Source organism: Calliopsis andreniformis, chromosome 3, assembly GCF_051401765.1.
Source record: "Calliopsis andreniformis isolate RMS-2024a chromosome 3, iyCalAndr_principal, whole genome shotgun sequence".
NCBI classification, from domain to species: Eukaryota; Metazoa; Arthropoda; class Insecta; order Hymenoptera; family Andrenidae; genus Calliopsis; species Calliopsis andreniformis.
The window spans coordinates 7,747,678-7,819,766 of NC_135064.1; the positions used below are offsets into that span (position 1 = coordinate 7,747,678).

A 72,089-nucleotide genomic window follows, 5' to 3' on the forward strand; every position below is an offset into this window, starting at 1 on the left:
AAAAAAAATAATAATTCTCGATTGACTTAAAAAACCTGTGCATGGAGCTCAAACTGTATCAGCTTAAGTGCCATTATAAAATGCAACCTTTTCTTACTATTAAAAATCATAAATAATAAAAGCAAATCCTGCCTATCCTAAATCCACCCTAATGACCTCTCCAATCTACGTATGAAGGAAGATGATTTCCAGAAATATCTCGTCACAGCAGATTCCACAGCGTCCATTTACCAACTCAGCTCTCCGGCTGCGGATATTTCGGAAGTGACCTTCCGCCGCCGAGCGCCAACAACAAGCAACAAACGAGGCTCGTTGCGACCGGTTGACCCGCGAGATACGCCTTAAGCCATATATGGTTGGACACGGTGGCGCTAATAGGAAGTGTATCCTTGCCGGGTGATCCGTTCTCGGCCTCCAGAGGTGATTCCGCAGAAAAAATCCTGCCTTCTAGGGGAGTCCTAAGGACCGCGCTTGCCGGGCCCCACCATTCCTCCTCGGCTGAGTTCATAGTGTCCTCCAGATCGGCCGAAAGAATCGCGAGCGATTCTTAAAATTAGTCACGCAGTCAGCACAGTGCGAAGGACAGCTTCGATGACTCGTCCACGGAGCCGACATCGTCCCCAGTCAAATCATGCACCGAATAAGCCTAGTTCACTGTTCTTTTTACCTTTTGCCGCGTTAGTTACTTTTGGGATGCTCACTGATGGACTTTTGATTGTAAATTGTTAGCTTCTTGCTTTATGATTTTCCTTAGGGAGTATGCATCGAAATTAGCTTGTAGCAAATTAAAATTATAAGATTGTCAGATGTATTCTGAGCAAGAAGGCTAGATTCAAACTCATGTGCTCCCATCCATAAAATAAATTTATTGAAGTAATTTAATCAGTGCGTGCAGGTAAGTGGTAGGCAAAACCATCCCAAGTGTTTTTAAACTTAAGAATTAATACATAAAACTGAAGAATTAAGTGAAGATAATAGGTATTGTATATCATCCACGGTTTTAAATATTGGGTTAATTCCAAGTAGAATAGCATAATAACTTTTACTGTTAATATTTCCTAGACACTGCACCGCAATATCATATAGATAGATATTATGTTAAAATAGATAAGTAGAGAGGCTAAAAATTATGCATTTATTACAATAAACTTCTGCCTTTAAAACGATAATTTTATATGCACTAATTCAATAGTTTCATAGTCTCATTTTCTGAGACTGTAGAATCTTATTATCATTTATATAGTGCTGGAAATGTTACCTATAAACTATACAAACAAATTATAAAATGACAAAAATTTACAGCATAGTTAAAAATTAAGCATTGAATGTATTTCTTGAAGGCATTTATTTAGAATCAGTAAAGTCAATACCTATTCCTATCTTGATAATGAAATTAAATTACGTTATGAAAACCCATAAGGTAATTAGCTTATCCTTATATTTATATAATCCATTTCTATACTTCATCTCAGAATTAGGTACAAATATGTATTACATCAAATCTAAATCAAACTGAACTTAAACGGAGGCCGAAGCCATATTTAACCCCTCAGTTGCGGCCTCCGTATTTCGTACGGATTCCCATTTTTTCCTACGTCATTTTCAAATACATATAATATGCACCATACTACGGATCCATTTAGGAAGATTCTCTGCTGATTATAAAATGTATACAAATCGTTTAATTTATAAAACACAAGCTTTCTAATGGTGTAATGTTTATTTTCGTTTGCACAGCGTTTTCCAGGCAAAAACGTGCGCCAGCGTTGAGGGGTTAATTTATCAAACGCGAATCATTAGGTTCGTAACATTGATACGTGTACACTGGTTTTAATGATACAGCTTTAATTAACAAAATTCATAATACTTTACACTCACAACCTTCTCAATTTTATTTAATGTCACTGCATCGTAAATTAAAGAATTCTTCTGGTAGTACAGTTAACACCACATTAGTATGCAAATCGACTTGAATTCTCCTCGTTATTGCACTTTAAATGTTTCAGAATCTTACGTGTAATTATCATCTCATGGAATTATAGCTGTTTAAAATTTTATTTGATCGGTAAGAATTCCTTAAAAACCATGTAAAATATCCAATTTTCGTGGGCCCGACAAGTTATTTACGCTTTATGTTTTTCCAAGTGCAGATTCACTGCAGTGAGGAAGGTAGCGCAATGAATTCTTTTAACGATCATAAAAATTGGTGGCATAATTCATGCTGCGGTTTACATACCTCGTAGCTGAAAGTCGTGCTGAGAGGTATTAAGACTAGGGCATGCGTGATGTTGATGTAAACATGCGATAACACGTATATATAAAATAGAAAGACACGTGACTATTAAGTAACTTTAGATAAAAGTCATTACTTATTCAAACTAGCATATATGAAATTTCTACTTAATTTTTCACAGTCACTTAATATAAATCTTAATATTTTAAAATAGTGTACAATATTTTCTCTATATACATAGGTTTAACACTTGCTATCGAATTCATGCATAGTGAGCTACTCTTTATGAAATCAGTTATTATTTATCATTAATCAACTAAATAAATCACAACTTGTTAAACTACAAGTTTATATAATTCCATTTCGTAATTCCTCCAGTTACGTTATACCTTACTAGTATAACTAATTGTCTACATCAACTCGTTCGTCAGTAACATATGCTTGTTTTAAATCAGCAGTTAGGATGTACAGGGTAATTCACGAAACTGTAACAAGTTATATCTTTTTTGATTGAAAATAGAAAAAAATGTTAGAAGGAAAAGATGAATGGTTACAGATAGACTACATGTTCATGATTATATTTTTTTCGCAATTGCAAGAATGTATGTGTATTTTTCAGGTATACTATTTTCTTAAATGGACACCTATCTTTTGTTGTGCATGTGCCTATCCCTCTCGGCATTCCACATAAAAAAGTATTAAGGTAACATGGTCGAGAAATGATTAGTTGTTGAGGTATTTTAAAAAGAAATGCAAAATCTTCAAATTTTCAGACCCTCAGGAATACAAAACTACAGGAACTAAAATTTCTCAATCTTCAGTTATTTAAATTTTTTAAAGTTTGCAATATTAAAATATTTAAATTTAAAAAATTTGAATATCAAAATGATCTCTCTAAAAATGTACCACTATATAGAACATAATTACTGATGTTTCCCCAGTTTATGTTATATATATTCTGTCTCCTTATAACTTGTGAATTAAAATTAATTTATTATCGATACCTTTATCGCTCTCCATTTCTAAGATAAAGCCCAAAGAAGCAGCAGTTCTAAAAACAAAGAATGCACCTATCACACCCACAACTACAGATTTCATTCAATTCCTAGTAAGCAGGGAGGTACGTAAGACTTCAGACAGGCAAGGAACATACCATAAAAACGATGTTTATTACATTAAATCCTGCATCAAAGCCTCGAAAGCAAAGGAGGCAAGAAGTCCAGCACGCTCATTACGCGCTGCGCCAACTTACACGTTCCGGGTTTGCTAAGTATCCTTTACAGGAGTACAAAAACGCCACGAATCCCTGAATACACGAACACCGAGAGGATATTCCTGAGAGGCGCGTTCGAATCAAGAGATCATTTAGATCCACGCGCGAGCACCATGCAAAAAACTCTCGCATCCAGGCCTGGCAAAATCGTCCCAGGATACCTTGCACCTATTGTCCTCATCCTCTATTAGAATCTCCATTAGAAAGATCGCCGTGGACGAGGGGACACGGAGACGGTCCCGTGCTGGTTTTTCCTGCGATTAACGATGCGATCGTCCGTGGAAAAGCGAAGACAAAACGAGGGCTCATTCTGGTTTCTTGCAATCGGTGCCCTTCAATTACCTGAGCGTATTTTAAAACACCGCCTCCCTTTTCCAGCAGCGTGACTTTTCGCATTCCCCTTGGATTAATGATGCGTGAGGCTACCTTCACAGCTCGTACCGTTAAATCGAAGTAAAAGAAAAGAGCCACGGGGGAATAGAGGACACGTTCGTCAGGATGGAAGAGTGATAATTGGTACTGGTTTTTAAAGGGTATTCCCATGTGGAGGGGAGATTTTTAAGCAACTTTAGGATTTAGAAATTTATGAACTAAAGAAATTTAAACTTTTACATATGTTTGTGCACGTTTTGGAAAAGCATAATGAGATTTAAATGAGATTTTATTTAATATTAAGGAAGTTATTGTATATTGCCGACAACACATCGCTATCAATGGCTGTCATGATCTACACTGTTGCATATGTCTGAAATAAAGAAATAAAAAATAGTCCCAATCTATTATCGCTACTAGAAAAATATGCATTTTGATAAACTAGTAATCATGTAAAGGAAAAATACTAATTTTACTATTAACATTTTAGATTTCTCAGACGATAAAAAAGTTTGTTGCAAATATAGCAGTATGTTAGTAATACCAAATATGTTAATTTAGTGTCAATTTCTTCCCAAGAAGAAAAGTTCCTATGATTTCAAGCGGGAAAAATCAAAAAATTTGATTTCAATTTCACAATTGTTACCTACAATTTAAATATTAAGAAATACAATCAGTTTTCTTGAACCGTGACTTCGTCATTTCAGTAATTTTAGACGCAGAATTTGGGTAACACATTTTCAAAACATCATATTTGGAAAAAGTGCAATAAAAAGCAATCAATTTTTAGATCCCTCCAAATAAAACTACCACCTGGAAGCTCCTTGAGTTGAATCGGGCAGCATCGCAAACAACCTCTCCTTCCACATTACCATAAATGAAGGAGGTCACACGTAGGTTTAGCGGGAAACAGAGCTCTCAATTTTTGAAAACCTCTGTAAATAGACTATAGTTAGACTTGGGAGGCACAGCTGCATGGCACGAAAGTTACTAAGCAGCATCTGTCTTAGTCTGTAAAGGACATTATCTACACTACTGTTGGTCCTAATTCCGACTATTGCCTCTAGAGATAGCATACACTTGGAACTCTCACTGTTCCATTCAGACGTAAATAAGATGATCACGAGCAACAGCTCGCCACTTGGTCTACTGCTCGTCAAAACCCGGCGAACTGCCATATCTCATCAGCTTTCGAAACAGGAAGCAATTTCCCGTAACCCTGATCCACCAATACCAACTACGCAATTCGAATTTCTCAGGATTTGCATCATGAGAACTCTCCGTTTATCTGTACCCATGCCGAAGCGACACTCCTGGCTGAAAGACAATTTCCTTTGATCCAATTCCGCCCGTATCCGAGCTTCCTTCTCCCCGGCCGGCCGACCGGCTGGTTTCATAATTGATCTAACCCGGAGGATCTACGGTGGTGCACGCCGCGCGGCACGATGTGTCTATAAACTATGTTAAACGTGTAAGCCTGGCAAGAACCGCTCTCACTTTTTCACCGCCGGCTGGATCGGCCTCTATTTACCCGTCGTTCTTTCCAGAGCGTGGCTTGAGGTACGACGAGGCAGAAAGGAAGGAAGGCAGAGAGCCGGCAGGGCAGGAGGCAGCCTAGGCGTGAGTCATCGTGAGACAAGATCTCGAGTAAGGAGGCGGCCTTGATGCCGCAAAACTGTTCGCAATATCGGTACGGGCCCATGGATCGCTTGCTTCGATCGTCGTCATGCCGCTGCAATAACGTCCCCCGCCCCCAGCCCCGTCGCCCTCTGGGGAAGTCTCCAGAAAGTCGACTCGCGGAACGAACCATTTCGCTGAGGGACGAGCAACCGGCGAATTGCTCGAAAACTCGGCCGAGATATAGCTGTTCGATAGATTCGTGGGGGGTACAAGGGAATACAGATGCGAAGATATGACCGAAGAAAGTATAAACAAACAGTTATATTCGCATGTTGAAGTATGTTTGCGTTGGGTGACTTAGGTGGTGTTCGTGTTTGAACGTGTTGGATGATATTTTAAGCGATTGATCAGAATTTATTAATACTACCCTTGGCAACAAGTTTTTGGTTAAACGCAAGAAAATAACGTTATTTAAAAATATTGTAGTTTTTGAAACATATGGGAAAGTTAGATGGGTTTGATACGGTAGTATTTTACATTTTCAGAAACTAAAATATTTTTAAATAACTTCGTATTTTTGTATTTGGCCAAAGACATTTTACTACGGGCAGTACCTGTTGATGACTTATTCGAAATAACCATGAAAGTTAGCTATTGCGGTATGCACGGTATGAAAAGATATTTAGGTGTGACGTCGTTTCAAATGCAGCAAATGCAGCAAACCCACGTACTAAAATGGTAAGACCCTTAACAATGACTATCTTTTAGGAACAGGAATGAATTCTCCAACAGCTATGTGATAGGGTGTCTAAAATCTGGTACTACAAGCAAAAAGGCGGTGAGTTTATATGAAAAGATAAGTCGAAAATATAGAATACAATGTTTTGATACAGTGCTTCGATTTCAAGAAAATTGACTTTGAATTTTTTTAAGGGCGAGAATACCGAAGCACGCTTTTAGGCATCTGAGGGATAAATGAGCAGATATGTTGTTTCTAAGAATGTTCCAAACTTACAGTAGAGAAAGTCAATGGTCAGACAGTCAGTGTTCCCCTTGCTTCGTGTACCCTTCATGTACTTAAAACTATACTTCCGTATACTTGTATCTGATCGTAATTCAAACTCAGTTTTCTCGGAAAGGAAATATGATATTAAATTTTTTTTGTATATCGAATCATTATGATTCCTATTGTAACATCAGATTTGGGACACTTTGAATACTAAATGGTCCACCTGCAAGGTATTCGTAAAAATTCTACTATTCCACCAAACAAACTAATAATAGGTTCAGTGCTCCATTTACTTGAAATGCGTTCTTATTTGATTTAAATTGTAAGTCCTTGATTTTCCATGGTCCCGTAAATACAATAGTATCTTTGAGCGTTTTCGATAAGTGTCAAACACTCACGACTTCGACAGAGAGGCAGTTTCGATATTCTTATTCATCTACGCGAGAAACTGAGCACGTAGATTGCGACAAAAAGGTGAGAAAGTTCGCGAATAACCTCCATCCGTGAAATTTCGGCAAGCCGCAACGGTGGAAGCATACCGAAACAGGGTAGGCAGATTTCTATGTTACGACAACAAAATGTAGCGGCTACGTGACCTTGCATACGAATGCGTGTTGACTGAAGACCCTACCAGATGCACTTTAAGCAAGGACTCATTTAACAGATCATGCTTGTCGAAACAAGCGACAGTACCCAATTGCTCTTGTACTAAACTCTCATAACACGACGCTGTCGAGTTTTAAAGTGCGCCATTATTTCTTGAAGGGAAACAGTTCTCCACTGACCTATTTTCCACTACCATGCGCAGCTTCATCAACAGCTCCAGTAATTCTCATCGAAGGCTCCCAGACAACATCAACTCCCATGCAATCGCTGAACTGCAATCCCTGACCATGGAATTAGGATCACATGGAAAAGGTGTACTTTCGTAACTACGGTAGACGACAGGTATGTAGGTACTATCTCATAATTGAGAAATTATTCTTGCTGCTTCAATATTATATAATACGTAGACTATCATATTTATACAGCAACCAATTTTTTACTAGATGTTTTTGAAATGTTTCACTTTGACTAGCCTTTATCTACTCCAAAGACAATTTCAGATGGGGCAAATGAGTTTATTCACCTCAAATTTGTTATATGGTGCGCCGTTTGTAAATATAACAGTTTTTAATGCATTTCTGCTTTATAGGAAGTGGGTAGGTATTACACTTGCAAGTACTTCGAAATGGAAATCAGGTAAGACATTTTTAATGAATGAAAAACAACTTTTTCTAATTCATGAGAAGTTTATAGTTCAAAAGTTTACTCTTGATGCCCGTGTGATAGAATGTAAATATTTAGTACGGCACTCAATGTTAATTTGAAAGTTTTTAGCAGTCCTAATTCGATGGCCAGAGACAGTATCCAAAGGACTGTTACAAATCGAAAGAACAGGGCAAACAATTCATTTAGCTGTCGTTGAAAGCACTCTGGATAGCTTCCGTCATCCCAGACTCAGCGTGGTAGTGTCTCGCTCGTCAGATGGAACGATCCTGAGCAATGAAACGTGTCGAGTCCATCAACGGTAAGCGCGTGCACGCATTCGGATTGTCACTTTCTAGCTAGACCGGTGTCTAACTCGGGAGAGACGGCCTTGGGAAAGGCAAATCGCGCGCAGACAACCGGATACATGTTCGTGGGTACCGTGGGTAGCCTTGTCGCGACGCTCATGTCGGAAAACACCTGCGTTTCAACGGCCTAGAGCAGGGGACAATCCTTTACGTCGGCGACCTTCCGCGAAGCGTTGCGAAACTTCGCTACCAGCAAGATGCATAAGATGACTGCCCGATTCCATTTGCTTCCCAACGAATGTCTCCTGTGCATTGTCGCGATAGATGATAGAAAACATTCGTTACCAGCGAAAGGAACGTTCGTCGGACGGTATTCATCGGCGGAGGATATACTGCTTGGTGCAACAATGAGGCTGCAACTTGCTCTACTATACTAAGACATTCATGTATGGTATACCAATGAATAGGTTTAGGATTTGTGTTTCGATTAGTTTGCTCAGTATTGTGAAACACGTGCCACCAGACCTCTTTCCTTTTCGACGTTTAGGTGGCGGTTTCAAGTAAGTATTTCCAAGAATATAAATCAACTCGGTGACACAATGCACTTCAGTTGGGTTTTTATAGCACTTCACGTGGGCGTATTCTCTTTGGTTGGTTAGACTTTTTAGTTTTAGACCAGGTGTTGGAGAAAAGGATTTGGAATTTTAAAGTTTAGGGTACACAGTTCTCACTGAGAGGAATAAAAAATGTCTAATTAAGCCTAGATGCATATGGCTAGGTGCGTAAGCGGCCTTTGGTTAGATCGACAAGATCGTCAGTCGTGTGCGTCTAGGCTAAAATAGATATTAAAATCAATCTCTTTTATCTCAAATAAATATTTATTGTGTATTTACAAGTGTTGGATATATAGGCAGAAGGGTTGATTTAGAAATACATAAACTTCATACTGTATGGCAATATAAAATTATTACAAATACTAGCCAAGACTACTTTATAGACGCAAACTTAGCACAAATCTTCATAACTCATTCATAGTACCGATAGCGTTATTATTCCATCCATACATTATCTACCATTTACTTTCGCTACTATTCTTTGTACGCAAAAAACATCCCAATCGATGTACTTACCTATTCCGTCTCTAAACTACTTCTAAACCTTCCCTAACCTTTGCAGAAAGTTGATTTTTTCACATCATACCGTACTAACTCCAAGTAATCGTGATCTGTTTCTGTCGCTAGTAAGGAATTGTATATTTAATTGAAAGGATTGATTCCACATACAGTTTCTGTTAGACATCTTTTACTTCTGTTAGTAAGTATTATAAATCTCTAAGGTATCAGATTTCTTGGAAAATCTTTGAACCCTACTTTATGTAGATGAGATTGATGGTCCCCCTAATCCATTTATTGTTTTGTTATGGTTCACAAATTGTTTCCTTTAGGCGTCACTACAAGCATGATACTTCCAGTAAATACAAGAATACTATTAATACGTGAAATATAGCCGCCCATATGTTTCAATCAAGCAGAAATATTTATTAGACCTCAACTGAAAATGTTTTCTTGAGATACCCAGCAGTTTTCATTTCCTTTCGTTGAGAATTGATGGTGATTTCGCATCAGGGTGCATTCTAGCACCCAGTGTCCCTTATTTCGAAGTTCGTCACCACCCGCGGCGCAAGTTAATCCTAAAAACGCGGAGCTGAGCGAGTAACGAGGGAAGAAGAAAGGAAAAAGTGGTTGTTGCCAAAAAAGACTCAACGCTGCTGACAAAATCGGCCAAACGGGAAAATGGAATGAGCTGGATGGGCTCATTATCGATTCGGCATCCGAATTGCTCAATTTTCAGAGGCCTGTTCTGGGACCTACATAAGTTTTTACAAGACGTAGAAATTTAACAAGGTGGTGTTGTGAAAGAATATTACTTTATTATCGATGTATATTAGAGTGTATAATAAAGTGAAATTGATATAGAAATTGATCATTTGCTCGCAATACGACAAATACGTATGGAAAAGGCGCCATGTCCCATGGCAATTAATGACATTGACATCTTGAGGGTTCGAAATTAAGCAACTGAAACAGGTCATGCTCTATTGGTAATGGGTATCGTTTTGTCTACAATGTCGGTAATCTAGGTATAGGAAAATAGAAGCAGAAACATTTTGAAATGTCTCTTGCAAAACTTCAAACACACACGAGAGAAGTATACAGGATAGACTGGGCATTTAGTTTACTTCCGTGTTTCACGTTTTGAAGTATTGATTTCTTGAGAAATCATTGGTATTTGAGCGCCCTCTGCGATTTTTTAGCGGTGAATGTAGGAAACATCTTGCGTTTTCATGACTATCGTTGGTACTGCCAGCAATATTTCTACTATACCACCTAATATACAAGGTGTCCCACTAAATTATCTTCCTTTTTCATTTTTGTAATTTCAAGTAATAACCGAAAATACTATTTGCAAAAGATATATTGATGTAAAAACTTATACTAGAGTAACAATATATAAATTTTAAATGAGATGCCTAATTTTTTATGTCTAAATTCAATGGAATAAGGAATTCTAGGTTAAAAGAGTTGTTAGTTAAAGAAATATTAAGAAATTTTCAAGAGTTGCAAGATTAATCGAAAGAAGAATAATGTACGAGAAGTTAATAATTTCTACATTCATTGACTAACAATTACAAATATCAATAATTTGCACAAATGCACCCTGTACGTGACTGTTATTAACAATATGTACACCAGAAATTGTTGCTCACATGATTATTTTATGGAAAATATCAATTTTTCGTAAAATATTGCATGTTAGATCAGTTTCACAATTCCTACCACCTGAGGAACTTCTCTGATTAGTTCCCAATCTTGTCCGAAGGAGTATAAATATCCCTCTGGTAGGTGCGAATCTTTCTCGGGATCCAACTGGTAGGACTCCTGGACGCCCCTGGTCAATAGGCAGCTTGACCACTGATCACCCTGGACCACCGATAAGTTTTGCTCAAATTTAAAATTTATTTTTTCTATTTCCCCTATTTTGTCTATACTCTGCCGCTCTCTTATGCTTTCCCTATGCTTTAATTTCTTTTAAGTAACCTGCTACATCCTATCCTGTTTATGGTTTAACATTTAATTGTTATTTTACAACCTTATATGGTTTAGGTAACCATCGAATTAAGGTAAAATTCAATTGATGTTTGTAATTTTTACACTCACAGGGTTTAGGTAACCATCGAATGGAGATATCAGAAGAAGATAAATCCGATATATATTTGTAATTCCTACACTTATTTTTCATTTATGTCTTTAACTTACTAGTTTAAAGTTTATACTTTAAGATTTTTGTAAACGGAGATCGATGGAACTTTGTTTCCACCTATCTCTCTATGGGAGTCAACTCGCAGCAACCTCTATGTACTAAGACCCGGGCAATTGGTTCTGTCCAAGCTAACGGGTGCTAAATATCAATAGGTATAAGATAGTAATTATAAATATAAATACATTACGTAGCAAAATTAAAAGATCACTAATTTTGGTCCAAAAAATTGTCGATTTTTGAACTGCTGTAACACATTTAAAAGCTAATTATATACGAATGTTGTAACCTTAGCGACTGTAATGGTTGGCTTGTAGGTGATTCCAAAAGCTATAGTCATAGATGTGTATACAGGCTAGATTGAACAACTTTCATGTATATTACTAATTTAGCCGTTATATGCAAAGGATTAGAATTATGTGATTATAAACGTAATAAAAAATAATTTTCTAGAAACGGTTCATATAAATTCATGTCTGAAAATACTTTATTAAGAAATTCAAACTAATTCGAGGGTTTCAAGAATAAGAAAAATTGAAATTTTAGGCTTTATGTGAACTTCATCAAGCATTTGACTTCCTGCATGCTTTATCAATTCGTTGTTAATTTATCAGGACACCCTGTATTTAATTTCCCATCAGTATTATAATTTGAATTATTGCCACTCATAGCGCTGCACTCTTATTTCACGCACAGTCGCTAACGTTGAGCGTGACACAAAAATGGTAATGGAGCTTTAGAGCCTCAAAAGCGGGGACAAAAAAAAACTTTGCTTGTCCAATCTATTTTGTATGCTCCTCTATGGTTTTACGCAGAATAGCAGCTATGTACTGCTTGCAAATTATTTTTAAAGATGAACCTAAAAAATTATTTTAATAACTATTTCAGTATTTAACAATTAGAACTTGTTGGAAAAATTATATTTCTGGTTTGTTAATTATATAAATATCCAGTGTTGCGTTTTACGCAATATTTTCTTTAACTTTAGCAAATTTATACAGATTTAACATATTTCAAATGTTACTTTTATGTTTATACTTTTTATAGTTTATACTTTTTATAAGTGGCGTCTTTTCTCATTCCGTAAGGAAATCAATAGAAAGATCTGAGGTGTGGGGATCATGATAGAGTTGCAGTTGAAATAAATCTTTTGACAAATTTGTAATGAGAAATGAATAGTAAATATTAAATTTTTATTACATTTTCATGGTTTTTGTAGTAAAACAGTTAGTTCACATATATTTTATTCATTCTTATTGTATTTGGTTTTGTATGTAACAGGTCGATAATAGAAGACTTTAAGCCATCGAGAATTCATACTATGGAAGCTCGAGCGATATTCTTGGCATTCTCGAAGCTGCGCGCGCAGTTCACTTCGAACGAATGACGCCGGAGTGCAGAGCTCATCGTAAATGTAAGTTTTAGCCGTTTTTATTACTGTTAATGTAAAGTTTGTCAAATTTTTGTGTGTATCGATAGTATATGTTATAATTTCACGTTATGATATAGTAATATTATATGTATCTTTCAACATACTTTTGAATTACATAAAATATTTGAGTCAGGTTTTCAAGCGGTAGAAACGTGTATGTTTAAAATACGACAAAATATTGAAAAAGTATTAAATAACAGATTATAGACAAATTACTTTATTAGTCTTCTATATTGTATACGATTCCATATTAGTGGCGAAGTAAATTAGGGATCATACCCATGTCGGTAAGGAGAAGAGAGAGGGGGAAGACGTAGGCTATTGAGTGAAATTAGTCTTAAAATTAAAAGTGAATCGTCTCCACCTGATCCCTAATATTATTATAATTGTTTTATTCTTTCCGTTTCTGTTTCACTGTGCTGCTAGTATGCGTTTTGTAAATATTCGGAATACAATGATTAGTAATCTTGACAATTTTCAAAGCAATATAAAATTGCAGGAGTTTCTGGTATTTACCCACTCAGCGACCACTTTGCGAGCTACCTGAATATAGACGAAGGGTCGTCATTTATTCTGTGGAAATCAGAGGAACACAACGTTATGGCAGTTACACTAGTGTTAGAGTAAGTACCTAGACCATACTTATTTGTATTTAATTATTTTTAATTATTGCTGGTGTTTGTATCTATCCTTTATTATTATATCTATTTAATGTTAAAAAATTACCTTATTAAATTTATTTTAAATAGTAATTTAAAAATAATTATTTCAAATAACATTAATTGATATTTAATAAATAATGTATTTCAACTGCTCTTGCGTTCTTCATTTGGTCAATTAAATAATAAATCGAAGAAGTGATTATTTAAGGAAATAAAATTTGTTTTGCAATTGAAAATTTTCTATTTCACATTATATTCAGAATAAATGTTAAGTAATATTAATGATATCACTATCAATATTAATTATATTAATAACAGTGTTATTATTGCTACTATTTATTATACTAATATATTACTACCTTGTTATAATAATTGTACGTAAGTGAAAACATAATAATTACACATGGATAGATTGTGTATTATTACTGATACTTAGAAATTATAATGTAATTTATCACTGAAAAAATTTACTTTAGCTGTTAACTGAAACATGGCAAGAAGCGTAAGTGGTAAGAAGTGGAATAAAAGTTAAAATATAAACGTGCAATAATACCGTGAAGAAATAGTAATGATATAGACATATTTTATAGATGCAGCACATTAAGAAACTAGTTAATTTCATCAAAACCAAATAATAAATTACGACATTAAATCACGAATAATTTGTTATTTGAAACAACAAATAAATCATTAAATTGTAAATACATTACTTGATTTTTCGTGTGAAATACTTCATAAAATAACAGTGTTATTTCAGAAATAGATTATCTTCCAAACAGTTCTGAAAATTAGATTTTAAATAATGTATTTCGAAAATTTCTCAAAATGCCCAACCCTGCTCTATTGTTTACCTGTGTGCATTTATGTTGTGTTTTAATTTTATAAGACTTTTTCTTAATATATTCCAGTTTCACATAAGATACCATGCTTGGGTACATTTTATTTGAAATAAAATAAATAATCATTTGAAATAATGAATTTGAAATAATGAATTATTTCAAATATTTTATTATTTTTATTTGACAAATAGTTTCTAAACAGTGATATTATTCAAATATATTTTTTATTTGAGTTAACTTCGACTAAAATACGAAACAATTTGACATAAGAGGTTGTTAAACTAAGTCAATTATTAAACTTAGAATTTTTACAATATGAAAAGACAATATAATTGTTTCTCGTCTCAAACAGTTTATCAGAAAGATATTTGGAATAAAATATAACTTATTTTATTTGAAAATCAAATAACGAAATAATGTAAAAGAATTTGCCTGCTCAAATAAACTAACACATGACTATTTCAAATAACGTCTAGCAAAATAAACTCCGTTTGCATTTTAAGGGTCAAATCAAACACGAATTTTATGGTGAATCAAAATGTTTTTGTATTAAAAAAGAATGTACAGTAAACTACAATTATACAATTTTTTGGAATAGGGTATAATACTTATACATGTACGTATATACAATTTTTTGGCATGATCAGAAATATCTTCAGCAAATTCGTCCTGAAGGTGATGTTGAATTATGTTTGGCGTGAAAATGTTGTGATGTATAATTTATGGCGGTGGGAAGACTTTGTTCAATGGCACACGACTAAAGATATCGTTACTAATTTTCGTGAACACTAGACCGAATGTTTCCTCGTACGGTGCTTGAAGTTCCTTGAAGAGCAGGTCAGAGTTCTCGTTAATGAAACGATTCATTTGCTCTCCTGAAAAGAAGCAAAATGTGTGCAAGTTATAACATTTGATTCACATAATTCAGACCCAATTCAGAGATGACGTATGCACAGGGTGATTTAGAAATACAGACACAGCAGCGAAAGAATACGTTTTGTTGCGTAGCCTTATGGCTATGTATCAATTGAAATCAAAATCTTATTTAAGTTCTTTATTTGTTATTGTTAAGAGTGCTAAGAAATGACAACGAATGGAATAAGAGCTTGAATGTTTCGAAAATGTCAGAATATGTTCATGAAATACATATTTGGAAGAAAGAGTTAATAAATACAGTGACATATAAATTTGTTTACGAAGAATACGTAAGTTAATACGTTGAAATCCTAAAAATACTTTAGATGTACACATGAAATAAAAAAGGAATGACACACTAACTTCTATAATTTCCTAATTTCCTGAGTAAACATGAACAAATTTGCGAGTCACTATATTAAATGCGTAGATTTTGAACGCCTGATACTGAGCAACTCACCACATACTATATGATAAACAAGAAATAATATTTTTTTAATTATATTCTAACATTCTTTACTCTATCTATCCAATCTTAAATTATTCCACATATCTAACCCAAATCTCGTTTAGACGTAGATCACGTCTACTCCAGACTTAGCCCAAACTTCACGAAACTCAAAATTATAAACTTCATAAAAACATATTTCAATTCTTGCAGAGTTGTATAAAATCAAATAATTAAGCATTTATTCAGAGATCTCCATAATAGCTGAGTCAGTTAACATTGTACCTGGCAAAGGGTCAATGTTATAGAACATGATGTCATATAAACCTAACCTAGCGCTGTTGGATAGGCGATGCATTATTCTTCTTTTATTAAAACGATGGCCTTGCTAGATAACAAAGATCATATTTCTTTCTTCAAGTGGAATGATGACAATCTTTATGGGAGTCTGCGATATATAAAGACGCTCAAACGACGTGCACTAAATCACGATTCTAATGAGCGTTTCATGTAGAATAATGATTTGACGCAACGGGCCAGAAGATGATGCACCATCGACATGCATCACAACTGATGCAGCTTATGTAAATTCGTGCATACATATGCATAGCTTATTTGTAAGTTGTATCTAGTAATCGAATCTTAAATTGTGAAATATGAAAATTGTGAAGCTTTAAAATTAGGTCAGGAATAATACGTGAGTTCCATTCCATAATTCTACGTACCCAGAAGGCTGTCGCCATCGAAGAGGTTGTCGAATTGCAAAGTCACTCGTTTTGGGGAGAACTTTACCACGTATTTCTTTATCCTCAAGTAGGTTTCTCCGTTCTTCTGGTACTTTTCACAGTAAATGTCGTTGTGCGTTTTGAGATCGTCTGAAAATTAATGTTTCGATTCTGTTAATATCTATAGTGTCTTTTTCTACATTGTAAACTCATCCAGTTAAAATTTGAAGAATATAATGCTTACACATAGTAATGTTGGATTTGCCAGATCCTCTGACGGGTAACAACAGTACCTTGCCGTCAATTGTGTAATCTGCGACAAAGTCCACCTGAGGATTGAGCGAATCCGATGACAGCAAACATTTATCCCAGTCAATGCTGTAAAATGAATTAATTATATTTGCTGTGTGTTTCGATATCAATGATCAATGTATGTGATTTACTTATTTATGATCTTTGTTGTTGATTTAGTTATTTATGTCTTCATTCTTCCTTTTTGCATATTTTCCTTGCATGACTGTTCAAATGATGTGAATTAATACCGGAGTATGTACATTTTGTATAAGCAGCAAGTACGCAAGAGACAGAATATTTTTGTCCTATTGACTATGTACTATTATAAATTATCAACATTGCTAAAGTTTGTACTATATGTTTTAAATAGTACATTTTGAGGGCTATCTTTTAATTTATTCATTTTACCTAACATGGTTCACACACTAGACCTTGATGTATGTTGTTGCAATTTTGAGTTTTCTCATACGAATTTTTGGACAACCCAATTAGTTATCAGAATACAATTAATTTATTTATAACTACAATAGGACTTTGATTAATTAAAGAGCTCATAACAAAAACAATTTTTAACAAATTTTACGATTTTTTAAATCAGAACACATTCTACTGGTCGAAAAAGAGATTCACAACATAATGAAACCTATCTTATCAAAAGCATAATATGGGTATTATGATGAATATTTTGTTAAAAGGAACATTTATCGATTGAATAAGAATTAGAGATACTCGAATCATTACTCGAGTTTTGTCTTCAATCCTAAATAACAAAGTGTCTATATATAAATACAAATTTACGGTATCGTTAAAATGATAGTTTTGCTTATTGTTGGTACGGTCCGACTGTTTTCTTTTCTTCATTATGAGCACTAGAAGTTCATGCCAGAAAAATATGCAGTGATCTTAACAATAATTTGAACGACGTAGTTTGCGTAATATAATTTAAACACTACCTAAACTAAACTGTCTATTTTGAGTAACACATTTTTATTGAATAGTCTTGTGCACTATACTTTGAGTAATCTAGTACTATTAACATTATATTTTTAACAGTCTACTTTAAAAGACTTGATTTGAACAATTAGTTTGTCGGAGAAGATTAATTGTTCAAAACGAATTTATTATTTATTTATCCATAAGTAATGTTTTTCAATAATGTGTTGAATGATATTAGCTGTTACACCCATATTTGGAACATCCTTACAGATAAAACCTTCAAAGACACCATGAAGTTCTTTCGTAAACGGTTGCATAAGCCCTAACCAGTGGTTACTATACGATTAATTTTATTTACGATCTGTTTGCGTGATTCTTTATGATCTTCATGCCTCAACCACGGAACATAATTTATTGGATCCATATATAGGGTCCCCAGTTACAATTTCTATATAGACATACATCTTAAAAGTATTCATGAAATGTATGAAAGAAGAGATTCCAATGAATTCCCATTTTCTGATGCATTAAAAACGGAAATTGAAGTTTACTAAAAAGAAATCTACTCACTGGTAGTTTTTCACCTCAAGATGTTTAGTTAGCCCGTGGAGTTTGATATTCCGATACTCTTGCCTCAAAGCGACTGATCCCTGAGATTCGCCAATTTTCACACTGTCCACTGCCAAGGGTTCGATTGGTAGAATTTTGAAGTTCTTCAATCCTGTGGAAGAAAATGTAACATTGAAAGGCTAAATTTCTGTGAATGTAGTTCCCTTTCTGGGGCGTTTTGCAACGCGAGGTCAACGTTCACGAGGGAAAACAAGAAACATTCCTTCGCTGAACGAGTCACGTGTCAGGTCCTCAGAAATCGGTGCACCTGTGCACGATATTTGAAACTCAGGTGCCAACACGCACACGTGCCCCGATTTTTACCAAAGAGGCACGGAAAGCGAAGGGACGCTTGCTCGAGTCAAGGAGAACCTCTGCAAATTGGTACGCCATGATTATGTGTCAGAGAAACTAATACCAGTTTCGAGGAAACGCTGTGTACATTGCTCCGGTGAAATCTAGTAGAAAACTGTACGTCATTATCTTTGTGGAAGCTCAAAACAATGAAAAAGGAATGACATCATCAAAAATACTAAAGGTGAGAACATTGTATGCTTTTGTTGGGTTCTGACAATTGTGTGTAATGAGGTTTAAGTTTACTCAATCTCGGTTTGCGTTAGTTTGACTAACGCAATCAAATGTTTAGGTATATATGTAGGTATATCTACATAGATATTTTGTAGGACTTATGTCGAATAATTTCTGGCTGTCAACTACTTTATTTTGAGCCACACAGTTTGAATCGTGAATTTTATACTTTTTTACTCACTTTGAACTATATACCTATTTTGAGCGATATATTCAGATATATTTTGAGCCTTTTTAAATCAACAATGTGAAAAGTGTTATTTGTATCTGTACCCTACTACTTATTAAATATATTTTATGCGATTTAATCCAATAAATCTGTTCATATCTTAAGTTTCTTACATTGAGTAATACACGGATTCATATATTTTGAACAATTTTTTCATTCGTGGAGTTCAATTACCAATTTTGAGTCTATTTGGGTAGGTAAATATTCTTCTAGTAATATATCTTGATTGTTAACTTTGACAATTAGAGTATGGGTTCGAATACTTTGAGCAGTAATGCTCAAATCTGAGTGGGTTTGAATACTATGAATAATTTATACTTGTAAAAACACATGTAAACTTCTTACTGTTTTATTTTATACCGTGTTATGTCAGATACTGTGAGAAATGCTCTTTCAATATTTAATTTTTTTTCAAATTGTACATTAACATGTGTCTAACAATCCACTATAAAAGAATAAATAATGGAATAATTATTTGAATTTAGTCAAACATGACTAAAGGTTAACTATTCAGTGAACTATTGAACTTTCCAAATAACTGAACGTGAAATTATCAGTACCGCGAGACTATAAACTTCTCGTTTAATAGTTGCCAATATTTGCCGCGTTACACAGTTATATAACCAATTTTACTTGACCGATCATGGTATTTCGCTTCGACGTAATTTTCATTGAGAGTAATAAGTTCCTCTTTTATCGCTACATTCCTCATTGAACTGTTACACGATATTTCTTACTGAATTTTACACTTTCCCCCAAAATTTACAACAACCCGTCGACTGTTTATTTTCTATATTATTATAAAGTAAATTTTAAAAAATACAACGCAATATTCAACAGTCAGATATTAAAGTATTAAGATATTAAAGAGAAATTCATTTCTCTTTCACAAGTGAGCAGTCATTGCCTTGAATGACTGTTTTTGTTATACCTTTTTCCCTCACTTTTCGATCTCTTTGAAGATTGCAACGGACAGTTTTCTATCAATTTCACTGTCGAGGAACGTTTATTGAGAAACTAGAGAAACGAGTGTCCCTGTTAAAATACGTTTCTCAGATGTTATTCGTTTATTATTTAGTTGTCGCTAGTTTTCAAACATCGACGTTCTCAAAGATTAATTTAAAAAAAGAAAAACGGCAATGCTCACCTCCTGATAACGAAACAACGGCATCCCTAGCGGAGTTCGCGATGCACTTGTAGTATTCCGGGTCTGGTTGAGTTCTGTTGCATATCCTGAAGCTGCTCGCTAAAAGCAGTTAGAATGAAATGAAAAAAAATAGAGAAAAAATGTCGCACGCAGTCACGGTTACGTAATATTGCATTGCGACCCAGGATCCAATAAAGTGCAACGCCAGTTACGAAGTCAGGCTGAATCTCGAGGATTGACTTTCTCTTTCAGTGTATCCCCGGTCTAATGACTTAGATTGATCGATCGACGAAAAGTCGATCTACTTCAAGCGAATCTACAGATTCTTAATTTAAACGATCATCTTTGATCGCGCTAACATTGACCTTGAGTCATGGTTTTTTGAAGATGAATACAAACGCATGATCAAACCAATTACTTCTCAAAAAAAGTGGTATAACTGCCTTTTGGTTAATGATAATGAAGCTTGATCCTCAATTGAAAGTTCTTTCATAATATGAAATTTAGCCTGAGAAAATAATTGGAAGACAAAAAGCTACGTGTTACTTATGACTTATGGTGTTCGAACTATGTGTTTAACTTGCAAGAGTCGAAGTGATAGGAATGGAAAATGATTTAACGATTCGGAGTATTTGAGTTGTTTCGATTTGCTTACTGGAACAAAGAAGCTGAAATTTATTTCTTCTGAAAAGGAAAGTATAAGATTATTATTTTAGATTATTTCATCTTCGATTCTAAATTCTTCAAATCTAGTTTTGTCGGTCACATTAGTCAATTGTAATCAATTATTGATACCTTATCAATTATTTTACTTCTACACTCTCATTTTCTACTGTGCAGCGGATATTTAATCTGTAAGAGTGTAAAATAAAACGGTGGATAAGTTGTCAAAAGTTAACAATAATCTACAAAGGTGCTCGACAAAACTAGATTCGTTAAATTGTACAGTGACTTTAATGCCTGGAAGGGACCTTCTAAAAAAGATTGACGCATTTCTACAAAAAAGAAGGTTCTTTTACTTTCGTCAGTTCTGATATGTAAAACAAACCAATTAGAATCACATGTGCATTATTTAACTTTTTGTTCGCTTTGCCTGAATCTTTACCAAGTCATTCAGCATAGAATATTAACACAATATTAAACTATCTCTTTCTCTAACATTCTTCTAGTTTGCATATTAGAACACTTTTCAAACTTCATATAAGACTCAAAGATAGAATCGCACATTTTTCACGATTGAAAAAGATCTCTCAACGTACCTCAGTTTCTTTACATACAATAAAAGACACCAACCATTTCAGAAAGCAAAACGAACAACAATAAAGAAAGACAATCTTGGACAAACAGGGATCAATTACGGAAAGAATAAAAGTCTAAGAAAGAGGATAAAGGAAACGGAAAAATACAAAATTCCAAGGTACCACCCCAAAAGGCAAAAAGTGAAAAGGTAGAAACTCTACTCACGTAACTCGATGGCTGCAGTAGTCGACAAAATTGCCACAATGGCGAGCAACAACAGAAAAACGGATTTCATGATGACTGACTTTCAGTTCACGAAGGAGCAGTGAGGCTTTCCCGATGAAAATTTCTTGGGACAGCTGATGGTGAACTGGAAGAAACGGTCAATGATGCAGTCTATTTAAGCGGCACAACCGCCCCACCATGGAGTGGATCTGGTAGGGAACGCATGTGTTTCTTCTCGCGGGATCACGCGAAAAATCGCCGAACGTTACACGGTGGAAGACGTGCAGGATGATTCACCATGTCGAAAGACAGTAAACTTTTTTAATATTCGTTCCTTCATTCACGAAGGCACACAGGAGTTACTTTTACATTCAAGTTAGACGATCGTCAAACGTCATTTTTTCGTCGCTTCTCAGCAACTCTACAGTCTCGTCCCAAAGGATTTTTAGCGAGATGGAGGTTGACTTCTTTATTTGCACGCAAACGGCGGCAGTCAAGCCTTTATCCTGCGCCTGACGCATTCACTTTGAAAGTAAAAGTATTTTACATATACGTGATTGTCTCTGTTTCTTTCTCTCTCTTTTCTATCTTTTCTTTCTGATAGTTTATTATTTTGGTCTTTGCTAGACGTGAGCCAATAGTGCTACTTTTTCTTTGAAATTCGAAAATGTGCAGCCTTCTTGTGGATTAGATTTATTTTAATTTTGTTTTCTTTAGAAATATTTGCATATTTTCTATAGATTATGTTAATGGATATTCAAAAATGCAGTTCGGGTAAGTGATTTCGCAGAATAAGACGAAACAAAAATTTTGAATCGTAGAATTTTACACCTAATGTGATTTATATTATTTTTTCGTCAGATATTTGATACTACGTAGGTATCTATCTAGGTAGGTGTTTATCTTTTTCCAAAGAATGGCAGTATTAGTACAAAAGACTAAAAAGACACACAAACTGTAAAAGTTTCTCCAGTTTGCAACACTCTTGTTCAAAACTAATTAACTAATGTCTCACAATTTTTCTTTTATGTGTCTCATTAACAGCGATCATTTTCTCCTTCTGAACGGTTTCCCAATATTATTTCTACATTTGTAATTTGTTCGTGCAAGTCCAATGGTAATTAATATTTCAATATTGAAGGTGATCGAGAGGCGATTTTATGTTTAGTTATTTTAAATTTTTCACACCACTAAATTTTCATTTCTTTTACATACTTATAAATATCTGGGACTTATTGTTATTTCAATGCAAGTCAATCATGCAGGATGGCTTTTGAAGGCGTTACGGGCCTTTCGGAATCCACTTGTTGTTCCCTTTGTTCTTTACATGGACACCCATCTACCAGTTCCAATTTCAAACAATTCCATATCGGTCGACTCCACAACTTCCTCTCTCCTCAATATTTTCATACAGTTCTTTTTTTTTTAAGTGAACAAAGGAACCTCATTATTTTGTCCGTCGATCGAGGATGTATGAGAATAATAAATATATTCTGTTTGTAAAAGAGTTCTTTTAATATCTAAATTTATCACGCACAAAATGATTAACCGGTTCAGTTTGATTAAATGAAAGTGAAGTAGAAAAATTTGAGGACGAATTGTGTCAAATCATTTCTGTAACTTTGAAGCTTAACCTTGAAAGTTAAACATGTTTAGCATGAAATTTTGATACCTACTTATTATTCATATTTATGTATGTAATAATACATACCGCTTAAAGTTATTATAGTATTAATATTCGACGTCAATTTTTAACTCATAAGTCGTCAGAATCCATAGATAAATCGAAAATACTAATAAAAATTAAGAAAAGAAGGCGGAAGGTCTTAATAATTTCGACATTAACATTTGCAACAGCTGTAAAATTCAAATATATGATTAATATTTCATCAACGCCAATTTCTGTTTCGACTTGTATTACAATGTAACAGTCCTGAAACCGCTAATTTTATCGACTGCTACTAGTATTAACCTACAATAATTTTCAAGTAGAACAAAAATCACCATAATTACCAAAGTCTAAATTTCCAAGGAAACTTCGAATTTTAAACAAACTTCGTCCTCTGAGAAACTATGCTAACACAGTCATATTTCCAGAATAAAACATGTCACGTTTTAGTCCTTCAACGCTATAAATCACATTCTTTTGACTTTAAAATAAATTCGATGCAGCTCATGATTTAACAATCTTTTTAACCGGTATTTGAACGTTGTCTAATTCAAATCAGCAACCATGACTGAAGTCCCTACTTGTGACTACCAAAATGGTGGTCGTTTGAGGATCGATTGATGTGGAGGAACACGTGGAATAGATTAATTCCATTGAAAAGATGAAATGATACCACTGTGTTACTTTATTCATGTGGATTTATTACCTTGACAAGACATAAAGAACCTATTAAATATGCACAACTCTCTCAAAGAGTAAGGTTATCCGTTCATGGTCGACCACGATTCTTCAGGGTTCACTGACTTTGAATTACAATAACTTTTAGACTTAAAAAGCTGGAAATATTTTATGAGAAACTTTTCTCAAAGCTCTGAACACACTTCTACATATTCAGCTAAGGAAAAGTAATTCTGTTTAGATACTAGAGATTTCAAAGTAAAATTAAGTATTTAAGGAAAATTTTGAAAAGCATCTAAAATATTTTTATCATTTTATTCTGTATTTCAGCAATGATTATTCCTTTTTTACGTGTATATTTATAGTAGACAGGAATTTCAATGAAAACTAGTTTTATTACAAGTGATTCATTTCAACAAAAATCGTGACGCAGATACGATGATTGTAATTCAAATAGCGAATCATTAAGTAGCTTGTATCAATATTGAATGTTCCAAGAAGAGGAAATGCAATATAGCAGATGCTCCAAAGAAATTGACATAAATTACAGTTTGAATTTATGATATTAATATGTGATCACTTTAGTAATCGCGATGGGTTGAGAACTTCGAATAGTTACTTGATTTGTATGAATAAGTCTTCTTGCATACATATATGTTAATGAAAGCAAATTACCATTACTTTGTGACTAATGAGAACATGTAAACATGTTCTTTTGGATCATTGTTTTGGATTATCGTCTATATTACCTTCCTGGACAAAATTTTGTATATTAATCAAATAACTGAAAATTATAAATAAATTATGTAAATGAAAATTATAAATAATAGAAGAAAAGATCGAAATCACAAGTCTAAATATAGTTAGTAATGTAATCACATAATCGGCTCCAATAGGATCCATATTAATGTTCGAGAATATAGGAGCATGATAAGAAAAGAATAACGAAAATAGCAAGGGCAAAATTGGCTAGATAAAAGACCTACATCGTTTTGGTGCAACGATTACGGTCAATTTTGTCGATTTCCAAGTAACGATGATACCTCGCCAATGCTCATTTTCTTCTAAGCAGTTATCTCTAACCATGTAAAGATATCATTTGTTGTTTGGGTAGCCGTATAAAATGATAACTGATTAAAATTTGAAAAAAAAAAAAAGAAAAAAGGAAAAAATGATTTTATGTCTCGCAATTTTTATTTAGAATTTTCATTATTTTATTCAATGAATAATCGTTTAGATTATTCATAATAAATGGTTACTATTTCAAAGGTATTAGTAATCACAGATACCATTCGTCATAATTTCGGTTTTAAATAAATAGACGTTTTCATGGGTCAAAAACTTCAGAGTAGTGAAGAGAAGAGTAGTAAGTACTTAAACTTATTATCAGTTTTCACGATCTCAGTTATTTTCCACGTGAAACTGACAGACTGAACCTTGATTAACGCCACTGGCCAGTCTTCAACCTTACAATGAGTCCTTCGTTTTGCTTCGTCCAATGACTTCTTTTCAGTCCTTCACTCATTATATCATTTATGTTATCTCAGAATTCTGTGTCGACACCATTTGAACAAAAAATATGTATCATGTTACTTTAAGCCTTTAATTAATCAAATGCGATAAATAACTTTTAATCTGGTTCTTCTAGGTAGTAATAATAAAATATGGAAATTAGATGAAAACCGCAGACGTCTTACCTTGCTGAGAACATTCATAAAAGATGAAACTATGAACATGTTTTCGTAATAAAGAAAATATTTTGGGCTTTTATAGACACGTTACCATTTAGTAGCCAATATTTATGTAAATAATATTTAATGAAATCGTTTTGGTATTTTCCATGAAAGAAGTTATATGTTCTGAGTAGGTATAAAAATAACTATTCCAATTTAAAAAAAAATACTTATTATAAAAGTACTTATTATTAAATGGTTTACTAATTAACATTATCGACTTAATTCAGAATTAAAATTTAGGTTAATTATTCTTTTATACAAAAGAAATGATACTTAAAAAGGAAAACGTTATCGTCTAGGAAGTTTCTCAAAGTTTTTTAGTAATGAATGCAGAGTTTTGCAATTTTTTGTGACGCGTATAATGTTTACTAATAAAATCATTTCGATAATACCTAAAACTTTTAGAGGTAAACTTTTAAGCTAAAAGGGTGTTAAGTTCTTAAGCTTAAAAACCAATTATTGACTTTTATATCATATGTATAATGAGGTAGTGTGTACTTGCCTATATTCATTTAAATGATTCATACAGAAGTAAATACGGATATTCAGACGTTAATTTATGCTTGAGCATACGCGTATAGTTTAGAAAAACAGCGCTTTTTTGCATTAGTCTTTGTACAGAGGAAAAAAGTGTAATTGTTATGTCATTCTTTGTTAGAACTTTAATTGACTTAGTAAATTCCAAATATGAACATTAGTAAATTTCAAAAATGATTGATAATTATTTCCCAAAACCTACCGTTGCTCAAGAAACCAGTTTCCCGAGAGAATATGTACTTCGGATGATTACACGATTGTAATCTAGAACTTAAATCGACACTTAAGAACATATTCAATACTTCTTAAACAAACACATATTTACTCCTGTCAATGTATTTCTATCAAAATATATGATTTTTATTACATAAGACAAGCTTGCAATTAATTATGAAATTTGACCGTCTGTGTTACTCAAGAAAGCAGTAGGCATTTACGTTCAGTGAAGACTTTTGCAAATAAGTATAATTGTCACAAGTAAAGTAAGGGTAGCATTAAATGCAAATTAGGACACATGTGCGTTGGAATTTTGCAGTCACAGAATGTATAAGCGCACTTCTTCTTGAATAAAATTTTGTAGTTTTGGTTACATGAAATATTCCATACCTGTAATACAATCTGTTTTTTTTTTCTATTATTTCCTCAGTAATAAAATCCATTCATATGTATGCACATATTGCATTAAGTAATTTATGCTAAATTCGATGAAAGCATGTTCTAATACCATTTCGTAATAGGTAAAGGATTAAAATTTCTATAAAGAAGAATGAAAAATATTTTACATTTTCGAAAATTTTTATTTTAATAAGTTACAATAAGGAAAATTCAGATAAAGAATTTAAAAGAAGCATCTTCTTGCTTTTTCAGGGAAAAAAGTTCAAGAAATATTATCCTTTTTTTTTTTTTATTTTATGTCCCATTATAAAAAGTCGTATAATCGTAAAAGTCGTAGAATATATCGAAGGTTATAAAGCAGACTCTTCGTATACTTGCATTGAAATATCGCAAAAAGTTATATGAAAAGAAAAAATACGCAGGTCTCGAAAAATGCATGTATCATTCGAAATTTTTAAAGATGAACATCACGTATTTGTAATTTGTTGAATTATTCCTTATACTTTTTTTTTCTAGCTTAAGCATTTGATGTATTGGAATCTCAATTAAATGCAAAGTTGCGGGAATACACTTTCATTAGAGGAATATGAATTCCCATTTATGTTTTTCATATGCAATCAGTGAAATCATTCGAAATTATTAGACCAATTAATGATCTTTATTTTTAATATTTCATTGTATATGTTTTAATTAAAATTAACTATCCATGTCTTCCTGTGTTTTAAACGGTGTAAAACTTTATTATGTAGTTCTCGGAAAAATGAAATGTCTTATTATAGTGCATTTGTTTAATTAATATCGAGACAATATAAAATTAATTGAAAATGAAATTTCGTATAGAATATAGAAATAATAATTTATGCTAATATAGCATTAATATAATCGCCAGTAGATTATTCATATTTTTACGTATAATTCAGACATTCAAAAATAATTGTAATCAAACAATCAACGCTTAAAAGCTACGTAATTGCTAATATTAATTTTTACACTTTAGTCTATTTTAATAAATACAGGAAAAAATAGATTAAAAGACTGGTGATTATTGCAAATTATAGAAAGATGTTTATTTGACTCCAAATAAAATTTACAATTTCTAAGCTTGTTATACAAATGTAAATAAGAGTTACATATATTGTGAAATACATCCTCAAATATAATCAATAAACTACTTTTCAAATTCATCACAATAAAAATGTTACATGATAATTTACATATTTCTAAAATGATGAGAATATGTTCGTTTATAATAGAATTATCCAATGATTTGTGCAATTATACAGGAGGAAATTGCGTGGCTTTACATCTTTTATTCACTAAAAATGTACATCCTGTGAGCTTGAGTTCGTTCAAGGTTACGGATTCATCACAGCCACGGAAAATGACTAATTCTACGGAGACTTTAGTCGTGAACGGGATCACGTAGACCAGTATGTGAACATGTTATACGTGCATCTCATCCACGTGCTCTACTTCTTTTTTCTCACCAAAAAATGTGTACCTTGATATTTTATTCAATGCCAAAAACTTGCTATGCAACCTTGATACATACTGAAAGTGATAACTTAATACAAGCACGTGCTCTTTAAAATATTAGTGTGACTGAAGGCACATTCTAAATTCCACATTCTCAATTCCGATTTAGTTCATATAACACGATGTTGTTAATACAATTTACAATCAAAATTCTATATAAAAATTCGGAAGATGAAGTGAAACAAATAAAGTTTCGTCCCATGAATTAAGTAGTGCACATTTCATGCAATCGGCCATATAAAAATTGGGACACAATTATTAGAAACTGTTCATTTCATTCGATCATGCTTGTATTTTCGTCAAAATAATCAAAATCATTCCTGATTAAGGTAATCGTTTTTGATACTTAAGAGCTAAACTGTTCAGTGGTGATCTGGTCTTTGTAACTCCAAGATCAATGGCATGTCCTGTCAAAGGACAACTTTGGCAACGCTTCTTTTTATGATTAATATTGCTGTTACCTTTCTCCTGGCGGACAATATACCGAGGAAAATAGTGCATGCGTTTACGCTGTAGAGTGGCGCAAGCTGGCATAGTAACAACTAAATCTTTCTTATGAATTCTTCTTGTAGATTCAGGGAAGAGTCTGTCGTTCAGTACATATTGCTCCAAAGAACCTGAAGATCTAGATGATATTAAAGTATGGCTGGATCCATGAGTATCAAAATAATTTTGCTCCCGAAATGTTCTCAATTCCTTCACTTCTTTATCTGTAACATGTGTTCCATCACCTTTTTCTAGTTTACTATTTAGATAAACGCCCTGTTGATAATCTTTTAAATTAACAGCATCTTTATTCAAAATAGTTCTTGAAGGATTCTCCACTTTATTATCGTGAACATAAGAATGTTCTCTGTAATGGGGTTGTAATACTTTTTTGCTCTTAATTGATATCTTTGAATTTGATTTAGTCTTTTTTATATCAGGTACAGATTTCTTAGAAGTAAGAGTCCTTTTAGTTATGAGTTTTGGTTTTAATTGTCTTTTTGAAGGCATTTGAATATCCTCATCAGATTTATCTATACTTTCGGATCCAGAAGTCTGTTCTTCTTCACTACTTTCTAAGGATTTATATAGTTTAGATGATGATCTAGATTTTGTTAGATCATAATTAGATTTAGATTCTTTATCAACTGTTGCATGATGTATGGAATCAATATTGTAACTACTTTTTCTACCCATAAGATCATGATAACATGCTGATCTAAAACATGGTTCTGGGCAGTCTCCGGCAGTCTGCAAAAGAGAAACTTTGCTTTGGACATTGCGCAAAAACTGTGACCTAGGTGCATAATCTATCTTCTGTACTCGTCGTAAAGTTTCACAACTAATTGGCGAAGATAGATTTGATCTTTTAGTGTCTTCTATTATAACAGCAGGTTTAAAATCATTATGACTTTTGCAATGTCTACAAGGTGATTCCCTCTTGTGCTGTGTTCTAGTAGATCGTAATTGTATTTTTTTAATTTCAGGATAACAATAACATTCTTTCACTGGCTTTCTGACAATATTCTTTGGACAACATTGTCTCTCTTCGCAATGTTTCTTTGACGAAATCAATAACTTTTTAGGTGTTGATATATTAGGCATTGATCTAAGTGTATTATTGGAGTTATTACAAAAACAATCTGTGTATAGAGCTGCACCAACACCACTTGAATCATTTCTCAAATACCATGATGTAATATTTCTTTTAGAGTGAAAGCATTTATTTACACAATTTTGATAATCATCCCTTAGTGTCCTATAAATGAGGAATTAAAGGGATAAGATGTTGTCTAAGAGTTTACTCTATTAAATATAGAGCTAAGTACTGACAAGTTTTGTGAGTATAGTTTTTGAAATTCTTTCTTAACCTTCTTAGAATTTTTATCTACTTGAGCCAGTAAAAATCTACTCTTCTTGCGTAAGATATCTATTCGATCATTAAAGGTTTCATCCATATGATCATAACATATTTATCTATTAAAAAGCACACAGAAAATTCTTAATTAATATACCGAATTAAAAAACATAGAAACAACTGTTGAAGAGCATAAATTACTTTCGTTAAATATAACAAATTCAAGAAGTTCGATACAATTAACAGTGTTTAATTACGTACAATCATCTTTTCTTAAAAGCTATCAACTTTTTCTCTTCATATTTTCAGTGATTCCAAATCGTTAACACATTTCATGTTTTTATTTCGGTGTTTATTTTTATTCTGTTAATTGAAGTTTGATAAGCGTCTACCGTAAACAGAAAGACACAGGCAGGCTTGCCACGCCAACGAACAAATCTTTTTTCTCATGAATTTTTTATAAACAGAATAAAAAAAAACAACCTCGTTTTGTTTACGTCGTTCGGTCGAAAGACATCTGTTTCATTGAAACATGGAAAAAGGTGATACATTTTCGATATACTTTCGAAAGGTTCGCCGTCTACATTTTAATGGACGCAAGACAATTTGGGGGATATTTTATCGCAGCCATGTTGGAGCAACGCGTTGGAGGCGGCGTACGTTACGATGTGCTCCAGAAGTGTTTTTTAATTTAATTAATCGTCTTGTGTTTCTCGCTGATGCTCCGTCACAAGAATGGCTCTATAATTTGGGTTTAATCGAAAATATGAGCCTGAAAACGTGATTGCAGGTGATTTAGTTATCGATGATCTCTTGCTGGTGGATATTATAGGTTAGAAATGCTCGCATGTTTTAATTAGCTCTTTGCAGACTAATCATTATTATTGTTGTTATTATTACTATTTTAAGAGGAACGGAACTTGGCTATACGAATTGTTTAAATTATGTTTTTAGTTTTGATCTAAAAGGCGTGAATCTCGATAAAATGGATATTTCTGGGAGCAACGCAATCCAAGGAATTTTTCCGCAATTTTCAGATTTGACTTCTCAGTCAAACTCCATAGCTGTCTCAAAATTTACCGGCAGTAATGTCGTTCAGGGAGCACATGCCTCTGTTTATACTACTGCCTCTAGATCAAATCAGCCAAAACAGAATTTACTAGTGAGATTTACTACTATCTTACCTTGTATTTGCCTTTATTTGAATTCAGTGTGTAATGTGTGTTTCATTTAAGATGAATTCAACAAATAAGTACACAGGGCCATTGCTTCCATGGCCAGACGCAAATACTCTGATGCAGTTATGTGAAAAACAAGGCATTCAGACTATTAACATTCCCAATTATAATCAAAACAATTCGATACTTGGTGTACAATCAAATAGTTTACCCATGAGGATTCTACCTAATGTGTATTTACCTTCTGTTTCGCAACCAGAAGTCGTAAAGCAGGATATTAATACAAGAACGGGTACTGAAGAAAAAGTATCTAATATGGTATGACATTTTTCTTTTAGTCATTTGGATTGTTGCTATTCTTAGTAGAATTTTTTATATCTTTATGACCTTCTCTATGAGCTACATTACATTTGTAAGGAACACATATATACATAGTAATGACCAATATTCTTTAATTTTCATGTATGTAGAAAAATACCATTTTAGTTACAAATAAAGCTTGGATAGCACCAATTTAGGCACATAAGGAAAATTCGTACACATACTGATTTTATATTGAGTGTATTGTTTAATTTTTCTAGCAAGATTCACAAGCTCAACTCCAGCAGCAAAGTGCCATGGCAGAATATTTTCAAAAGTTACAAGCTACTACTCTTCCACTTACATTGCAGCAGTTGATTAAACTGCAAACAGAGCAAGTAAAAAAAGAAAAGACTGAGGAAGAGAAAGTAGAACATACACAGAACAATATTCTCAACATTCCTAGTGTGCCAGTGTTCAGAAATACTCAGTTACAAAATGGCAATACTTATATGAATTCTGATCAAACAATGACGACTATACATCCGAACGACATAAGCGTGCACTTAGAAAATCAGCAAGAAAGTGAGAACACTGTGCAACGAGTTAAAATTGAGCAACAAATACAAACGGATTCGCCTAAAACCGAGAAAAAAATGAAATTTAGGGCTAAAACGGGCGAAATTAAAGTCAGCGTTGCTTTAGACGGGTCGACACTATATTGTTGTCCCGAATGCAATTTAGCATTTCCAGATAAATCGGAAATTGAACAACATATACAGGCTCATATACAAGTATGTATTATATTACATTAATGTGTCAGGGTGTATACATTTATAAAATTAACATCAATTTTATCTTACAGGAACGTAAGTACCAATGTAAAGAATGTGGTGCTATGTTAAAAAGGAAAGAACATCTTGACCAGCACATGCGTGGTCACTCAGATGAAAGGCCATTTAAATGCCCAGTGTGCCAAAAAGCATTTAAAAGAAATGAGCATTTAACTAGGCATTATGTTATTCACTCAGGTGATAAGAACTTTACGTGTACAGTATGCCAAAAGGCCTTTTCCAGAAAGGACCATTTGAACAAACACACTCAAACGCATTTAGGTATAAGAAGAAATAGAACAAAAAAAGAGCCATTTTTTATAGATTCAAAAGAGCCTTTTGAAAAGGCTACTGAAGTTTCCACAATGCCAAAGCAGGAAGTGAACTTTGCATTGAAAGATGGAAGCTTTATGAAGCAAGAACCTAATTTTCTTCAGTATATTCAAAATCTACAAAAAGATCAAAATTTATTACATACATTCTCTTCGTTTAAAGAGCAAGCTATTAGGGAAGTGAATGTCCTGCAACAACAAGCGGTCAACATGAATGATATACTGCCTCAAAATACAAGGTACTTAATGCCGTCTTAGTCATAAACCAATTTCGATTTAAGTCCAAAGCAATAAAGGCTGTTTACGAGTGTTGAGATTAGCACAAATAGGAAATTCATTAGACATATTAGGAATTGGAGTATACTTTAAAATTTGAATCTGAATTCGGGCTAAAGATTTTGAAAACAATGCAAAGAAATTTAAGGTGCAATTAGACGAACTTCTATTTGCACAGAACAATGTAAATTTCAATGAAAATTGAAGAGAATTATTGAACTCCAACTTGATTTCAGTTTAAGTTAAAGCTTATAAATTCAATAAAATGTTTCGTAATCAATTAGTAATTAGTATTCCGTGAACAATACCTTATGTTCATATTCTTATTAAAGACGCAGTGATGTAAGAGCTATAAAGCTTAGTTAAGTTTATTATTAACATAAGATTAATACTTAATTCTGAAGATTATTTGCTACGTTAGTGGCCTGAATGAGTCTAATATCAATTTGGTACTTCCAAGGAAGAAAATAGGTTATGTGAGTGCATACTGATTTAAACTAGCTTTAAAGAAAATAGTTTACTGAATCTAGTCTACGATCAAAACAAAGTTAATAGTGCAAATAGAATCACTGAATGGGAGTTGTATAATTCCTGCTATACAAGTTTTTTCTTTTTGTGAGTTCTCTATGTGTTTCTGATCTAGTATTAAAAGACTAGATTACACATTTGATTATGCTCATTTTGATCGTAATACAGTCAGTACTGCTAAACATAAAGCCAATCTGCCATTAGGATTAGGACTTCAATGAATAAATACGAATAATAAGTAATAGCATACTGCCGATAAATGTTATACAATTTGTAGAATAATTGTGTACATAAATATGATACAAATTTTACCTAACAAAGATTCATTAGGTATGTTCTTTGAACTTGATCTCTGATTCGTCCACATCTTTAACAAGTACATAGTGCAAACTTTAAATAAGCATTCATCTTCAATCATCACAATTCAATATCGTTTGTTTTAATTGTGTTACGTAAACACACATTCGAAAGGTACGACTTTATATTCTTATAATGCTTTTATTAATTCATTTAACGCAGAAGCAATAGGAATTTCTACTCTAGAAACTGATCTAAATCTCTTACTAATTGCTTTTAGTAACGTATTTTACAGTATTATTTTTAAATGTTTATAATTTATTAAAAGTTCGATAATGTGATATTGCTAGAAGCTTTTTAATTTTGCAATTAATTAGTTTCACCAAAGAGCAAAAATATATGTCTCGTAAAATAATAAGTACCGATATATTTTTAATTCTTAAAATATTATATTTTAGAGAAGTTCCCATTACTTTTGCATTGATTCAATATTTCTATTAATTTCTAGCACTATGTATGAAAAAGTTACATAAGTTTTTCACGAATATTTTATATAAATAAATTTAAAATATTAATCGTGAGACAGTTAAATTGCTCAAAATTAATTTTGGAGTTAAAGTGTCAGGTTGTTCTAAAAGTTTTAATATTTTATTAATTATTAATTCAATATAGGAATGCTTTTACACTATGATTTACATAAACATTCAAATTTTATATCTTATACAGTAGCAACTTTTTGATCACCTAGTTTATCTATGATGGAAGTATACATATTTAAAAGCGAATTTTATCTTGAAATTTAAAAAGCTTCCATGCAACAGTAGATTTTAAAACTTGCAATTCAGTTCAAAACTGACAAATACCGTCAAATGTCTATTAGACGCACGTGAGATTAGAAGGCATAAATGCGAATGGCACTAAGATAAGACGTATACCGCGTTATAATAGAACCAAAGACTTTGAATGTATGAGAAATAGCAGTATTTTATTTGTTTGTCAACTTTCTGGTTTTTTAACCCAGGAAAGTAAAATTGAAATTATTTCATGATATTGTGTATGTATCTTTACTAATTGGAGATTCTTTTCATAACTCATTCGTAAAGAAATTGTCTAAATTACTTGGCTGCTATCCTGGGTTAAGGGAACAGCATTTATCTTCATAAATAAAATTAATTAGTCCTGTAAGATATACTGATGATGTTCACACTTGTGGCCATTTGGATGAACATCATATATAAAACAATAGAATGATAAAATATTTTAACAATGGATATGCATTTACAAGGTGTTACTTAACAAATGATTGTTATTGTATAATACAAATTGCCAAAAAGATAATGAACAAGAGGTAACACATGTATTTTTCAGACCAAGATATTTTTGAATAAAATAAGTGTAAAGAAATCATAAAAGAATAATTTATTTCTGTGTAACCAACATACTTCAATGTAGCGAAAATTCCAAAGGAAATTTTTCTTAGAATGAAAAAATCTATTTAGTTAAGGAAAATAAAAATAAGGAAAAAATTTTAATCCTATAATATATAAAAATTAGAAAATTTAACATTTTTAATCCTGGGTATGCAACATTTATTAAGATTTTATTACATTTACAATTTATATTGCAATATAATTTGCTTATTGAGAATAAGTAATGATATACAATTTCCAGTTGTAGGTACATTAAAATTTAAAGCACAAACTTCCAAAACTGTTGCAAATTATTCTTTTCGAATAAAATCTTTCTTGTAACAACTAAAATCAATGCTCTGTTCCTGTATTATTACTGTAAATAGCTCTGGCTAACTTAGAATAGACTCCATAAGTGATGCCCAAAAGCGATCCAAGCCAATCGACAAGATGTCTGCTCAATGTAGCTGGTAATTGAAAACTCGTTTTCGGAGTAATAATTTCTACGTCTCGATTTTTGTCTCCCATTTCATTCTCCATATCTAGAGGTTCAAGGGGTTCCAAGTGGTCCAATGGTTGTACATCATTCACCCAATCCTCATCCTGCATAGTTAAAAGCGTTCCTTCGGTTCCATGAGTATTTTCCGAGTTCCTTGAAATTGGTTGAATTCGATCGGACCAAAGTAAATTTGCTGCCTGCAAATTCGCGTTAGGCGCATCCTTGGCTAAAATTCTTTCCACGTTACTTGTGTTCTCCGGTTTTCGAAACACAAAATCGTACGTGGCTCGTAATTTGCCCAAAAATTTATCCAACGGTTTCATCTCATTGCTCACTCGCTGATGGTACTCGATTGCCTCTTGGACCGGAAATAGCTTCGTTATCTGCGGCTTCGACTGCACTCTCGTCTCAAAGAACTGAAAACCCATATTGGTTCGTTTGTATTCGTCGTTAAAAGGCGAAATAGATACTTGAGTTTATCAATTTATAAATTGGAAATGTCGAAAATAAGAAGAGGAGAGAATCTTGTAGGTATGTACATCATTCCTCATCTACATACATATTTACAATCGGAGAAACTCATCGACTTCCTGTTAATAATGTAAAATTAAAATATTTAATCTGAGTATGCTTTATATATTTTTTCTATATACAGAGGAATACTTTATTTTTATTGATCTATGAGGACATTTATGATTGTAATTATTATAGTAGCAAATAGTAATATTTAAAATAAGTTTATTATTGTTTGTATGGGCTAGCCTATTGCAAAGCGGTTTGAAATTACAGAACATTTTGTTCTATCAAATTTTTAGCAAATTATGAAAGAATATTAGTAATAAAAAGTTTGACCGATAGCAAAACACTTTTTCTCAGATATCCTTCTTCGTACCTCTAAAAATAAAAAATGCTGAGTTTTGATAAAGTTTAAGTTCTCATAATGAACTACTTGTCCGATGTTGATAGATTATCGCAATCACGTTGCCAATTTCTTAGGAAGTAAATAGGGCTAATAAAAACGTCACGATTAGATAAAGGAAGAATTAGTGTTCTTTTTACATTCCCAGCTTTCATTACCTTAATTGAGTGTCTCGGAAATGAATCTTCTCGAACCAAGTAGAAATGGTAGACTTCAATATACCTTTCCTTTGACGACTTAATTACATTATCCTTCTTATTTATCTTTCGATTTCCAATCGCGTTAGATTACATTAATTCGATGCAAATTAATGAGATTAAGTCTACTCACGCAGAAGAGCCAAAATCCTAGAAGTAGAATCTTCATGATCCCTTGCGAATTGGTCACTCGTAAGTACTTTCGATTATTTCTTTCGATCGAGACAAACCCAACGACTGAAGGACCCATTGATTTCAAAATCCATTTATATTACTGTGCAATACAATGGCGTAGAGCCCTGATACCATTAATTCAATGAACACTGCATTCCCTTTGTTTTTGTTCGGCGCCGTTGCTTTCTGGACAAACCATTGACACAGAATTGCTTAACGAAATTTCTATTCGGGACACGTAACGTTAGCTTCGTGGTCTCTGCCAGCTCATATTCTTGTCGCTATAAACAATATCGTCCATCGTTTGAAACGGCAGGTCAAGGTGGTTTATACAAATTTCCAGGCTTTTTGATAAAACTGCTGACCCGTTTGAAATATCACATTCTCCGTTAAATGGGCACATCAGTAGTTTATTCAGATTGTAAATTACATTGAGGTTCGAATGGAACTTCGACATTTTCAGTTGATATTGCATTTCGAGGTTGTTAATTAGCTTAAAATTTGAAATATGAGTGAGCTTCAAAGAGAAAATCAGTTGTTGAAAATTATAAATGAAGAGATACATAATTCATGAATAGGTATATGTCAGTAATGAAGTCTTATTGATATGATTTTAGTCAGAAAAATGATTAAATGTTCAATTGTTACCTTTTCTTATATTTCGCTTTCGATGGTTTTCACTAGAAATTATTCATCAAATAACTGTTTCATTAGAAGCTTATATCATGCTGAAAAGTGTATTCTGCGCGAATCTCTATTATTGTATGTATATTCACGATTCATAAAATCCAATGAAATAAATAAATAAAATAAATATTACGGCTTAATGAATTAAACAGTTCATTATGTCTCAAAACTTTATTTCACATTTTATCATTTCCTCCACATTGAATCATTTTAAATCACCGATTCTCAAATCTTTCTCTTTAATATCTCTTTTTGTAGTTTTTCATAGTTGTAGATTTTCTTACGATTTGTGTATCTCTACACTGAACTAAACAAACTGTTTTTAGGTGTAATTATATTGTAAATTATTATATTAAAATTACTCCACTCTTTAAGCTCTGGATTATACTGTCATTAGTTTTTGACTGCAATGTTTATACCAGACACTTGAAAACTCCTTAAATAACACAAACATACATGTGTGTTACGTATAAACATTTCGTACAAGATAAGTAATATTAACTATTATTATTAAATACCTATTAGTGAGAAATATTAATGTTTTATTAAAAGAAGTAAGATTTTTAAGTATCACCAGGATTTTAAACACATTTGTTTTATAGTAGCATTTTAATATACATAAGTGTATGGTACATAGTGGTATTCCAAAGTACCACCAGGACATAAAGAATTAAATCTCACTGATATCTTTTCACACCCTTCTTACAATGATATAAGATTTCCCATCTTTTCTTCTTGTTCAGTACAACAATTACAGATTTTATTTCAACTACAAACGAGTAAAGTATTTGATATACAATTGATATAAAGTAAAAATAATTTTAATATATAATTTGTTTGATAATATTGTTAAATTAATTTCTCACAATAATTATGAATCAGCAACTGGCTTGTCTACCTTGAAAGTATAATATAGATTACAATTTCTGTTTACAAAGCCAAAACTTAAATATTGCAAATTTCTACAAAATCGTGGAGTTCAGAAAATTTGTAATAAGTCCATGAAATAGAAAACCTAGTGTTGACACCAGATAATTTTACAACGAATAACGCAGAGGCAGCAAGGGCCTCAGTTCTTTGCCAAGTAAACTCGAAGGATTTTCAAGATCGCGAAGCGTCTGAGTGGTCTTAATCTTCGCGTCCTCCCTCGTCAATTCATTTCGTTCCATGATTTTGTCCAAAATCTTCTTCAGTTGTGGCACCAGTCCACCTTCGGCAGAACTCTCCAAAGTGTTCAGAACCTCGTCAGAGTATCCTGAATACTTGCCGAACCCTTGCCTTTTAGCGTCCTTGCTAAGGGAGTCATAGAGAACGGCAAGTTGCTGAAGGGTGGTACTCGGTGGCACTTTGGAGCGTCTCAAGTAGCTGATTAGACTCGGCCTTGGCACTTGTGTCACTTTCTCGCCCAGCCGCGAGAACCTGCAAAGGAGGAGTGTTGTAAAGGAGTGTCATTAGCTATTTGGGTTTCTCGTTGCCCTCTCGGGACGTCAAATTAGGCTTGTGGATAAATTTCTCTTACCTGTTCTCGTCGTCTTCCTCCTCCAGCTTCTCCAGAGAAACCCCAGCGGCGTTCTTTGACTCCCCAGAAGCCTCGAGTTCCTCGTCTTCGAATATGGATGGCGTGGGCTTCAAAATTTCATACACATTCTGCACAACGCTCTCTATGGTGGCCTCTTTCTTTTCTTGTGCAGCGCTCACGATCGATTCCATTTGGTCGAAGGATGAGTTAGCTAGATCCTTCGACTTGGTAGTCGTTTCTACCTTCGTTTCCGTGACGGAGGAAGCCTCTGCGTTGCTGGCCGACGAGCTCCACTCTTGATTCTCTTCTGGGATTTCCTGATTTGTTTCTTGGATCCCGTGCACGTCTTCCGGCGGTTCGTAATTCACCTCCGGCGTAGCGTAGTTCGTCTCTGGCGTTTCTTCGTTTACCTCTGGCGCCTCTTGGTGAGTCGAGACTTCTCCGATCGCCTCGTTCGACGAATCCCCCATCGATTCGTCGCCAATTTCGCTCGACCTCGTTGAATTTTCCACCTCCTTTGTCGTCCCCTCAACCTGCGCGCCACCCTCTTCCTCCACGTTTGCGTCTTCGTTCGACTGCGTCGTTATCTCCAAAGTTACGTTCGACGCCTCCTGAATACCTGTCCCTTGATACTGTGCTGTATGACAAATCGGTGTAGTTGGGCTGATGGAGCTCGTCGTAGTCTTTTCCGATTGAAGGAGCTTTAGTTGCTCCACTGCGTGGAATATTACCTATAGTGCATATATTTTGTAGAAGAGAAGTTTTAATGTTTCGCTAGCAGTACTTGAGAGAGTAGGGCAAAACGTGACGAGCTTTCTAGAGCATGTTTAATTTGACTCTTTCCTCACCTCTATTATAACGTAGAGGATACATGTAAAAGCGAAATTTATAAATTTTTAAATCGTTTTTAGATGTGTACAGGATGTTCGACAGAAGATATCAGAAATTTTGAGGACTGATTGTAAGTGAAGACTGTTTAAGTTGTGTTTAAGGCTTTGTTTCCGAATTTATTGATTGTCAAACCTGTCAAATGTATCCAACTTGAAAACTTATTCTACTGTCGACGAGCGTTAGCTAAATCAACACAGCGATGTCAATAGGACAAGTACCGAAGTCAGACACATTGTATGGTACTTTAGTCATATCTATAACAAATAAAAATCGGAAAGAAAGTTTCAAACGCAGTTTTGTCATGTTTAATTTTTATCTTATTTTGACTCGTAGAATTATCTTTATAAAAAGCGACATGTATCAGAAATTTTAAGGGGTGCTCCTAAATGTTACAATCAGATAATAGTGAAGATAAACGAAGTTACGTTTTAGATTCCACTTCCAAGTTATTAATTATTGAGAAAAAACCTAAAATACATGTGAAATTTGTTTATCTCGGGACTTATTCTATTGAATAAGTGCAAAAGCAAATTGCAAATAGCAAATTAAGCAAAATTCTATTGCTGTGTCTGATCTGACTAATGTTCGTTGGTAGTAGAATGAGTCCCACATCAAACACATTTCATGCGAATTTCAGACGTTTTTGCATCAATTAATAAGTCTGAAAGAAAGTTCCAAATAATTTTTACCATTCGTAATTTTCATCCTATTTTTATATGTAAAATTATTTCTTACAGTTTCTGACACTGCTATCGAACGCCCCATATAATCTCGCTTATTTTTTATTGGTCAGTTAAGAGATAAGAGAAACACGCGAATGACGGTGCAAAAGCGCAATATTGTAATTAGTAATTATTTAGCATTAAATTTCTTTAATTGAAAACTTTTAAAATCTCGAAATATTAATTTCGAAATATTGCTAATTATCATTTTAATTAAATGTGTAGGTATTGAGATCCCCAAAAGAAGCGTATGACATACTTTAATAAATATTTAACAATTTGCAAGATATCTTCCCCTCTAATTTTTAGACACAGGAGATGGTATACTGTGTTAAAAGGAGAAGGTATACTGTGTCTTCGGGCGTAGTGATTTCACGACCGAGAGATTTCACTTTACTTTAAGGAGCAGGAGGATTATTTGGATTAGAGAAAAAGGGAGATTCTTTTACATTTTTTTTTCTTAAAAATCCATTCAACCTATTTGGTTTGAGTTAGTTCAATCTATTTTCGTTGAGTTTTTGAATTAGAAAAAAAATATAACTTTTTCATTGTGTTTACAAAGGATAGGTAAATGGTCAATTCATTTTGTCCAATAGATTTAAAAAAAAATGTGAAAGGAGACTTTTCTTTTCTCTGAAGCAAATGACCGTCTCAACGTAACAATACTAGTTAGAATTTAGTTAAAAATTAATTTTTTCTTTAATTATTCAATTAATATAAGTATATTTCTTCTAAAGAAATTTGATTTCTATGGAACGCATTTTTAATTTTTGTAGCCTCACTTCTGACAAGGCAAACACAAATCATCAATGTATTAAACTGACTTCACAAATGTGTACCCTACCTCATGTATGAACTCATTGTTAGTAATAAATCACAAGATTATAGCGAATAAAAACCGTACATAGGAATTGAATGAAAAAAACAAAACTGTATCTCAGAGTCAAACTAACCCAAGTCCATATTTTCTCAACATTAAGTTTTTTACAAAATCTTATTGCTTTCTCTTCATATTATTAAAATAATAAGAATTTAGTTAAGTTATGTTATAAGAGAAGCAAATTTAATAATATAAACTACTTCAAATACTATGTTCAGCAATGGGTAATTGCATTTGTTTTCCGTCTCTCTTGAAAAATAACAAAAAAGGACTTGGATCACGTTGGCTCTCAGGTACAGAATTATCAAGTGACAAGGATTTAAAAAGTATTTGACTGCAAATAGAATTACGAACAAAATGTTAAATTTCATTTAGTTAAGCACGACACTCACCTGCATAGCTGCTGGGAGGTATGAGTCCGAATACACAGGCTTCGCAAAAGCTGGTGGTTTCCTGACGGTTCCACCGATGGCCTGATAAAATCGATTTTAATTAACACTCGCTCTGGAACGCCATAAAATTCGTCGACCTCCAGTTATATGTCATAAATAAAGCATTAAATGCACCAGTCAAAATGAACGCATCAAAGACATCACGAAAACGAGTTGAAACTGTATTTTGGTTTGCGTATTTTCTTGGAAAGCTTTTATAGTGTCTTATACGATGTTGTTCGCAGCAATTTCTTCCAAAATTAAACTTAAATGTGTAATTTGGAAGAATAATTAACTTTGTTCATCTTAAGAGAATCCAATAAGTATTTACAGCAGAAATAAATTTTTATTATTCTAGAATATGCTAGTTTTAAGAAGCATAGTATAGGTTACTATTGTAAAAGAAACACTATTAGTCATACGTTATTATTCATTTATTTTGTGGAATTTTAAAACAGAATGCAAAGCACTTGCGCGAACAAGATTGAAGATTTAATTTACGATCTCTCTATGTCGTAGCTTATTCTATAAGTGTATTTCTCCTAAATAAGGACTATGCATGTATATATGTATATCATATAAGACAAATTAACAAGCTATTATAGACTATCATGAAAGAGGCTTAGGCACTATGGAAACGAGCAGCATAAGGAGCTTCTAAGTCCCTCAATAACTAGAAGGTAATAACTATAAATCAAAACCTTACCTCTTCTAACAGAAGGACAACAAAGAAGCCGCAAATAGTCTTCAGTCTCATTTTAACACCTTCTGATCCTCGAAAACTTTCTATATTTGAAGACAAACAAATACCACACTTTCCTTAAATCTTATCCAAAGCACTTTGCCAAGTGGGTACTACTGATTCAGCGTCGTCATGCAGACAAAAAAGGAACACTTGAACGAATCACCAACTCTAATGTATCACTGTAATTCCGTCATCGATTTCGGCTGATGGGTCACTCGAGTGTGCCTCGTTTCGTGCGGATTGCTCGCCAACTCGAAACTGGACAGCGATAGGCGAGTTGAAAATGTGCAAAATTCCCTCGGACCCCTCGATTTTCCTTGACCAGATGAAGGTTCGCAACCAAGCATCGGGGCAAGACTGGTCTCTTGGAAGGAACATGGTAACGGTTCCAGCTCGTCTTTGGCTTGTCGCACGCCTATATTCTACGTGATCGCATACATAAACGACTGCCTCGCAGGAGTATTAATTGCGTGACAAGGAAGGCGGTAAAGCGACCGAGTAGGTATCGTGACACTTAACTTAAGTTCTGATTGGTATGCCACACGTGTCCGTGAACCCGAGTGAATGTTTTTTCCGCTATGCAGTTGAGTCATTTTGTCGGGGACCACACCTGCCAGCTTCATGTCTGCGATGATGACAGTCAATTTCAGCGTCACTTAATTTTGATTGAGGGATTTGGCAATCGGTTTGCAAGGAAAGAGTCAATCTCTCGTGGCCCAGGATATGAAAATGGAAAGATACGGTACAGATTCACTTTCTTCAATGTATTCCCAGTTATAATACCTACTACTGTGTGTAATGTGGTTTCAATCTGGAATCACTGGGTGACAAAGGGTTAAAAGGAGTTGGGATGTTGCTGAAAATCTATAGTATAGTAGTCACCAATGAAATTTCACTATCAAAAATACTGTTTGTCCAGGACGTAGATACACTGCAAGGGTGATAGCTACACTAAATGGTTCTATTAATAAACTTTTTAGGTAAAAAGGTCAATTAATATAGACGATTGCAACTTGTATAAGAGTTAAACCAAAACTGTTGCTATTTTTGAAGTAGACCAACTCTTGTGGTCACTCCTGCAATACAGTTTTTCATTTAATGTTACGATAGTTTCCTGAAAAGACCTAGGCTGCACTATTTTTAGATCTTTATGCTATACATATTAAGGACTTGTAAATGTATAACATAAATTTTGGATCTCAATATCATAGATTGAATACTGATAGTCGAGTTACATACAATTCTGCTTAATTAGATGGTTTGATTACTATTTCGTCGATATTCGAATTTAATAAATGCAATGACAGCTGAGGCTATTGTTTGTAATCTTCTTTAGTCACCTATAATTTGATTTACTAGTTTTCTTAGGTTGTCAATTTATATCAAGAACGTCTTATTCTTTAAAAGCACTTCTTTGGAGAAACAACAATGTTTAGTCTAGACTTCCTAAAGTTCTTACTTTCAGATTCCATTATTGTAATAATATGAAATTTGATGATAACAATATTATAACTAGTCGCTAATAACATAAGCAGTTGCGATTCTAAACGAATTAAAATAAATCTCACAATTTTTACTCACTTTCTTTTCAAAGATGATTTATTTTGTACTATTACAACCCTAGAATTATTGTTTCAAATTTTTTGTAATAATTATATTAGTCTCAGACTATTAAAATACTAAGCTTAGCTACTCCATGCAGTAGTGGGCTTAACTGCTGTAACTCTACCTTATAATATAATTACTTTGGAGAGTATTAAACTGTTCTTAAACTCCTTAACTCGCAAGCTCGAGTATACTTAGGTATTTCTTATAATGTTATAAAAAAAAAAAAAAAAAGAAAAAAAGAACGATCCTTAGCGGGTTGATCACCATTAATAGTAATATCTTTGTTCTTTACAGTTTAAGGTTATTTGAAATTAATTAATTTTTTATTATCTTATATTTAATAGCTTTATAAACTTATGATTAATTATTAAAACAAAATGTTTGTTTCAATTTCAAAGTTTACTATATTCGGGCTTTTTTCTATTATTATTACTAGTTTATACTTCTTATTTGGAAATAATTATTTAGGATTCAAAGTATCTTATAACAATTACAAATTTAATTGATAATTATACTTCAAATTACCACATAGTCATTCATGATGTCTTCAGTTAAACCTTAACGATAACACTTTGAAGAACTTGAACAAATAGTAAATATTAAATTTAGGATATAGTTCAATGTAAAATTTATTATTCGAAAAACTATTCCATTTTCAGTTCTATTATGAATTTTATTTTAAGTGAATTTTTATGTCGCATCAACTGCATCTCGTGGTTATTAGTGATGACTGTTATAGATAGGAATAATGTGACTGTTAAAACTTATTAGAAAGTGAAGAGTATTTTAGAAACGAAATAACTTTATATACCAACATGAATTTTATAACGCCTCTCTTTATTCGTTTTATATTTTTCTATACGATTTATTACACACTCTCGAGTTATTTCGACCTTTTTTCTATTTATAAAATGTCAATATCATTTCAAAATAGTAAGGAATTCGCAGAATGTGATCCGTCGAAATTGAAAACCGAATTTTTATCAAAAAAAAGGGAGAAAAAGGACAGAAGCGCGCGTAGTCCAAAGAATGTGACTGGAACTTTCGTTCTCGGAAGCCTGCGACCTTGCACAAGGCCGTCGAGTAACGATTTCACGAGTGAAGGGGAGGGAAGGTGGAAAGCAAAAAGAAATGGAACTCAACAGATTTGATTTGATAGGACTGCACCTTCAAGGCAATTCGGTTATGGAACTTGGTTGGATATAAACCAGCAAAAGAAAAAAGATAAACTGACCGGTTCGCATGGAATCATTTCGAGGTTCCTTTGCGATTCACAGTCCCTAGTGTCTGATCCGACATTTTAGAACGTGAGACGTGAGCAACTCGAAATGGGATATTTGAAAATCTTCTTTACAATTCTTACGAAATTTTGGCAGAAGTGCAAAGTGGATAATCCTTTTCGCTTCGAAGATAAACTTTGTTGTAGATGATCAATTAAGAGGTGAGACGTTAATGGTTAATACTTTTTCATCTTATGAGTTTTCTTAGGCTGTACATATCAAGCATAATCTAACCAACAGGAAGAACCTTAAACAACTATTAATTATAAGAAATTATAGTATTATTAATTATAAAATTAATTATACTATTATAAGGAGGTAAATTAGTAATTTAATAACTATTCCTCGGATTTATACGGATAATAAAAAATACTTATCAATTCAAGAATTAAATATAATAATTGCAAATGCGTACGAAAGAATTGACCAAAATTTGACTCACAGAAGGAAAATAAGAATTTTTCACTTACAAACAGTAATAAATTAGCAATTAATTATTATTATAAAAACTAATCTCCCCAAATAGTCGTAATACACCTACATGCAAATAATCCAAATATTTATTTCATAGCACTATTTTTCATTCGTATGTATATTTACATAGTTTTCCAAAAAGAAAAGAAATTAACGCAAACAAAAAAATGAATTGAATTTACAATTCCGTCGAGAAATACATTTGGTCTAAATTTTTGTTGTTGCCTCTACCCAGTTGGATGATGAAATGAACACGATATATTCATAAGTGGAATATGCCGGTATGGTCAGACGTTGCTAGCTAAAATGTGCAAAGTAGACACTTTCGATTTCTAATCTCTCCTTTGTTTACCTGTGAAATTTATCATTTTGCTAAATAGTGGAATATCAAATAAAGTTTTGTTCAATTTTTAATCGAACTTTGTGCCAGAAGTTCTTTTAAGGTAATGCAAGCACAAATTCACGACTATGGTAGGTCAAAGGATATTCAATTTCACTTTAATTACAATAGGAAAAGGCTATTCAAGCATCAATACGGTTTCTGTACTAAGCGTACAATTTGGTAATTGTGTTGTTATCTGTGGGGTATGATGGTACCCCTATGAGATAAAAGGTATCCTACGCGTGGGGAGTGCTATATATTCAGCTCGTTGTTTCAGCAACGCTTCACGCAGTTGCATTTCAACTATTGCGTTTCATGGAAATTCTCTCGGAGCCTTTGGAACTAGTTACAGTGTTGTCAATAGAATACATTCCGAAGATAATGCCTATGATGTCTGTTTCGCTTTTGGTTTTGATGGTAAGCGTATTCTAGGAAAGTATCATTTTGACTTTAGCTTGTTCAGTGTGTTCTTTGGACTTTTTGTGTTTCAATCTTCAAAAGATTGCTTGAATACAGTTACCTCTCCGTTATTTTATAATTTAATTCACTAAATTTTGTTCCCTTTTTGTGATTTTACTGAAATTAATTAATCATATCGCGTGAAACGTTTGTTCCCTTTTCTGATTGAATATTCAGGTCGCTGGGATACATGCAAATCCTGTGGATCGATTGAGTGACAATGACATCAACAAAATCGATTATGAAATGCAGAGTGATATGATGAGTATGGATCAAGATCCCAATGTCTTACCTGCTTTGAATACTGTAACAACTGAAAATGTAAGAATACAAAAATACGTCTTTTAATTATTCTATTTTTAAAATTTTTTAACTGGACTTAACTTAAACCTAATTCAAATTCGATGAAAACACAATTTTGACTCAAGTCTAACTCAGGTTTTAATTCAGATAAAATTATAAACCCTAAGTAAGATTTAATTAGTTTAACGTGCATTTAAGGTACAAGCTGGATTCCAACTAAATATATTTATTATATCAATCATAAATGTTTACATGCACATAGAACTTTTTTGCAACATTATAGAAAATACAAATGACTTCGTAATGTCTATATTGTTTTAACTAGTTATTTCTTACAAACGACTTTATATTCTTATAATATTCTTATTGTTTTAGAATGTTTTTAGTTCTATCTATACACATGAGTAATTCAGTATTATAGTATAGTGTGCATAATAGTGTACAAGTATATATATTTTTTATTAATTTAATGTATTCATATGTGGAATTGCAGTACTACCTACAGTACCTTCTTTTAAAAGACCACGGGAAAAGACATGAAAAGAGTCTTTTACAATGTTTTGTTTACAGGAATCTGCATAATGACGATAAAACTCAGATCTGTTTCAACTTTTGTGCTTCTCTCATCCTCTTCAAAATATAAAAGTAGATTTTTTTCTCATGTAATTATGTCATATCAAAATATCCCTTTCTACTTACAAAAGTGACATAAAAATCAGAGAATCAATAAAAATGAAGTTATCATACTTCTCTATGATAATAATATAATAATGTTTAACAAGGCTCATCCTACAACTGTTGTCGCTTTTTCCAATTTTTTGTGTAAAATTTGATTTTATTCATCACCTAGATTAATTACACGTATTACTGGTGCATAAAAATAAAAGCACAAATTTAAAAAAAAGGGAAAAATTTATTGACTTTTGCAAAATCATTTTACAAATGTTTCCACGTGGTCAAAAGTCTCTATCTAAAAGAAAAAATTATTCAAAACAACAAATCGCTATTAACGATCTTTCTTGCGTTATAATTCATGTACTTATGTGCTAACAAATTGAATAAATTCTACAACAGGTTTCAGACATTGGATCCCTTCAGACAGGTGATTCTATATGCTAAAATAAGACAAGAATGAAGAGTGACAGAATTGTATTTGAGGCTTCAGTTCCGAATTTTAATTATTAAAGAGACCTCTACGATGCGCGGAAGCGTGTCTGATTTGGGAACTTATTCTACTGTCCGCATATATTAACCCAATTAGCAGGAGCGATGTCAGTAAAATAAGTAAAATTAAGTACGTTTCATGCATATTTTAGACATTTCTTCAATAACTAATAACTGAACCAAAAACAATTCCGTCGTTCTTCATTTTTATCTTATTTTGGTTATACTTATGAGGCTGATGTAGACCAAGATGCAATTGCTTTAAATCCATTACGGCAACAACAATCTTCTTTTCTCTACTTAATGGATAAAGTATTGTCCTAATTGAATGTCATACAACTGTGAAATCGTTGCAACAAAATCGACCGAGGTTAATAAACAATGAGTCATATAATGATTGCATTAGAAAATATGGGACATTTTTGCAGGCTAGGTTCTACATATGTTGACAATGAAAAAAGTTCAGAACTAATAAAATGTAAGAAAAACGTGGGACACTTTTGGAGGATAGCTTCTACGTATAAAGTCAGTGATACAAATTCAAATGTATACATGCCTGAAAATACATAGTTTTTTAGTTACATGCTATTTTATATTGCGTAAAACACTGACCCATTTCTTAGGTACACAGAGTGCTATCCTCTTTTCAATTTTACCCTGGTAAAATTTTGTTTCTTTTTCCACAAACAGGGATCAGGTCGTACAATTATCTTTTCTTAACACTATAACGACGGCCTTACACGTTATTGGTGACATTTTAAGTGATTTTCGTAACTAGCGATCGTTATAGTAATAAGTTACCCAAAGAAGAATGAAAATATTATTCGAAGATAAATATCATTTTAAATATTAAAATTCTTTTTGGGGTCATTCGTAACCCCACTGTGTTACTTACGTCGAAAAATAGAAGGTTGTCGTTTTAGGGCTAAATAAACTGTCATATCATAATTTGAAATAGTGTATAACTAAAAAAATTAAGTACATCCAACAATATCTACAGATGAACTTTTTTCTTTGTCTTCGTATCTAGAACCTATACATGTTTAAAAAATCTCACACATTATTAGGAAACAGGCTGTATAAATGTTATTTGTTTGCGTACTGTCACGTTGTTTGTGCACAGTCCAATTAGAACATAGTCTAAGGCCTAAGAAGGCTGTCGGTACAGAATACCAAATTTTTAATGATTGTATACCAGTCTATACCAGTCTAGACGTACCAATAGTGCCATGCCAAACTTCCGACGCCCGTTTCAAACATTTCGTATACCCGAACAGCCATGCGTAAAAGACGAGATGTATCCGCAGGGCTTTTATCATCCCTGACCTTTAAGTACCCTAACTCGAGTACATTTCCAGCCCGAGGGATCCACCACAGCGAAGCCAGGACTATTCTCTTGGTTCCTCACGCCGTTGACACAGAACCTTCAATTCTCACCACAATCATTCCTCCACGATCGCATCGTTGGTCTAAAGGAGACTCTGAACAACCTGGGCGTGCAGGTGCGAGGTAACCAGAACGAGGGTAAGCAGTTAAGCAACGGAAATGGATTGCTGCAGCTGGTGGCCACTGACGACTCAGGATTCCACACGGACAGGACAGAGCCAGCGGGATTTTTTGGCGGGAATGGTTGGTTAGCGAATAAGGGCGGTTTGCTTGGCGGACCTGGAGCAATCCTCTCCACCGGCAGCGTTCTCACGGATTACCCTACGCCGTATCGCCGAAGAAAGTAGAAACGAAACGTTCCCTATTCCTCGTGAAGAGACGAAGCCCCTCGCAAGCACCAGACGTATCGAGGAATTTCGTTATCGGATGGTGAGAAAAGTGGGGACGCTAAGAGGATAGCCGTCCACGGAGGAAAATAGGAAATGCGGTGGCGTGAGGGGCGGGTCGACGCTAGTGGTTCTCGTTTCATCTCTCGAATTTACGAGGAAAATTGTATTACGGGGATTGTCTGATAAATGCGCTGCTCGTTTTTATGAAATCAGTTTGAGACGCGAATCGGTTGCTAACGTTGCAAGAACTTTTTGTTTCCTCTCAGAAAGGTGGGAGAGTATTTGTTGACGAACCTCTGTTGTTGCATTATGTTAAGGAATGCAGAGGTATTTGGTATAGAGTTGCGTTTTTTCGGTGCACAAGAGAAACTATTTGCATAGAGGCAAGCAGTTCCGTTTCCGAAATTAGGTTTCAGAAGTTGAAACAAACACAGAGGCTTTGAAAATTCGAAAGGTTACAGAATCGAAATTTGTATGGTTTAAAAGTTTAAGAATTTGATAAATTAAAGAGTAAAAAGTTGGAATGTTGGAATATTACAGTATTTACAACTTAAAAAACTTGCAATTTTGATTATGTAAGTATATAAAAATTAATATATGTTTTAAAATTCTTTTATTTTGGGGATGAAAATTTCGAATTCTTAACAGTTGAGTATTCAAACATTTAAAAATGTCTACACTTGAAGAGTTTAAACATTTAAAAATTAACAAATCTGAATATTTAAAAATGTTTAAACTTAGAAATTTTAGAATTTAAAATTTTTAACATTAGAAAGATTCGATATTTTAATATTATTGTTTACATGGAAGAAGTAGAAAAAAGTGATAAAAATGATCCCAAGGTGAAAATCATAATTTTAGCTTTATACATCTGTAATGAGTATAGTTATTTAGCAATAAGAGGTAAATCAAAAAGCGATAGAAAGAAAGGATATCAGAAAGGACAAATTCTACCTTACTTTGATAATTACTTAAACTAAAACAAAGGTACTTGGTTACAATCACGTATTTCAAGACGACCCTACTACTTTTATTTAACTTCTCATTGTCAGTGCAAGCAAAGACCATTATTGATAGAGCTCGTTTACTTTTCTTCTTCACCGGTTCTTGAAATAGATTCGACTACCTCTGAGTTCTACGTGGACCCTATAAACGTAAATATAACCAAGCACTTTTATACTTACACATTTCTATTTGTACTTACTGACGTTTTGTAACGTTCAAAGTCCTAGCATAGTAGACTTTTATAAAATCCAATTATTGCACTGTTGAGAGAAAGTTTTATCTTATTTTTAAAAATGATAGAAAAAAAAATAGTAGCATGCTGCGTCCATCTTGTGTTATATAAAGTTTTGAAAAGTTAGATGGAAATGGGCATAGAAATATAATACATTACAATATCAATAATATTACGAGCATATTAGATTCACTACAGTTTGTTATATTCTTAAAAAGACAGTGATAATATAACACGGAAGAAGAACTTCTTCAATGAATAATGAAATATCTATCTTCTTTTATATAACTAGCAATAGATAAAAATATTATGAAATAAGTTACTCAAATTATTTTGTATTATGCTAATGTTTGTTATTTTTATGTAATATTCTTTACTTTTTTCATCATTAAAGCAATATTTCAGTAATAAATAAATATAATGTAGAAAATATGTATATGGATACTCAAGAAAAACTAGTATGTTGCAGAATATTGGTAAAGAAATAAAGGACCACTAAAGAAAGTTAGCGTAAGTATTTTCTCTTATCGAAGACCACAAAGCAAGAATAAAACTAAACGAAGCAAATAAAGGAAACGGGTATCCAGGGCAAATAAAACAAATAGATAATTCTTGAGGAATGAACGCGAGAAAACCAGGAATCCTTTTGTTTGTTCGTTGATTTCTTACGTTTAAATACCTTAGCTTTCAATAAATAAGCAGCTTTCAAGGATCAGAAGAATTCTTTCGAAGGATTACAGATAAGGAAGAGTCCTGTTTGAACAATTACTCGTGCTACATTTTTAAATTACTTTTTTGCTCATAATAAAATAACATCGAAGTAAAAATATATTTCAAGATAAATCAGCAATATTGACCAGAATAATAAATAAATTCAAAGATGAAGTTGTGAATGCTCTACATTCAGAAAAATGTTATCGATATAATTTTATAGTATCAATTTGAATATAAATAACATAAACTTGCATTATATTTCTTAATAGTAATTTAATTCACAGTATTTGCACGTTGGGTCACATGCTCTCAAAATATCTCACAAAATAAAGGGATATATGTGAATAAAATTCCAATTAACTAACAAAATTAAAATATATACACACTTAATTAAACATTCAAATTTAAATTAATGTTTGCAGAAGTTCAATTTTTCCAAATTTTATTTCTACTCCACCAAATACTATTTAATATATCAAATGACTCTATCTCTTTGTTATACCCTCAGTTCGACCGGACGTGTAACATTTTTCACTCAACTGTATAATAGCTCTAAATTAAACTGTAAAATTCTCTCTCTGATCAAAATTACACGAACACATTTTTTTCTCGTCAAACAATTTTGTCGAAGTTGAACATTAATCGAACCCATAGCTATTTATATGTTCGTTCAAAGAAATGTTTATTATGATTAAATAAAGCGTTAATATTTTAGTAAATCAAACATCATTCAAAATGAAATTTCTCCGAATAATGCTCAACTCTGATCACTACAGCGTGGACCAAAATTGGTGGGAAAAATGAGGTCAGCGAGATAGTACAGCTAAAAGTAAAACGAAAATCAAAAGTAACAAAATTTCAATGGAGGCTTCGTTTCTGAGAAAAGTGAATTTGAAAATCTGAAAATTGGAAAATATTTGAAAAAAATAAAAGTGCAGAATGTGCTGCGAGCAATTCGCCGTAATTTAATTCGCAGAATACTACTTTGCACACGGAAGAATAGTCAACATATCGAACAGTATCTAATTTAAAATGTATGTAAACTGAACCAGTAAGTAATAAATTAAATTTGATTGAAACTCAAATGTTTAATTCATTAGTATCACTTATTACATCTATGTATTCGTTTGCAAACCTTAACAACCATTCAGTAAAGGTAAATTAGATGCACGTGTAATAAATTGATTTTCAAATTTACTTTTCTCAAAAACGAAGCCTCCATCCAAATTTTATTATTTTCGTGATTTTCGTCTTATTTTCAGATGTACTATCTCCCTGACCTCATTTGTACCATCAATTATGGTTCACGCTGTATAAAGGGAATATAAAGGGAAGTACCGTAAAATAATAACCTTGTTTGACATTCATTAATAAATTCTTTTCGACCTACTGACACAGTGGAGTTGTGTATCGCAAAGGCGACCGCAATTCTACGAAAATTGTTACGAGCCACGTACAGAGAGGCGCGCAATACGTCCACATCCAAGTTTTAACGAGCTGTCTACAGTCCTCTGTTTCATAATGTACACGCAACCCCATCCCCGCTAGGATTTTGAATTGTTATGAGCCGAAACCGTATCACGGAACTGCAATGGATAACTTCCGCCATGTTTGATTACCAAAAATAATGTTAGACATTTCTCTGGTCTGACAATAGAATAACAGCTGCAACTCAACGAATAATCCTTTAAACTAGCTAGAACTATCATTTTCAGAAGTATCGATCTAAGAAAATTGAAATTTGATGAAAATTGAATTAATCGATCCTCCAAATGCCTCTCATCTTATTGAATTTAAGACTGATTATCGATTATTCTGAGATGATGGAGTGTAAATGTTCTGGGAACACTTAGAACCCTATCTTATCGTTTTTCAGTGAATAAATAATTACAGGGACGAATTTAAAAGCCCTTCTTGAGAAGTATATGTAGATATTCATTTTTGAACTTTCTTTTACACGATTTAAAATTTGTTTGTGATTTATATTTTAATATTTCCAATTCACACTATGACCTAAATAATTAAATTCATATTAACGCTAGACCTAAAGGAGTTATTCTGCGCTTATTTTTATCGGAATATCAAGATTGCAAGTTTTTGAAAAAATAAATACATAATTCACAATAACTATAATGAGTTACATATTTCCTTAGTTGTCAATATTAACGAAGAAGAAGTACAATGTTTTTAAAAATCAGAATCTTTATAAGGAGTACTCGTATAAGCCATCTTGACCCTTGTTGTAATTCTAGTGTTAATTATTTATGTATCAAATATATATTTAACAAATTTTTCAAAATGTGACATAATATTGTTAAATGTTATGCCTTCTCTCCCGACTCTGATTCCGCTACAAAATGATCCAAACATTCACAGACGAAATTAAAAAGAATTGAAAATAGTGAAGATACAAATTATATCAATTTTATAAGTTAACCACGTGAACTTGACAGAGTCATCACATTTAAGTAATCGGTACATATGAAGTTTCAAAATTGATATTTAAAATATTTCTGCTTATCATGGTTAAATAAAAAATTAGTTTTGATAATCAAATGATCATGAACAGTCATGAGCGAGAATCTCAATAATTAAGAGAAATGGTAATTAATACATTAAATGAAACCCCTCTCTAGCTCCACTCAGCCAGGTTAAAATCAATTGGATCAATTAAATTTATGTGGCCGACTATGAAAGAGTGTTCCAGAATTAGCACCAACAGAAAGTCGGTGATTTTACATTAGGAAATGAGTCAAAAATGCAGGATAGAAGTTCTTAATCTTGTGTTTCGTTTTTGAGAAAATTCAGTTAGAACTTAGATCGAGTACGAGTACAATAGAGTATAATTTTCGATGGTTGAACAATACTTGGAGTAAAGAAAATGCTATTAATTAACAGGAGAAAGAGTCAGTGGTTAGACTGTGAAGGTTTCTTTCATCCTTTGTTACCCTTAAGCTCCTAGAATTGCACTCTCGTACATTCGTACGTGATCAAACTTTAAATTAAACTTTTTCAAAAATTAAGTGACTATATTTAGACTTAATTTTTTTCTGTCGAATTATCATTCTTGATCTTGCACCACTTATAATGAAACACTTTGTATGTTTTGAAAACATATTCCTATATTTTAACTCTTGCGCACTGTTTAATTGACCCAAAACTTCATTTCAATTTTTAATGCTTTTTGTATAAGAATGTGTATAAAATACGTGAATTTTTAGTTATAATACTCAAAATATACATAATTTCTATATTAAAATACATCTTACACTATCCCAGATATTAAAAAAGGAATCAATCTTGTGTGCAAGAGATACTTTCAGCGTTAACTTGATCTATTAGAACTGAAGTTCAAAAGTCTAGCGAGTTTCAGCTATCAAAGTCATAGCAATATAAGATTTAAAAGTTTATAGATATTAGAAAAAAGAGCAGTGACATGAAAGGAAGACTTAATTTCCAAACTCCAGCTTGTAAATAGTGAGCAATTCAAAACATATCTTATTTAAATCTCCTGATAAATCATTTCCCGCAATTACAGTTATCCCAAAACAGAGTAAAGAGCCTAACAACGTAGGCGTCAATCGATAGACCGCGCTGAGGAAGATGGAACGTAGTCTAGGTTATAAACGACCACTCTCGCAGCTCGTTTTCAGCCCAGTCCCAAAAGTTCAATCAACGAGAAAGCATGTCAAAATGTTGATGAGTGTCATTATGGCGGGGTTCACTTTATATGATCCTGTCATAATAGGTCAGAAGTAATATCAAAGGGTCACTCTCTCGCTATTCAGTCTTACTTATGATAGAAGGATGCTGCAGGATTAGCTGAATTACACGTAGAGGCGGAGACGCCCCCGCTTGTCATTTTCCCTTAAAATTAGACGATAACTAACAGCTAACTTGCAGCTTTAGAATGATAGAACCTGCTTACGTGGCCTGTTCTCGGCTTATCGTTATTCAACTTAGATGTACCAAATGCAATTAAGGAACCATTCATCTTCCAAATTTAATAAAAACATTCATATAAAAAAATAATCGAAAGTTTTTGTTTTGGTGGACCTATAACGTGGTAGAAATTCCTACAGGACGCAAATTTTCCTCGTACGCGATTGAGAGTGGGCGTCTAGACGCATTAACGAATTAGCGACCCCTTGTCTTATATAGAGTGGTAAAGTACACAAAATGTAGTACACGAAGAGCTATATCCGACATGCAGAACACTTTTTATTATACAATTTTATTTTGGAAAAAAGCTGCCTCAAATATTGGATACACAGAGCATTGCTAGAAAGTAATAGTAAATATGATCCAACTACAAATATGAAACAGATCCTTGTGTAAAAGTTCGTGAAAATAACCGTTTTCCACGTGAAACACTCCTTTTCAGAGAATCAATATTAAAAACTAGAGAAATATTGTTTGATACAAACAGGTATATTAGAAAAGAATTATATTACAATAGTAACGAATTTTTGCTAATAATTAATGAAACATTTTCAAAGTGTTCTTAAATGGAATGATTAAGTTTGATATTTAATATTTTATTTTTTATAAATTTCTCTAATTGCTAAAGGTATAAGGAAAACTGAAAAAGTGGTAGTTATTAGGACATACATCATGCACATACATATTTTTGACATTTTTTATACGAAATCACCTGATGTTATATCGTTTCTCCAGTTCACTGACACCCTGTATGTCGCGGCGCTAGATCTCGCGGTGGGGGCTCGCGAGGGAGCACTGGTGGGGATGGAATAAAAGCAGCCAGTGGCGGCCGCAGTCGGTCAGTTGATCAAGCGATGCCGCGCAGTACGATCGCTCGTTTCATGCACAGGATCGCGTGAAGCAACCAGTGTGCGTGCATGAAACACCAAACGATGATAAACAAAACAAAAGGGACAATAAATACAACTCGTCAGATAACATCTCTTAAAAAAATCTAACCTAACCCAGACCAAATTGTGTTACGGTGTACATGTTTTCTTCGTCCCTTTTAAAAACGAAACAATCTCTGTTAACTGACTACCTACTATCGAGACGAGGGTTCGTTTCTTTTTAAAAGAAACTCGTTCTTGGCAACTGCAGATCCTGGAGTGATTGAGTGACGAAGGGAAAGAATGGAGGGGTGCGAGATACGGTGATAGAGGGGAAGAAGACTATAAGTTGCTCCTTTTGTATGTGGTAAGTAGAAACTATTCAAAGGGAATACAGTTTATCACCGAAAAGGTTGCTTGCCGTTCTCTGTTTGTTATTGTGTTTGGCGTGCTAGGGTGCCACGTGGGTGTACCATACACCATACGTATCTTCTTTCAATGAAATGATCTTTCTTCCGAATGGCAGGGAAGAAAAACGGTTTGTTTGGATACTGAAAAGTAGTGGGCAGTTCGAACGATCTAGGTAGACAAATTTATTAAGAGACATGTTATAGATGATTCGTTATTTTTTTATATTATTTTTCTGTGTGTTGTAGTTTTAGTAAATAATAAAAGGAAATAATAATGGAATAAAATATTTCCTTATTCTTTCTATTTTATAGATAATTCGTTATTTTTTTATACTATTTTTCTGCATATTGTAGTTCTAGTAAATAATAATGGAATAAAATATTTCCTTTTATTATTTACTAGAGCTACAACATGCAGAAAGATAATATAAAAAAATAACGAATTATCTATAAAATGGAAAGAATAATGTAATAATGATATGTCTATAAAATTTTAGAGGATGTGTAGAAATAATAATGATAGCACATATATTTGGAGCAGTTACTTGTTTTGAAATTTAATTTAGTTCTTTTTTTTTAACTATGCAACATTATACTCTAAAAATCTCTCTCTCGTTCAATTATTTCCCGTCACGTTTTAGAAATTCATAATCTTGTCTTTAATAATATTTCTTATGCAGCGTTTCTGCATTAAACTGATTAGGAGCAAATGAATACGTTTGTCAAATCTGAAAAGAAGTTGTACGTGATATGAAATACAGATGCAGTTATATACGAGAAAATATGGGTAAGGATTGCGGAGGCAATGAAAGATAATCAAATTGTGGTTAAACTAGTGCATTAACACTTTCCTGAGTTGTTAAAGAATGTACAGTATAAAACAGAAATCATTCTCTTCATTTAACCAAATTACATATTCTGTAGAATTGGCTACTTGTAGAGGTTACTGTTCGAAATTGCATCGTCTTAAAAATATCAATGTTTTTAAGTTAACTTTTATGTTAACTTTTATGTTATTAGGCCCTAATTGGTCAATTTACCTTTATACTTGAATATTTTATGTAGGTATAGAGATTTCAGTGTAGTTGTCACGTTTGCAATATATCCAGACATTTAACAAATTGTATTTTTAAGGAATAGTACAGTTTTATTAGCTACCATTGTAACAAAGGCATTTCATTTAGAATAATGCAAATATTAGGCTAATAAACACAAATGATTATTAACACGTTAACCGCCACGCCGAAATCACATGTTTAGCTCAGGACGCCAAAAAAGTATTTTTATTATTCTAAGCATATAATGGTAAAATAATAATAAATGTGGTTATACAAGACAACATTCTTACCCATGGGGCGTTTATCTTGCTGGTGATTATGAGTGACCACCGTGGTGCCTTGGTGCACTCGATGACACTTGATAACTATTTTGGAATATTTATTTATGTTATGGCTATTTAATCGATATATATATGTGGTATAAATCTATCCAAAGAAGATTACGACATGAAATACAAAAGAAGAAAGGGTTAAGCATACCTGACACGAAGATGTTGCAAAGTCTGTTATTGGAAAAATTTTGCAAGTTTTGAAATAAAGATTGCTAAAAATCGGGCCAAAAACTTTACTACATACTACCCAGATTATATTGACCAGTTACATCTATGTTTGAGATGCTTTAATATAATACATCAATAGATAGAAGATTTGATAAAAATGAATCTTTCATTTTCGATCTTCTAATAAAAATCTTTAATTGTTGAATAGTGGACATTTTATTTCAAAGTATTCTCTAATTAGCGATGATGTTTAAAATTCATTAACTGTCAATGTTCGTTCAACTTTTACAATTATAAACATTTGAAGCACTCTGGTCACCGATGATTACAGTAGCGCTAAGGAGAAACAATCTGCGGTCACTCATTACGTGAAAAGAATGATTAAATACAAAAATTTTACAATTTTTGCAATTAATAGCTCAAACAATATCTTGTTTCTTTAACTTATACCAAATTTATGGGTGAATGCCATGTAATATGATTTACTACAGCAATCAAAATAATTTTTAAAAAATGAGGTATTCTACAGTCTCTTTCAAGGATATCACTGCTTTTGTGTCGTTTAAAAAAATCGATGTTTTTTTGAATGAATTTCATTCAGAACGCAAAACGTTTAAATTAACCACTGTCTGATTCTCTAAGGAATTTTCGGGATTGGGTTGAAATTAATTCCTATGGAGTGTAAAATTAATTCGACTACATATGATATAAATTGAACGAAAATGAATTAGTATTTTATACATTATATTTCTGTTACAAAATACTGTATTATATTATTATTATAGTGTGCACGTATTTATTACCTATGTACATATTTTAAAGGAAAGGAACTAATTAAAATGATCAATATAAAATGTATTATTGTATAGTTCTTTCAGTTGAAATAGAAAGAATGATACAAATACGTATATTACAATTTTATGAAGTAGATATAGGTTTATATTGTATGTAATAGTCTAAGATATGAGTTTCTGTCTCTTTAGTTTAACATTGTTTTATTTAGCTACTAATAATTCATATGATTTTACTTAAATTAAATTTCAAAATTGTTAGTACTTATAAACAACTGAACAGCTACTATTAATGTATATTTCTCTTTGGGCTCTAATAGTTGGGTAGCTCGTGGAAAATGGCGTCAGTTTCTGTCACAAATGATGGAGTATTATAATTTATTTGTAAAAAGCCATTTGCTTATTTCTTTGTCTTTAATTACAATTAGATATTAACAGTTTTTAATCTTCATCAGAAAATAGAATAAAAATTTGCTAGTGGCAAAGTGCAAAGACGCAAGGAGTACAACTTGGAAACAGAAGTTTGAATTCTAACATAAAGTATTCTCAGTGTTCTTGGAAGGATTGCAAAACTTATGCGATTGTAGAATCCCCTAAAACTTTCTTGAATTATTACAAAAAAAGTGAAATGAAGATTTGATCAAACATATTGACATAGCAATGAACATAAAAACTTTCCTATACCAAAAAGGTAAAGGCTATTTCTCCCTTCTAAACTTTCTCTTGGAATTGTTCCACTAGGATCAATGTTAAAAATTCAGTTTACGCAGAAACCTTTTTTATCTGGAAAATAAGATAAAAAATGATTGGAGAACCGGAAATTGAGGCACGTGTAAAGGGCTCTGCTGAAAAGTTCAATATTACGTTAGAAGCTTCTTTAAAGAACACAGTAAAACTGTAAATCATTTTAAAAAGCCAATATTGTATTATAACTTTTCCTTTCAAGAATGAAGCTACAAATTTTTCAAGAGCAAGTGGATATGAGACGCGAATATTTCTGTTAGAAACTCAAAGAATGTTATAACAAGGAAATAATCAAAATTATTTCAGGAACTGAAATTAAAAACTTCCAAGATCTAAAGAATGTCAATTCATAGACACTTTTTAGAAATTAAAAAATTCGAAAATAAAAAGATCTAAGTATCACAGTTAAAAAAATATTGAAAATTGAAAACTATTCGCAAATTCAAATTAATTTGAACGTCAAACGGATTACTAGAAATGAAAATTTATATTTTCCTCAGTGTTTATTCAACTTCTGTATAATATCAGTAAGACTACAGGTAAATATCACTGTTTGCGTTAAGAACTTCAATATTACGTTTTGCATTCCTTAAATACGGGAAGTAATTACTGTTAGTGGAATTTTCAATGAGGCACAAAACAGGTGGTTATCGTTGTCTCGCCTACACCTAAGGCTACGTAACTTCTGTTTAACAAGTCCTCCTGCATCTTAGAAGAGGCAAATCTTCCGTGCAAACAACTACAAAAGCCGTGGCATGTTTGACGTTTTCATACCGCTTTTCGTGGTAAAATATCTCTTTCGAGTGACTGATCAAGTGATTTTCAACTCATTTTTTATCATGCCCAACAGGGAAACAGAAACGTCTTCAGATAGCTCACAGTATCTTAAAATACTAAGAAATGAACGTAAAGTTTAGTACTAACCACAGTTTGTATTATTTTCTTCAATCTTTTAATAAAAATGACGCTTGAAATTTTTGCCATTTTTCGATATATTTTTTTAAAAATATGCGATTTGCCGAATATTCATTTGATTAATTTAATTTTTGTAAGTTATGTTTAGTATGATAAGTCCTTTCAAGTTGCAGAATCTTTTTTTTAGAATACTAACAAATAGTCCCAATTTTTTATGTTAAATTTTTATCAACTTTAAGTTGAGTTTTAAGGAAAATACCAAAAAGTATCTTCGTAATTTTTTGCACATTAATTGGAGGCATATTAAACATTACATTCGCATCAAATTTGGCTGCTCAAAGTTTCTCAAAATGGAGAAAACAGTCAAAATCATTATTAAAGCAATATTTAATAACAGATGAATCAAATATTGAATCATCAGATACAGACACTGATTCGTGTTCAGATTCGGATGTAGGCCTCGTGTAACATGTACTTGATCCAGAAAATATATTTTATAAAATTTCAAGCGAGTTTTAATCTCTTTTTATTCTTTATCTTTAAAATCCATATGCTCTCAGCGACTGTTTTAAATTTTTATGCGTTTTCGAGGAACTAATAAAAAATATTTCAAATAAAATTTAGTCAATAATCATGTTGCAATAAGTTACAATAGAGAAAATTGATAATTTTTTAATTAATAAATACTTAATGCCACCTTAATTTCTGTTTAGGAACATTACATTTCTTTTCTTCGTCAGTCGATGCATTTTTATATTTTCTTTAAAAAAGTATTAAGTGTCTCAGGTCGAAAATGTATTAGTTTAGAAATTATCCTGAACGTCCATATACTCGTCATACAGTGATAGCTGTTTAAAATTGATTGATATCGTTATACAATTGAATATACGGTAAACAATTATCCGGTTAATATTGGAAACCTCACTCTGCGTTCGGATAAATTTAAAAAAAGTGGAAAAATATATTTATTCTTCTATCGTCGACATTGACTTTATATTTCCAATTTGTGAAAATATTATATTACTTGCAGTAATTGCATTGGGCGCTGGTATCTATTAATTTGTACTAAAACTGAGCAATTTAAAAAATCGAGTTGGAAATAAAAAATACATTTTTTTGCATGAAAATTACAAAAGAGATTGTTTCACTTATAACTTTGAATATTACACGCCATGAGTGTTACCAAAACTTGTTGAAAGACCAGCCAAGAAAGTTGGCTCGGAACCAAATTGACTGCTGACAGATAAGAAATTGAATGCTCTGAACTAACTGAATTGTATTGAAACCTAACTGTTAGAGTGGTTAACCACTCTTTTTAATGATTTTTTGCCTTTTAACGATAGATCTATTATGTAGTAATTGAAATTAAACGTTAATTGGAATGTTTGGTTTCTAATAGCTGAATATTAACAAGGGGAGGATACAGTGAGATAGAGACAAGTTCTGACGAATCTCGAGATATTTCGTGAACCTTTGTCGAAAATAAGTTGACATGTGCTTGAAATTCAAGTCAAATTTGTTTGCACTCTCTTTTCCATTTTGTATTCAAATATTTAAATATGTATATTTATTCATTACTCCATTGACGATGTGCATATTTTGTAACTCACTTGCAAACATACAACATTATAATATAACTATAACTTTATTCTCTACTGTGTAGGTATAGTCTTCTTATTATTTAATTCTTCTTCTTTTTTCTCGATAATAACCTCCTAGTTTTTAAGTTTCGAATCAATGTAAACAAACATATAGCTATTTACGATTACATTAAAATTCGTGTAGTGTGTGAATACCTTTTTAGAGTAACGTAAACAAAATGTAATTTTACATTTTCTATCTACTTTAAGAAAACAAGATACCTGATAATGAGTTTTATAACACTACCGATATAGTTAGTATTTCTTACTATGCAAGTTGTTTAAAAAATATGTCAGTAACGATGAATCGCAAAATGGTGGTCTTCAGCTTATACCCGTTGGTCACGCGAAAAAACGAGCTCAGATAAAAATAATTCATTCGCCAAATGGGAAGCTTAATTCACTGTAAATTGATAAAGTTGCTCGCTTATCCGTTTTTCGTTAACGCGTGACCGAGAACTACGTTTCCATCGTTATTCAGAAGTATATCAGCAGAGTGTTTCGGATGCCTGTAACTCACGTGCAGACCTCTAATCTGGCCCACTTCCGATTCGTGCACGATAACCTTCGCGAAGCGAGCCTTACCCTGAACTGAAATTCCCTTATCGAGCATGAGGGAGCTTTTTTCCATGAAATTGGCAACCTTGTGTCTAATTTTAATTTACAGAAGCAGGAAAAGTCGAAATTATCTTCCGTTTCTAATTAATATAAGAATGGGTTCGATTTGGCGGGAAAAATAAATATGAATTGATAGTACCTATTTGGAATTCCCTAATCGAGCATGAGAGAGCTTTTTTCCATGAAATTGGCAACCTTGTGTCTAATTTTAATTTACAGAAGCAGGAAAAGTCGAAATTATCTTCCGTTTCTAATTAATATAAGAATGGGTTCGATTTGGCGAGAAAAATAAATGTGAATTGATAGTACCTAGTTGAAATTCTCTTATCGAGCATATGTTCGAGAGAACATTTTTGCATGAAATTGGTAACCTTGTCTAATTTTCATTTACAGGAGTAGGAAAAGTAAAAATTATTTTTTGCTTCTAATTTATATGAAAATGGGTTTTAATTTGGCGGGAAAAGTACATTTGAATATATAGTATTTGAAGGTTCCTTTGAAACAGACTCTAAGTTGTCTTGTGATATAAAATTGTGATATAAAATATAAAATACATTTATTGTTATTTTTCTTCTTTTTTTTAAGAAATATGTTTCTGGTTTGCTCAGAAATCGTCGCGTATTTTATATTATTAATTAGTTGAATGATATCTCACCTATTTGATTACAAAACGGAAGTACTGTGGAAGGTGTAACGAACTGAGGAAGTAAAACACTGTGGAATGAATTAAGATAAATGAGGTCCCTTTAAAGGTCACCGATTTCAACCTCGCTACGGCAAAAAACAAACTCTAGTTTTCTGCCTGACACTTTGCAATGGAAACAATTAAATGCACAGTTACAGAAATCCAAAGTTTCAATTAAAAAATTTAAATACAAGAACTTTCAGAGTTTAAATAGAAGTTACTGAATTTTATAAAACAATTCTCCAGCAACGTGGACGTAAAATGTGTCTAATAAACAGAATTTGAATGTCAATCGGAACTTTTCACATCAAAAAGTTACTTCCCTGGCGAAATTTAAGGAAGTTCTACGAATTTTGATAGAAATCGATAGGACAGACGGTTACACCTCAATGCAGGAGAAATTCCCTGTTCATGACTTAAAATGTTCAAGATTAATAGACTAATAAAATTTAGAAGGTTTCTCAATTCTTGACCTTTCCTTCTGTGTATCCGATAGGCTCATCGACTCGCGCCTGACCTTGCACGGATGAAACTTCTAGCCTCGAGGATCCTCCAAACGAGCCCCTCCTTGTCTATCGAGGTTCTTCTTTGGTTTCTCTGGAGGGACAGTCACCTTTCGTCGTATTATCGCGTGCTCGATACGCTTACGTCATCAGACAGGCCTCCTTTGCCTTGCGTTTTGACATTTGCCACCGACAAATAAAGCGACCGCGTGACGTAATTCATTGATAATTGAATACTATTCGATCGGCTGTGCCCCCTGGAGCGCGCGACATATCTGTTGTTTTATCTCGTTGAACGACATTTCGTTCGATAGCAATCTAGCAATTCGTGTTCTATTTGAGTAGCAAATCATGCAGCAAACAATTATTTGGCGAGGTACTATGTTTGCCATGCAGTACGAGTTCAACATTTCAATAATATATTGAAATGAGAATAATTATTTCACTAATAGATGGTTATAGTAAAATACACTGGGTGTTTTAAAACTGTTGATCAAAGGGACAGATGATGGTTCTACATGAAAAATGAATTGAAAGTATGGTGGCTATAGGATTGCTTTTGCCATTTTACACTTTCATTTCATTTTTTCAAATTTCAATATTTAGGGCTGTTCTATTTCCGTTTCTCTCTTTTCTAGATTTTGATTATTGTCAGATACATTTGGCAATTAAGCTCTTGCAAGTATAGGAAGTCTTTTTCGCTGATACTTCTTTTTTATGTAACTTTCCTGGTTTTTCTGTCTTCCCTTTCATTTTTGACCTTGCGCTACCTTTCCTTTTTTATTTATTATATATTATTCTGTCTCTTTTTATTGTAAATACAGAGTGTTCGATAACAGGTGTCACAAATTTTAAGGGGTAACTCTACAAGCCGAAAATCGCGTTTGGAACTTCGTTTCAGAGTTATTAGTTATTGCGAAAATGTCTGAAACACGCGTGAAATGTGTCTGAATTGAGACTTACTCTACTACTAGCGTGCAGTAACTAGGATAGATGTCCCAATTACTACCACGTTAAGCTTATCGCGTAACTCTAATTATTTTGGCAGTTGTTTAACCTATAAATCATTACAGTTTCAAGCATAATATTGTTTAATATCACTTTCCGACATGTCTCCGACACGGAGACCCAATTATACATACAATCCCTATTACAAGTAAATAAATATTAAACAACGAAAACAATTAATAAAGATAGAAAACTTACAAGAACTAAATAGTTATGAAATGCTACTTACAAGATAAAAAAATTGCCAAATCAAGCGTTAGGTAAAGGCATATACAATAGGTTAGAACTGCACGTGCCAGTTATGCATACACGACCATGCACGACACGTATGTTGTACCGACTACTAATGGCAGTGATATGGATAAATGAAAAAATATCGTTGCCATTGCTATCATCGTTAATTATTATAAGTTAACAGGTGAAAATCATTCTTTTGTTCGTTGTAGAGTTTTGTTTGTTGTATTATTAAAATTATTCATACATATATGTATTAGAAATCTATTTTGTGGAACAGATATAAGACGAATAGTAAAATTACCGCCCTTTTTACATTATGACTTTTCCTTTATTTTCTACTTAAGTCAGTAGAAACTCAAACAGGACGTTCGCCTGAATATTCATTCTAATATTCATTTTTAAATATAAACATAAATAAATATACAATGTTTCTGTGTTGTTACCTAAAACGAAGTCCAAATTTTGCATTAAAATTTTTGAAATCGTAATTCTCTACACAATATTATTTCGTTATTAAGTAAAGTAATTAAAATGGCTGTCATAAGAACACTGACAGTAATTGGAATACCTACCCTAGATCAGACAGATCGAAGTCAGTAGAATAAATCTCGAGTCAGACATATTGCTCGCTTATTTTAGACATTTTCTTAATAAATAATGTCTCGAAAATGAATCTAAAACCCAATTTCGTCTATTTGCATTTTTCTTCTTACTTTAACATGTGAAATAACATCTTTAAATATCTGACACCTGTCGTTGAACATCCTATATGATAAGGGAAAAACTCGCAGCGTATACATTTAACACGAAACTGTCTGTTGAGACGAATTATTTTGTGCTTGCATCGTTGTTTTGTTAATAAACGAAGTGGATAGTAAAATACGCGTTTTTATTTTAACGCTTACTATCTCAATATAGAATGGAATTTTTTTTATCTCACATTCCGTTTTGAAAAAAAGTGAGTTTGAGTTTTGGCCGAGTACAAGCACATTGAAGCACAATTTTATAATGTTGAAACTAGTTGTTGCTACTTCAATTAGTACAGGTATTAGTTATTATTCATCGGTATCGAATTAAAATTGTAAGAAAGAAGTATTCATTTGGCGTAAGAAATGGACGACACTTATTAAATTATAATTAGACTGTAGAAATTCCTAGTTTCTTAAAAACAATTAGAAAAATACAACCTAATTAGACATCTTTTCTATCTTTCAAATACTATAAAATATATTAAGCTTTTTATACTTTGTACACTTTTGTAAAGTACGTGGATTCTCTATTTTTCGTACATTAAAATTTTCTATAAATGCATAAAAATCCGCAGTCTAATTATGATCAAATAGTAATAACATTGCAGAAACGTGGAGGTTGTATATTTGGTTGTACAGAAGAAACAATTAGATAGAAGAAATCAGTAAATAAAGTCAGTGGTTAGACTAAGTGAGCTAGCTCGTAAATTAAACTGCGAAGAAGCAATTCTAACTGACCAACATGACCCAAGGCTATTATATATTATACAGGAATGGAGGTACTGCAAAAGTAACACAGGTTCAGTTAACCCCTTACTTTACAACTTTTTCAGGTATATATCTGTAATTATAAGATAAAATGACTCAAATCATATGTTTTTGTTTACGAAATATTAGCATTTAAAGTTTTCAACTTCAATGACTGTCTTATGGGCTTGTATGTGCTTTAGTACTTATTTTAAAGTGGAAACATTGCTTTGATATCCTGTCTTTCTTCTAAAAATATAAATTATATATTCTAGATTTCAATTAAGGTTTTAATTCGAATTTTTTGAAAATGTGATACAGATCGTTTCGTCTTACAGCCATAGATATTTGTAGGTACTATTCAGAATGAATTTGTACAGAATGAAAATATGTATCTAATTTAATTAACAAGTAGACAAACTGTTATTACTAGACAAATGAACAAATCATTAGTTACTCAAAAATTACTCAAAAGTATTAGAATACTTTCTTGATTAACATTTAGAGATTACTTGGTAGTGGCACGTATTATTGGCATGGCTATAACCTAATGACTTACAAAATCCATTCGTTGACATTGCTGTTAATTAAATCTATGTTCCGAAATCTAGACTCACTCGAAGTTCATAGAATCAAACAATTTATCTTGCCAGCATCTACAATGCAATAAAATAAAAAATACATGGTGTCGTTTAAAAAAACACCAACGACTTCGAAATTCTCCAAGAAATAACTATTGAAACAATTTTATTCCAGTCATGATTCACTTTGGATACGTAATGAAATTTATAAGAAAAAATGATATATACTATTAATAATCGACATTGAAAAAAAAAAGTTCATTGAAAGTAGTAGGTAGATATTCTAGCACTTTTAAGTGGGAGTGTATATTATTTTTACATTTTTTGTTAAGACTGAAGATGCAACAAAGTCTGCTTTAATATTTAAACCGTAATTTGTATTGCAAGTGAGACTCATTATAAAATGAAGAGGTAACCTTGAATAACTTTCAATTTCTAAGTAGGTGTGGCTCTGCGTGAGACGTGAGGTTCTTACCTCATAAAAAAACGTCAATCTTCTTGTTCCGAAACTTGAGAACTGTAAACCGAGGGACTTACGTTGCTTTTACGACTTCCCTATATCTCCTTGGGTAAATTATACTACCGCACACTTGAACTCGATCAAAATACAAATTTTATTTTCTCGAAAACGAAACGTGACATCGAAAAAATTGTATTCCGTATTTTCAATTTATTTTGTCATACGGAATTGCCTTTCTGCTCATAGTTTTCGTTCTAGAGCACTCTGTAGAAAAATGATACGGATCTGTATGATCGAACGTTGAAGAGGAAAGTAAAGTAGAGTAAGGAGCACAGAGTATTTATGGTCAGACATACGGACTGGAACTGCGTCTCGTTACAACTCTTCGCGTGTACATTATTTTCAAAATTGCTTTTAGTAAAACGTACTGACAACAACGAGAACTGTTGATGTGCATATCAATTTTGTAGTCATTTTATCTAACAATGGAGATTTTATTATTCTTAATAATGTTCTGTGGAGATTGAGCAGTTTCTTTTTATCTAGTACGACAGGTCTCTTTTCGTTACAAGAATTAATAAAAAAAATTATATTGGTGTTGTTTGTACATTTGTGATAATCTTCCCTTAACAATTAAAGTAACAACATAATGTGAACTATGTGTAACATGGAAGGATAAGAGAAAGTATTGTATTGTGTCAGACGAGTTTTGTTTTTCATATGCCAAATACTTTTTTTCTCTACAAATTTTTTATTTCCTGGTTTGTCTTAATTTTTTGACGACCATATATGCATATAAAAAAACAATAGTGTTCAATATTAACGTGCTAAGTTAATAATAGTTTATACTTCTTTGATATTCTTACATTCTTATATTCGATTCATTCACTTGCAAAATTTTCTTTTTATTAAATCGTAATTAGAAATAATTAATGTATATATTAGAGTATGATGAAACAGGGTACAGCTAAAGAGTCTCTCTTTATGTCCCCAAAACTTTCGTACAATAGAAGTTCCAGTTCTCTCCTAAAAAATTCAAGCAAAACCATCTACTTTTAGCATTACTACACGAGAATCTCCCCTTACAAAAAGAGTCACTATGTGCTATTGATTTGTATTTGAGTAAGAGATCGCTGGTTTCATCAATTACCACGAATTATATCACCGCTTGCAATATGTAGAATGTTCCTAGGTTCAGATATTGCTCAGCTTACTTAATCAAGTGATCTCATAATTAGTCCAAGCAGCGTGTTAAAAGGATAAGCGATCCCAGAGGGCATCACAGTTAAGGAAGATGGGATGAAGGACGACGTGCAAACACGGAGAGAGTCGTGAGACAGGAAAATGGGATGAAAGTACGTGTGCCGTCCTTGGCGGGAAGCCGAGCCTATCGATTTTCTTAAGACATCTTATTCGTTGGATGAACTGTGCACGATTCTGCCGTCAGGAGCTTTCCTCGTCATCGTTTAATTTTATTGACCCCTAGTTTCGCGAAATCGAAAGCCCCGAGGCTGTTGAAAACAAGACGATCAACAGAATGCGAAAGAATATTTCATAATTCACATTTCCTCCGTAGTGTTTCATTCGACAGAAAAAAGGAATGGGAAAGAAACTTGTCGTGCTTTATTTCAAACATTCTCTTTAAAGCGTGGATAAAAGGAAGCGACGAAAATACAGCTGTATTTTTCGTCATATACATATACAGAAAACAGCTGCAACGGTGAAAGGAGCCAGCAACCGCGCTGACAATCTAATTTCATTTGCGCTACAAGGTACGGCTAGCAGCAATTTAAACATCCAGCGATATTAAAATTCATGAAAATCTCGAGTGCCCATCGTTTTCCCTGTTCTTACGCAGACGACGAAAGAAACGCAAACAAATAATTCCCTCTCTGGCAGCAACTTACTCGGTTTTTGCCTGCGAACCTCCATCCAGTTCGTACAATACACTCGCGCGCAAACTACTTTGGAACTTTTACGTGCAGGATGTCCAGAAAAGTTCATTCGTGCCCGAGCAAACAAAAAAATGGAACGTACGATTTCATTAAAAAGGGGCGATTATATTTATAGACGTGGACGTTGTTTTACTTTGGAGAAGATAAGTGGGGTTAAGTGAGATATGGTTTAATACTGCTCGAGTTTATGCTAATTTTAAATATAAAGAATGAAAGTTTTCTTTCTGCTGCGAGGAGTATTAAAGGATACTGTATAAAAATTAATAGGGAGACCAGAATAGAATAATTATTTTTCTCATATTAGGCTTCGTTCATTCTAGATATTCTAACTATTCTAAAAATTTTCAATTTTCTAGATTTCTATTCTTTAAATATTGTAAAAATTGTCAAAGATTCCACTCCTGGACTGCTAAATTATATAAATTTTTCAACATAATTGTATAAAATTGCATTCTTTTTATATCTGGAATTATGAAAGCCCTTTTTCTCTACAACCTTTTCACATCTTTAACTAGATTTTATCAGCTTCTGACATTTTACTAAATGCTTATGATTCACAAACGAGGGCACAATGGCAATTTCATTATTCTCAACTCTTTGATTACAGTAGATTTTAATATATAAACTGCAAGACTAAACTAGCAATAAGTTAAACGCCAATATTCGCTAACAGTATGTTATAAGTAAATTTTTAATGTGACAGTAGACGCTAAAAAGTACCTAGAAGCAAACTTTTAAAACGTCTGTAAATGGTACTGCCGTCAAATATTGTCGTAGAGTGAGTTTTCCATAGCATCACGTACGGTTCTTATTGAGGAGGCTTTCGCCTATTCTAGAGGCGTTGGGGTGATAAACCACTACCAATCTCTCAAGCGTGAACGAATTAGTCCTCATCTTTTACCAGAGTTATTAGGATGAGTATAGAAGACTTAACTTGCCCGTCAAGAATGTAAGGATTCTTGCTCTTAGCTAAACTAATATGGAATGGACGACACCAAATTCACCCCAACAAGACTCAGCTTAAACACTAGTATCAGGTGACCAGATTATCTTAAGTATCAATAGATGCCATTAGACGTCAACAGCATATTGCAAGCAAATTTCTAAAACATCTATAGGCGATAATAATAATGAAAAGCTTAATTTTTGTCTTATTTCGACGGCAAGAATTATCTTTTAAA

The 72,089-nt window shown here is 32.8% G+C and overlaps 6 protein-coding genes across 7 annotated transcripts; 2 read left to right on the forward strand and 4 right to left on the reverse strand.

Annotated features, from left to right (window-relative positions):
• Positions 1-14,835: 14,835 nt before the first annotated feature.
• Jhbp-1 (take-out-like carrier protein) lies at positions 14,836-21,805 on the reverse strand. The gene is made up of 6 exons (XM_076375075.1): positions 21,670-21,805; positions 20,206-20,304; positions 18,203-18,353; positions 16,647-16,780; positions 16,403-16,552; positions 14,836-15,189 (listed from the first exon to the last, which is right to left on the reverse strand). Exons 1-6 carry the CDS (start codon positions 21,737-21,739, stop codon positions 15,035-15,037), a joined length of 759 nt encoding a protein of 252 aa, XP_076231190.1. The 5' UTR covers positions 21,740-21,805; the 3' UTR covers positions 14,836-15,034.
• Positions 21,806-27,974: 6,169 nt separating this feature from the next.
• On the reverse strand, positions 27,975-30,602 carry LOC143188987 (uncharacterized). Its single transcript, XM_076393565.1, has 3 exons — positions 30,545-30,602; positions 30,259-30,402; positions 27,975-30,184 (listed from the first exon to the last, which is right to left on the reverse strand). The coding sequence occupies exons 2-3, from the start codon at positions 30,381-30,383 to the stop codon at positions 28,765-28,767; spliced, it is 1,545 nt and encodes a 514-aa protein (XP_076249680.1). The 5' UTR covers positions 30,384-30,402; positions 30,545-30,602; the 3' UTR covers positions 27,975-28,764.
• A 349-nt stretch (positions 30,603-30,951) lies between these two features.
• Positions 30,952-34,266, forward strand: LOC143176971 (uncharacterized). 2 transcript variants are annotated; one of them, XM_076374664.1, is made up of 5 exons: positions 30,952-31,073; positions 31,238-31,445; positions 31,519-31,779; positions 32,043-32,555; positions 32,627-34,266. In XM_076374664.1, the coding sequence occupies exons 2-5, from the start codon at positions 31,269-31,271 to the stop codon at positions 33,182-33,184; spliced, it is 1,509 nt and encodes a 502-aa protein (XP_076230779.1). In that variant the 5' UTR covers positions 30,952-31,073; positions 31,238-31,268; the 3' UTR covers positions 33,185-34,266. The 2 variants fall into 2 exon arrangements, with proteins under 2 accessions (XP_076230779.1, XP_076230780.1); XM_076374665.1 differs by having other exon boundaries at positions 30,994-31,115.
• A 1,472-nt stretch (positions 34,267-35,738) lies between these two features.
• LOC143177435 (uncharacterized) lies at positions 35,739-37,220 on the reverse strand. The gene is made up of 2 exons (XM_076375325.1): positions 37,185-37,220; positions 35,739-36,351 (listed from the first exon to the last, which is right to left on the reverse strand). The coding sequence occupies exons 1-2, from the start codon at positions 37,218-37,220 to the stop codon at positions 35,788-35,790; spliced, it is 600 nt and encodes a 199-aa protein (XP_076231440.1). The 3' UTR covers positions 35,739-35,787.
• Positions 37,221-38,872: 1,652 nt separating this feature from the next.
• On the reverse strand, positions 38,873-43,201 carry Impe3 (Ecdysone-inducible gene E3). The gene is made up of 4 exons (XM_076375127.1): positions 43,062-43,201; positions 42,317-42,397; positions 39,432-40,162; positions 38,873-39,331 (listed from the first exon to the last, which is right to left on the reverse strand). Exons 1-4 carry the CDS (start codon positions 43,110-43,112, stop codon positions 38,950-38,952), a joined length of 1,245 nt encoding a protein of 414 aa, XP_076231242.1. The 5' UTR covers positions 43,113-43,201; the 3' UTR covers positions 38,873-38,949.
• Positions 43,202-47,225: 4,024 nt separating this feature from the next.
• Positions 47,226-50,503, forward strand: LOC143177265 (uncharacterized). The gene is made up of 3 exons (XM_076375128.1): positions 47,226-47,261; positions 47,481-47,624; positions 50,129-50,503. Exons 1-3 carry the CDS (start codon positions 47,226-47,228, stop codon positions 50,501-50,503), a joined length of 555 nt encoding a protein of 184 aa, XP_076231243.1.
• The last annotated feature ends 21,586 nt before the right edge of the window (positions 50,504-72,089 follow it).

Excerpts from the sequence above, each read along its gene's own strand:
- LOC143176971 (XM_076374664.1), top strand. The coding sequence starts at position 31,269 with ATGGATATTTCTGGGAGCAACGCAATCCAAGGAATTTTTCCGCAATTT. Across the intron at positions 31,446-31,518 it reads AGCCAAAACAGAATTTACTA|ATGAATTCAACAAATAAGTA; the intron begins GTGAGATTTACT and ends GTTTCATTTAAG. Across the intron at positions 32,556-32,626 it reads ATATACAGGCTCATATACAA|GAACGTAAGTACCAATGTAA; the intron begins GTATGTATTATA and ends TTTATCTTACAG.
- Jhbp-1 (XM_076375075.1), bottom strand. The coding sequence starts at position 21,739 with ATGAAATCCGTTTTTCTGTTGTTGCTCGCCATTGTGGCAATTTTGTCG. Across the intron at positions 18,354-20,205 it reads CGTTGTTTCGTTATCAGGAG|GATTGAAGAACTTCAAAATT; the intron begins GTGAGCATTGCC and ends TTTCTTCCACAG. Across the intron at positions 16,553-16,646 it reads CAAATCCAACATTACTATGT|ACGATCTCAAAACGCACAAC; the intron begins GTAAGCATTATA and ends ATTAATTTTCAG.
- LOC143177265 (XM_076375128.1), top strand. The coding sequence starts at position 47,226 with ATGCCTATGATGTCTGTTTCGCTTTTGGTTTTGATG. Across the intron at positions 47,262-47,480 it reads TTTCGCTTTTGGTTTTGATG|GTCGCTGGGATACATGCAAA; the intron begins GTAAGCGTATTC and ends TTGAATATTCAG. Across the intron at positions 47,625-50,128 it reads ATACTGTAACAACTGAAAAT|CCCGAGGGATCCACCACAGC; the intron begins GTAAGAATACAA and ends GTACATTTCCAG.
- LOC143177435 (XM_076375325.1), bottom strand. The coding sequence starts at position 37,220 with ATGAAGATTCTACTTCTAGGATTTTGGCTCTTCTGC. Across the intron at positions 36,352-37,184 it reads TAGGATTTTGGCTCTTCTGC|TTCTTTGAGACGAGAGTGCA; the intron begins GTGAGTAGACTT and ends ATGGGTTTTCAG.
- Impe3 (XM_076375127.1), bottom strand. The coding sequence starts at position 43,112 with ATGAGACTGAAGACTATTTGCGGCTTCTTTGTTGTCCTTCTGTTAGAA. Across the intron at positions 42,398-43,061 it reads TTGTCCTTCTGTTAGAAGAG|GCCATCGGTGGAACCGTCAG; the intron begins GTAAGGTTTTGA and ends CGATTTTATCAG. Across the intron at positions 39,332-39,431 it reads GAGGAAGACGACGAGAACAG|GTTCTCGCGGCTGGGCGAGA; the intron begins GTAAGAGAAATT and ends CCTCCTTTGCAG.
- LOC143188987 (XM_076393565.1), bottom strand. The coding sequence starts at position 30,383 with ATGGATGAAACCTTTAATGATCGAATAGATATCTTACGCAAGAAGAGT. Across the intron at positions 30,185-30,258 it reads AAACTATACTCACAAAACTT|GACACTAAGGGATGATTATC; the intron begins GTCAGTACTTAG and ends CCTCATTTATAG.